Here is a 60,948-nt window from a genome sequence, read left to right as displayed (position 1 = left end):
AGGTAAAGTGTGCTGTTGCATCATGGTGACCCCATGAAGTTCTGCCTCGCAAGGTTTTTCAAGGCAAGAATTGAGCAGAGGTGGGGTTTGCTATCATCTGCCTCTTTGTCTCCGCCCTGGTGGTCTCCCATCCGAGTGCTAACCATGGGCTGGCCTGACCTTCTAGGGCTCCTTGCAATTGATTCAGAGGCAAACTAGCAACAAGCAGAGTGTGCCAAAAGGGGGTGGAAGGGAGGTGGAATTGGCTCAGAATAGGAGACTACAGCCAGGAAATCAGAAGGAGATGGAGACTGGGAAGGGCAGCCGTGAAGGAGCTAGAAAAGATTCTTAAGTGTAAGGATGTGTCACTGGCAACCAAGATCAAGTTAATGCATGTCATCGTATTCCCTATTACTATGTATGGGTGTGAAAGCTGGACAATGAAGAAAGCTGACAGGAAGAAAGTAGATTCCTTTGAAATGTGGTGTTGGAGGAGAGTGTTATGGATACTGTGCACCACCAAAAAAAACAAATCAGTGGGTTCTAGATCAAATCAAGCCTGAACTGACCCTAGAAGCTAAAATGACTAAACTGAGGCTGCCTTACTTTGGTCACATTATGAGAAGACAGGAGTCACTGGAAAATACAAATGAATTCTTTACATTGTGCAGGGGGTTGGACTAGATAAGCCTAGTGGTCCCTTCTAACTTTTATGATTCTATGACCCTGTGCTCCTTTCTGAAATGTTTGTCGGTGGAATGAAACACATGCCCAGCCCTTGGCACCTTCCTGTGCCTGTGGGCGGGGGGGGGGAGGAGAGATCTGACCCTTTGGGGGCTTTTTCCGATTTCCAAGGCCAGTGGCTCCTTTCCCCTCCTCCCTTTACGCTCACAAGGTATTTGCAGTTGAACTGCCTCACTACAAAAGCCAAGGGGGTGCAGATAATAAAGGCTAAATGTTCAGCTATGCTTTGTAAATAGACTATTAGCTGATTTCGGTCACAAACTGTTTATAAGCTGTCTCCAGTGGAGGACAAAGCACAGTAAAAGACTGAAGAGCCATAGATTTATTGTGCAAAAAAGGGCTGACGAAACTGGAGACCACGCGAGGATTCCCACTGTGAGAGCAATTGGAGGGTTCGTGAAGTTGGAAACAACTTTATACTGGAAGTTAAGAAAACCGATAGTTTAGCCACAGCCCAGCTCTCGATACACAAAGGTTGACGTGTGACTAATTGGGCAACAGAGTAGAAATGGGATGCATTCAGAGAAACAACCCCCTTTAGTGCAATCATGGTGCTGTGAGACAATCCTCACTACGGGCTGGTCTCTGCGCCTAAAGGACACCATGGACATGAAACGAAGATAAGAGCCAGCGTGGTGTGGTGGTTAGCAGTGGTGGACTAATATGGAGAACCGGGTTCGATTCCCTACTCCTCCACATGAGCGGCGGACTCTAATCAGGAGAACCGGGTTTGATTCCCCACTCTTCCACGTGAAGCCTGCTGGGTGACCTTGAGCTAGTCACAATTCTCTCCGAACTCTCTCAGTCCCACCTACCTCACACGGTGTCTGTTGTGGGGAGGGGGAGGGAAGGCTGGTTTGAGATTCCTTAAAGGTAGAGAAAATCAGGGTATAAAAACCAGCTCTTCTTCTAAAGAGCCCAGTAGAATCAGGATCACAAAATATTTGAACTCCCTGACACTGCCATGTGATTTACCATCTGCAGGGACTTGTTAATGGTCAGGTTTTGTTTTGTTTTTAATGTGGAGATAACTACATTGAGAATTGGTAAATTTATTGATTCCCCCCCCCATAAGACCACCAAGGAAGTCCAGGGTTGCTATGCAGAGGGAGGCACTGACAAACCATCTCTGAATGTCTCCTGCCTTGAAAACCCTATGGGGTTGCCTGTGAGCACTAGCCCCGTGACAATCCCATAAACAACATCCACAGACAAATAATCCAAAAGAGTTGATTTATTGGAAAATCTACAGGTTAACAGCAGCTGATATTCAAGATGGCACTAATGAGAACGAAGAGCATGGTACAGGGTATATATGAAATGAAAAGCAGTGGATGCCATGAGAACCCCCCTCCCCTTGAGGTAAGATTCACAGAGTCCAGAGTCAAAACATAAGTTGGCAGTTGCTACAGTCGACCTTGGCCAGCACCTGCAGTAAGCATAAACATCTTGGGTCAGACCTCGCCTGGCATTTCCTGTACAGGCTAGGCCTGACATTGCCAGCGACAAGATGGCCCTTTCTACCACCCCCAGTCCCATCATGCTTAGCAAACGATGCTTTCATCCTGAATTAGCATTTGCCCAGGACAGCTTTGGTAATTGAAGGGAGATCTGCACTGGAAAGTAGCAGGAGGTTCTGCTGGATCAGGAATGGTGCATAGAAAGCAGGTTGGGACCCCCTTGAAGAACTGGAAGAGCGAACAACGGCATTGAATGATTATCATTTTTGGTGGTGTGAAAGGGGTGTGTGTTTTTGCTTTTGCATAGAATTTATTGGGGCACATGGGAGTTCAGAGAAGGAGGTGCATATTTTAATACCTGAATAAATGGTCCAGGTGGTGGCTGGAGATCTCCCGCTGTTGCAACTGGTCTCCAGGCGACAGATCAGTTCCCCTGGAGAAAATGGCCACTTTGGAAGGTGGACTCTAGGGCATTGTACCCCACTGAAGTCCCCCTCCTCCCCAAACCCCACCCTTCTCAGGCTCCACCCCCAAAAACTCCAGGTATTTCCCTATCTGGAGCTGGCAACCCTAGCTGTTAGGGATGCCAGCCTCCAGGTGAGACCTGGGGATCCCCTGAAGTTACAGCTCATCTCCAGACTACAGCGATCTGTTCCCCTGGAGGAAATGGATGCTTTGTAGGGTGGCTTCTATTATTAGGGTTGCAAGCTCCAGGTTCAGAAATACCTGGAGATTTTAGGGGTGGAGGGGAGGGCCTTCAATGAGGTATAATGCCATAGAATCCACCTACCAAAGCGGCCATTTGCTCCAGATGAACTGATCTCTGTTGCCTGGGGATCAGTTGCAATAGTGGGAGATCTCCAGCCACCACCTGGAGGTTGGCAACCCCAGCTGCAACTCTGGGTTGAGATATTCTTGGAGATTTGGGGGAGGGGGTGGAGACTGGGGAAGTTTGCATTTGGGGGCTAGGGAGGGAGCTCAGTGGGGGGGCATAAAGCCCACCCTGCAAAGCTTCCATTTACCCCGGGGGAGCTGATTTATCCAGGCTGAAGATTAGCTCCAATGCCTGCTAATCTCCAGGTCCCGCCGGGAGGTTGGCAAGTGCGCCTTCAGGAGTGGTGCGGTCAGCCTTGGCCCTGATCACGTGGCGTGGGTTGCCCCTGGCGACCGCGAGGGACAACATCCGGGCTCCTCCGGCCCTTTTTTCCCCCCGCCCAGTAACGACCGACAACAAAAACCGAAGCTTCCGCGGTGTCGCCCCGCCCTCTCCCTCCTCGGAGGCGCAGCGGGTTGGCCGGGGGTCGGGAGAGCGGCTCTTCTGAGTGGTTCGTTCCGCTGCCCTTTTGTTCGCGTCACAAAGGCCGGGAGGGCGGGAAGGCCTGGAGGCGGCCGCCGGTGGGAGCGGCTGCTTCGGGCCCCGCTCGACTCGCCCTTCCGCGGGGGATCGGCGGCTCTGGGAGGCGGCAGCGGAGGAAGTAGGCCCCGAAGCGGCTGGCCTCCCTCCCTTGGACACTCACAACAGCCCAGCCAGGTAGGCCCCCAAGCAGCTGGCCTCCCTCCCTTGGACCCTCACAACAGCCCAGCGAGATAGGCCTCGAAGCGGCTGGCCTCCGTTCCTTGGACACTCACAACAGCCCAGCCAGGTAGGCCCCCAAGCGGCTGATTTCCCTCCCTTGGACCCTCACAACAGCCCACTGAGGTAGGCCTCGAAGCGGCTGGCCTCCGTCCCTTGGACACTCACAACAGCCCAACCAGGTAGGCCCCAAAGCGGCTGGCCTCCGTCCCTTGGACCCTTACAACAGCCCAACCAGGTAGGCCCCGAAGCACCTGGCCTCCCTCCTTGGACACTCACAACAGCTCAGCCAGGTAGGCCCCGAAGCAGCTGATATCCCTCCCTTGGACCCTCACAACAGCCCAGCGAGGTAGGCCTCGAAGCGGCTGGCCTCCGTCCCTTGGACACTCGCAACAGCCCAACCAGGTAGGCCCCAAAGCGGCTGGCCTCTGTCCCTTGGACCCTCACAACAGCCCAACCAGGTAGGCCCCCCAAGCGGCTGGCCTCCCTCCCTTGGACCCTCACAACAGCCCAGCCAGGTAGGCCTCCAAGCGGCTAATCTCCCTCCCCTGGACCCTCACAACAGCCCAGCCAGGTAGGCCCCCAAGCGGCTAATCTCCCTCCCCTGGACCCTCACAACAGCCCAGCCAGGTAGGCCCCCAAGCGGCTAATCTCCCTCCCCTGGACCCTCACAACAGCCCAGCCAGGTAGGCCCCCAAGCGGCTGCCCGCCCTCCCTTGGACCCTCATAACAGCCCAGCCAGGTAGGGCCCCAAAGCAGGGTGGGCGTGAGGAAGTCTGCAGCCAGATGGGACGCAATTTTTCACAACTAGCATGTAGGCGTTCCTAGGTTGACCTTTCCCAGCCTGGAGTTTTTTATTTTTTTAAATTTATTTTTAGACTTACATCCCACCCTTTCTCCTGGCAGCTAACATCATATAAAAACACCATGAAACTCAATTAAAAATATACAAAAAATTACTAGAACCTAGAACCACAAAATCTTTAAATAAGCGTCAGATGGCTAAATAAGTGTCAGATTGTTTACCGGTGCACAGTTCCACAGCTGGTCCGGGAAGCAGTCAGGGTCCCCTATAAAAGATCTAATAAAATCAGCAAGGGGAACAGGAAGGGAGTTGGCAACCCTCGCCAACCCTACACCGGTCCAGCAACACCAACCAAACATATGTGCTGCCTTGACTTTATTAGAAGCGCCAAAGTGTGCTGTGGACATGCTGGGGGTTGGGTGCGAGGAGCACCTGAAGCTGCCTTATACTGAATCAGACCCTCGGTCCATCAAAGTCAGTATTGTCTACTCAGACCAGCAGCAGTTCTCCAGGGTCTCAGGCCGAGAAGGGTCTTTCACATCACCTACTTGCCTAGTCCCTTTAACTGGAGATGCCGGGAACTGAACCCTGGACCTTTTGCATGCCAAGCAGATGCTCTACCACTGAGCCATGGCCCCTCCCCTAAAGGGCAGTATTGTCTATTCAGACTGGCAGTAATTCTCCAGAGGTCTTTCACATCACCCACTTGCCTGCTCCCTTTAACTGGAGATGCTGGGGATTGAACCTGGGACCTTCTGCATGCCAAGCAGAGTCTCTACCACTGAGCCACAGCCTCTCTCCATGATTCACAGGGTCACATGAACACATGAAGCTTCCTGATACTGAATCAGTCTCTTGGTCCATCAAAGTCAATACTGTCTACTCAGACCGGCAGCGGCTCTCCAGGGTCTCAGGAAAAGACAGTAACTGGAGATGCCGGGGATTGAACCTGGGACCTTCTGCATACCAAGCAGATGCTCTACCACTGAGCCACGGCCCCTCCCCTAAAGGGCAGTATTGTCTATTCAGACTGGCAGTAGGTCTTTCACATCACCTACTTGCCTAGTCCCTTTAACTGGAGATGCCAGGAATTGAACCTGGGACCTTCTTCATGCCGAGCAGGTGCTCTACCACTGAGTCACAGCCCCTCCCTTACCTCCCTTACAACTCAGAGCTCCCCCCTCCCAAAAAAAACAGCCTTGTGCAGAATTCTAAAAGCCTTTTGGACCTTGAGCAGCATTCTGTCCCCCCCCAACCCACCCTTTTATCTTCTCACGCTGTGCCTCCTAAAAGGAGGGGCCGTAGTTAAGTGATAGAGCATCAGCATGGCATTCAGAAGGTACCAAGTTCAAATCCAGTGAGGAAGATCAGGTAGCAGGTGATGTGAAAGACCTCTATCTGAGACCCTGGAGAGCTGCTGCCAGTCTGAGTAGACAATACTGACTTTTGTTCAGTGTTGTGCGACCTTTGAACTGAGCCCTTCAAAGGATGAAAAGAGGAGACGCGGGGCAAGTGTCTATAAGGACAAAGTGTGCAAGTCAAATAAAGGAGGGCAAGGAAGTGTCCTAAAAAAAGTTAATTTACCTGAGAGAGCTCTAAGAGAGCTGTGACTAGCCCAAGGTCACCCAGCTAGCTTCATGTGTAGGAGCGTGGAAACAAATCCAGTTCACCAGATTAGCCTCCACCGCTCCAAACCACTGCACCATGCTGGCTCTGAACCATGTCTCGTAACGGCTGCAGCTCAGAAGGGATCTGTGCAGACTTTTAAAGATTATCATTACAGCTCTCATCTTCAAGTCCCTTAATAATGTTGGGTCCTGAAACGTCGTGTCTATTGCTCTTATGTCTCCTTTAGGCGCAAACCCTGAAACATGTGCAGCAGCGCAGACATCCCGTGTTCAGAGCTAATTTGGCTTGAGGTGGAACGCTGTAGAGATCAGCGCTTCGGGGCTGTTTTTCCGACAGAGCATTTTTAAAGGATCAAGAATGGCCAGCAAGAAGGAGCCTCCTTTCTTCAATGAAGACAACGTGGGGCCGTTTTATTGCAAACTCCCTCACTGCGAGGCTATGGAGCTCTTCATTGAAACCCTCGCGGGAACGTGCTTTGAGCTGCAGGTGTCTCCTTTGGAAACGGTTGTTTCTGTGAAAGCTAAAATCCAGCGATTGGAAGGTATCTGCCATTTTTTTTAATGTTATGAAATCTCTTTCAATGTTATGAAATCTCTTACAGAAGTGTTTAACTCTGGAAAACACCAGTATGGTGTAGTGGTTAAGAGCAGTGGACTCTAACCTGGAGAACTGGGTTTGATTCCCCACTTCTCCACATGAGTGGCGGATCTTCTGAACTGGATTTGTTTCCCTACTCCTCCACATGAAGCCAGCTGGGTGACCTTGGGCTAGTCACAGCTCTCTTAGAGCTCTCTCAGCCCCATCTACCTCACAGGGTGTCTGTTGTGGGGAGGGGAAGGGAAGGTGATTGTAAGCCGGTTTGATTCTTCCTTAAGTGGTGGAGAAAGTCGGGATATAAAAACCAGCTCTTCTTCTACCCCTTAAGTGCTAAGTGTCAAGAAATTCAATGAATTGAAGATTGTTTGGAGTGGAATAGATCTGCACAAGGAGCTAAACGTGAGGAGGGGAGGGGCAAATAGTAAGAATGAAAGTGAAACCTTTTGAACAGAGTACTCCGCAAGTCCTTATGTAGAACACCATGATTTAAATCTAGCCTTATTAACTAGTGATTTAAATCGTGATTTAAATTGTGATTTAAGTTGATTTGATTTAAATCAAATCCACCCTACTGAGTGATCAAAAACCCGCTTGAAATCTGGTCAAGGCTATTCCAGATACATACCTGGTTTTATTCCAGCTCTGATTCCTGCCAGGTGAGATGTGGTTCACACGAAGCTCTGTGTGCCCTAAATTCACGGGGGGAACGACCATCTTAGTGAGCAGGTGACAATTTTACTTTGTTAATAAGCAATGCAATCTTAACTATGTAATTTTAAGGTATCCCGGTATCCCAGCAGCACTTAATCTGGAATAACATGGAGCTGGAAGATGACTACTGCCTGAGTGACTACAAGTAAGTATTTGAATGAAATCGCACAAAATATTTCTGAGTATTCTTTGCATTGGGGAAAAATGGTGACAAAATCTTTCTGGTTTGGTTATTTACAGCATTGCAGAAGGTTGCACGTTGAAGCTGATCTTGGCTATGCGAGGGGGACCTATTAATACTCGAAGAGGTATGTGCAATTTTTTAAAAGTATTTCTGCAAAGGTAGGCTTCAGTCCTGCCAAAAAAAAAGTTCAGCAGTCCTGGATTCTTCCGATGTCTACGGGAGAGAGTTGAGCTCATGATTGACTTTCATGCTGAAAATCGCATCCTCACTTATTTCGTTTGATATCAGTGGGGTCCAAAAGAAGTTTGCGTTTCCCACTCCTCCACATGAAACCAGCTGGGTGACCTTGGGCTAGTCACAGCTCTCTTAGAGCTCTCTCAGCCTCACCTACCCCACAAGGTGTTTGATGTGGGGAGAGGAAGGGAAGGTGTTTGTAAGCTGGTTTGATTCTCCCTTAAGTAGTAGAGAAATTTGGCATATAAAAACCAACTCCTCTTCTTCTCATCCTGCAAACGGATAAGACCGGTAGCTGCCTGTTCGCGTGCTTTCTCAGGGGCGGCTCCCGCCCTAAGGGACGGCCGGCTTGAGGAGGTCAGGAAGCTTCTCACACGTCTGTTATTCCACAGAATGTTCAAAACCGTATTGTTCAAGAGGGCGTTTTAAAAGGGAGATTGGAACTGGGGAAGAGGATGGAACGGCCAAGGAAGAGGATTGCAGTACTTGGCAATGATTATTGCAGGGGACACCTGCCTTAACTGCATTTTCTTGTCCCTTGTAACCCCCTTTCTGTGTTGTTTATAGTATACTTTTGCACCAGTTAGTGTGTTGTTCCCTGATTCTGTAATCCTGGTCCTTCCCTCGAGTCTCGGTAGGAAAGGTGGACTATTGATGAAGTACGCAAATGCCTGCAATTATGAGGCTGGGTTCTTCAGGCTTGGCGGTGCATGCTCTCTCGCTCCGCCTGTTATGACGTTCGTGTTTGAATTTGCTCTTCAGAAGATTTCAGAAAAGACGGTTAAATATTTGGGAATTTATCTGACTGGGAAAAACCATACATTGTTCAAGGATAATTATCAAAAGACATAGTCGGCAATACTGAAAGACTTGGAGAGATAATCAAAATTAAATTTGTCGTGGATGGGGAGAATAGCAGTAATAAAGATGAACTTGCTACCAAGACTAACATTTCTTTTTCAAATGCTTCCAATTCAAATAGAAGCAAAGATGTTGATGGATTGGCAAAGACAAATTAATAAATTTGTGTGGGCTGGGAAAAAACCCAAGAGTTAATTTTAAAGTTATGCAAGATGAGAAGAAAAGAGGTGGATTAGCATTGCCAAATATCAAGCTTTAGTATCAAGTGGCAGGATTATCTTGGATTGTGGATTGGATTAGGAACCCTGATCAAAAAAGTTTGAAGATTGAAAAAGGTACGTGGAATAGTGGATTCCACTACTGTTTATGGAAAGCAAAGAACTCAGAGATTTTTGGAGAGAAACATATTATTAAAGATGGATTGATGAAGACTAGGATCAGAAATAACAGCAGACTTAGTCCCCTGCCTTCGCGGATAATGTTTCCTACAGATGTTTAGTTAAGCAAGGGAGAAAAGAAGGACACAGACTTTATAAGATATCAAGATATGTTAGATGAGCAAGAAGAAATAAAACCTTGGAATGAAATGAAGAGTAGAAAAATAGGTTGGTTTACGTATAACCAAATGATTATGAAAATTTGACAAGATTGTTATCAACGGGAAGGTAAAGAAAAACACAGAGTTTGAAAATTTAATTAGCAAAGAAACAGATTATATTCTCGGGAAGATATATAAATTACTACTTAAATATGAAACAGAGCAAAAGCAAGTCGAGACATGCATGATAAAATGGATGGAAATTTTTAAAAAGGAGATAACAGTGCAGCAATGGGAAAGACTGGACTAAATCTATCAAATTTACCACCAGCAATAATTTACGCGAGAATTGCTATAAGCAATTTTTCAGATGGTATATTGCGCCAATGGACATTAAAAGGATGGATGAATCATATGACTGCTGTTGTTGGAAATACAAAGAAAAAGACGAAACTTACTTCCACATGTGGCGGACATGTAAAAAAGTCAAGAAGTTTTGGATACAAATTCATCAAGAAATGCAGAAAATGCTCAAAATCAAATTTCCCTTGAGTCCAGAAACTGTGCTGTTAGGGATTGAGCCAGAAAACCTGGAAAGTAATCACAGAGAACTATTTGGCTACTTGACAACTGGAGCCAGATCAGTACTGGCAGCATCGTGGAAACTAGAGGACATCTCAGATGTAGAAAAGTGGCAACAAAAAATGGATGAATTTGCGGTGATGGCCAGATTGACCAGCATAATGAAAGAAAAGATGGTTGAAGAATCACAGAAGAAACGGGAATGCTATTTTGATTATGTTAAATGGAAAGGCTAGATAACAATAATCCGCAAGCATAGTTAACATATATAGACAACGCATATGGATAACATATATAGTGAATAGTTTAAAGCTGTTATAGTATATGAACAAGTTAAGCAACTTATAAGATGTACACGACAAGGTGAAATTAACTCCCTGAAGCAGTATAATCTGTGTGAATTGCAAGTGTATGTATTTTTCGTTTTTGTTTTGTCGAGGTTTGGGCCGTTAAGTGCCTATGCTCTTAGAAAGGACCCCTTCCTGAGAAGGAATACCAGTATGTTATCTTATTCAGCGAGACACTACTAGACTGGAATCAACGGTTCCCAGAACGTTATTAAGGTCTCTAGGACATCTTTTGAACACGCCAATAAATTTATAATATTGGACAAGAGTATAATTATTAAAACATATTTATTTCACATAAAATATATGCATGTGAATATTTACGCATTATTAAAACATGTCATAAAGTACAAACATTTATGATTCTCTTACATGTTCATTTATGTTAATATATGCAAGCAGTTTCAAACAGTCTTTATAAGCAATTTCTCTATGTAAGGTTTTCTGATGTTAAACCTGTAATGCATTTCATTCAGGAATAAATCAGTTTACAGAAAGCCTGTCAAAATATGATTAGTATAAGGAGAGAAATTCATAGTTAAAAACATCTTAATGCAAAATACAACCTTATATTATTTCTAAACTTCTCCTAGCTTATATTCAGGACATTGCAAACCTTTTCTGTAAGAACATAGTCTGTTCCCATGTTTCTCTGTCTTTACCATATCTTTGATTCTCTGGTTTTTAGTTTATTTGAGAGCTATAATCCAAAAGCTCATTAAGTATTTCATGCCAGTTTAGGTTCATTGAAATACTGTTCTGTATCAGAGACAGCTGATTCTTGTAAAGCTGAAGTCAGTAATTTACAAGACTATGTGTAACGGAATGGAGAAACGAAATGGTTTCCAATTGGCAAAGGTGTCAGACAAGGATGTATTTTATCTCCCTATCTCTTCAATCTATATGTGCGTGTGTGTTAAGTGCCGTCAAGTCGCTTCCGACTCATGGCGACCCTATGAATGAAAGTCCTCCAAAATCAATCTATATGCAGAACATATAATTAGGAAAGCTGAATTAGATTTAGATGAAGGTGGAGTGAAAATTGGAGGGAGGAACATTAATAATTTGAGATATGCTGATGACACTACATTATTGGCAGAAAATAGTGAAGATTTGAAACAACTACTGCTGAAAGTTAAAAGAGAAAGTGCCAAAGCAGGACTACAGCTGAACATCAAGAAAACAAAAGTAATGACTACAGGAGAATTACACAACTTTAAGGTTGACAATGAGGAAATTGAAATTGTTCAAGAGTTTCTATTCCTTGGCTCCACCATCAACCAAAAGGGAGACTGCAGCCAAGAAATTAGAAGGAGATTGAGACTGGGAAGGGCAGCCATGAAGGAGCTAGAAAAGATTTTGAAGTGTACGGATGTGACTCTGGCCACCAAGACTAGATTACTTCATGCCATCATATTCCCTATTACTATGTATGGGTGTGAAAGCTGGACAGTGAAGAAAGCTGATAGGAAGAAAATAGATTCCTTTGAAATGTGGTGTTGGAGGAGAGTGTTACAGATTCCGTGGACTGCCAAAAAAACAAATCAGTGGGTTATAGATCAAATCAGGCCTGAACTGACCCTAGAAGCTAAAATGACTAAACTGAGGCTATCGTATTTTGGTCACGTCATGAGACGACAAGAGTCACTGGAAAAGACCGTCATGCTAGGAAAAGTTGAGGGCAGCAGGAAAAGAGGAAGACCCAACAAGAGATGGATTGACTCAATAAAGGAAGCAAAAGCCTTCAATTTGCAAGATCTGAGTAAGGTTGTCAAAGATAGGACATTTTGGAGGACTTTCATTCATAGGGTCGCCATGAGTCGGAAGCGACTTGACGGCACTTAACACACACACGTGTAGCTTTAAATTCAATATGTAGAGAGAACCTGTATGAACCTTAGTTCCTGGTAAGAGCTCTATAGCTCTCTATATATAATGTAATCTGTGTATGCATACTGTGTATGCCACTCATTGTCACTGAGTGTAGAATCTTCCTTTGTGTTGAGGAAACTTCTGACTCTTTACCCTGAGAGATATCTCTAGTTGCTTAGAGGATAAGAGTATCTTAAGAATCCTGTTTCTGGTCTCTTCAGTTCTGTAACTTGGGTTTCACAACTTCCATGTTTCTCAAGGAAAGCCAAGTCAAACCATTTAGATCATCCAGTGAGAACCCATCAATCCTTGCTAGAATTAATGAGATGTCAGTGTTTCCAAATATGGAACTGATCCAATACTCTTAGACCCCACAGTAAGGTTAGTAGGAATACTAAGAGCCTCCATCATATGGAATAGTCTGCAAGCAGTCATTTCAGACATCCAGCCTTAGCAGGTCATCTTGAAATGAATCTCTCTTAAGGAGAGTCTTTCCCATTCTCACAAAGAACTTGTGAAATGGTAGAGTTCCATATCATGCAAGATATGAATAGAATGAGCAAATGGCCAGACAACAGTATTGTCTTCCACTCACACTTCCACCAGGTTTTATATCTTTGAGATGTTGAAAAAGTGAGGTCAGACAGCCTAAGCCATCTTCCCTTTTACGTCTTACGCAAAAGACGGAGAAAGCCAATGGCCAAACAACCAGTATTGTTCTCCATTCGCATTTCTGGGTTTTACATCTCATGCTAGAGATGGAGAAAGCTAATGGCCAGACAACAGATGTTGTCCTCCATCAACTCTTCTGCTTTTTGCCTGTTGGGCTCGTCCTTATATTCTCTCCAGATCAGTGTTATCTGATAAGTGTGGGTATCTCCGCACCCCTGGAGCCTGGGATAAAACACCAACAGCCTTGAAGTGCTTCTCTTCTGCACTTGGTTGTGATGCTTTACTGCACTGTGGTAAGATGCTTTACTGCACCCTTGTAAGACCATTTGGACATCCATATCCTGTATGCTTAGTTTACTAAATCATAATCTATTAGTTTTGAGCTTTACTAGTACTTTACAAGTACTCAAATTTAACATCATTCTCTTCTTCTAAACCTGACGCATTCAATACATTCGTTTGTGAATCAATAGTATAAAGCTAACACATTTAAAGCATATAACACAACTATATGCTTACATTGCATTACACATGCTTAACTGGCCTTATGGTTTGGAGGATAATAAAATAGTACTTGTGATATTCTTGGTACAGTAGCTGTAAGAAGGGCTAACTATCATACAGCATCTGCCCATTTCACAGTCAACAGTTTCATAAGGCATATTACTCCTTCCCCTCCTCTTATCTGTCCTTGCTCCAAGGCTTAGGGGAGAAAGACCCTTAGTTAGAGGACCATATTCCAAGACAACTAGATATCTTAACTTAGCCAGCAATCATACACAGCTTCATGACCTTGTAGCAAAGATACTGAGAACAAGCATTAAATCATTACGTTACAGCATTATTCTGCTTCATTCTATACTTTTTATACATTTAAGAATATGATATGGGATTCTATGAGCATACTATCCTTCATGAACATCCTAGCCTATAACAGTTTTGTGTTGGAAAATAAAAAAAATATTTTTTTTAAATTGCCCTTGCGTGCAAAAATAATATTCATGGGTAGATGTGGGGAAACCAGTTTTCTGTGGGGAAAACCACAGCCTCCAGACGAAATCTTCTTTCTTTGTGGCCGCAACTGGTGGGGGGAGAGCACATGGGGGACTCACGATGCGCCCGAGGGTTGCCAGATTGCTGTCTGTCAACAAGGGCCGATGATGTGATCAGGGCGCTTTTATCTTGTGGACCAAGGATGGCCAGGGCCCACTGCGGCTTTAGGGGCCTTTTTTCCCTTTCCTTTCCCTAGATTTGACAGCCGTTGGTTATTCATTTACCGTTTCACACTTTACAAAAGGGGAAATGGACTTTAATTTTTCCTTGACCACCTTAAAGAGAAAAGTTGCCACATCTCTCACGCAATTGACAGATAGACATTTCAGCGGATAATGCAGTATCTGCTTCTCAGAAAGTGTCTTTAGCTGTTTTATCCAGGGAGTGATATATTTACTTAGTGCAGTATTATTTTGTGGACATGCTAAAACAGTGGGCTAGGGAGTCTACTTGATCCAGACAAACTTAGGCATTTTCGTTCTTCTGCGATAACTTTATTGTACTGCCCTCACGTCTCGGCTGAGTCTAAGGCATTACACCTTGCCAATAAGAACGTTCATCTAAACGTATGGATTTCTAACCAGTAGAAATAGTCTACCAACCATTTTTCTTTCTAGGGAAGGATCTGTAGCTGTCTCTGCAAAGGTTCCCTGGTACCTGAATCTGTGCCAAGGATTTGCAATTGGTGATAAATCAGCCAGCTGTTACCCAAAATGATTCTAATACTTCAAGTGATGTGGTTATCACTTAATTTGCCCATGAAAAAGACTTATTTGGTGCGGTCCATAAACGAGTGTGTTTCAGCACAAGAGTTAGGTGAAATCTACGTGCCTCTCTGTCCCACTTCTGCGGTAGAAGCTTTTCACCCAGAAACTATTTCTCACCGTTTCTCTTCTTTATAGTTCCTGTGGAAGACCCAATTAGGGAAATATCGGAATATATGGATCCCAGTCGCGACGATGTCTGGGAAAAGGGTCAATGCAGTAAACAGATTGCCTTCTTAATATTGCGAGAAGGAGACCAGGTGAATTTCTTCCGTGTTATAGACAGGGGAGATGGAACAATAACCCCATTGTCTGGATCGTTAAGGTATATTGTCCTTCATTTCTTTCTCGGGGGTGGGGGCTTTCAAATATTGCGTTCCTGTTCAGATGATATTGATTACTGTAAGAGTTTCTTTTTAAAGAAACCAGCTTGGGAGCCAGTGTGAGGTAGTGGTTAAGAGCGGTGGTTTGGAGCGGTGGACTCTGATCTGGAGAACTGGGTTTGATTCCCCACTCCTCCACATGAGTGGCGGACTCTAATCTGGGGAACTTGGTTGGTTTCCCCACTTCTACACACGAAGCTAGCTGGGTGACCTTGGGCCAGTCACACTCTCTCAGCCTCACCTACCTGACAGGGTGTCTGTTGTGAGGAGGAGAAGGGAAGGTGATTGTAAGCCGGTTTGAGTCTTCCTTAAGTGATACAGAAGGTCAGTATATAAAAACCAACTCTTCTTCATCTGAAGATGCCTAGGCAGATACAATGCCATAAGGGAATTGGCTTGAACCCCTTGTCGTTACAGAGGTTTCATTAAAATTGACCTGTGTTTTCCTTTATTATATTTCTCACATGCTTCCAAGAGAATAGTCTTGAATGCCAATGCTTTCTGGCACTTTAACCACTGTGACACACTGGCTCTTTTATCCTAAATTTTCTCTGGATCCTTTGAGGAAACTTAAACAAATGCTCTTTTGGAGTGCAAGGGCAGTAGGGACTCAGTGTTAAAAGTTTGATTGCTTGCACCACCTCTTTGTTTCGTAGCTTTTAGTTTCTCATGTGTGCCAGTGTTGTTTCCTTAAGAGAGCCAGCGGGGTGTAGTGGTTAGGAGCAGCGGACTCTAATCTGGAGAACTGGGTTTGATTCCCCACTCCTCCACATGAGCAGCGGACTGTAATTTGGAGAACCGGGTTCGATTCCCCACTCCTCCCCATGAGCGGCGGACTCTAATCTGGAGGACTGGGTTTGATTCCCACTCCTCCACATGAGCGGTGGACGCTAATCTGGTGAACTGGGCTTGATTCCCCACTCCTCCTCATAAAGCCTGCTGGGTGACCTTGGGCCAGTCACAGTTCTCTCCAAACTCTCTGAGCCCCACCTGCCTCACAAGGTGTGTGTTGTGGGGTGAGGAAGGGAAGGCGATTGTAAGGCAGTTTGAGACTCCTTAAAAAGGTAGAGAAAATTGGAGTATAAACACCAGTCCTCCTCCTCCTTCTTAAACCTCTCATGTGAAAACATGGTTGTGCTTTCTTCTTCCCAGCGGTGGTTCAATTTATAATTTGTACCCTGACGATGATGAAGATGCGGAGGCTTCTCCCTCTGGCCAGCAGATTATCGAGAACTCTATTACGATGAATAAAATGAAGCTACTCAAGGCCAAGATGGAGAGCCTGAATCTCAGCAAAAAGGTGAAGCTGCCTCCTCTCCTGCCCCCCTCCGAGCCGTTGGCGCCTTCGCGTCCCAGCTCCTTCCAAAGGCTGTCCACCTTTCTCGCTTGGCCCTCCGTTTTCCTCACCGCTCCATTAAAGGGAGTGATTGCCTTGTTGGCTTTAGAAATTCGGAGACCCATAAGAGAAAAGGTAAATGGCGAGCAAAAAAAATAAAATCCTAATCGCTCTGTAATAATGTTCTCTTTTTATTGCATCTCTCCTCCATATTCTAGGTCAATTCATAGAATCATAGAGTTGGAATGGACCACCCGGGTCATCTAGTCCAACCCCCTGCGCAATGCAGGAAATTCACAACTACCTTCCCCCTCATACCCCCGGTGTCCTTTACTCCATGCCCAGAAGATGGCCAAGATGTCCTTCCTCTCATGATCTGCCTAAGTTCACAGAATCAGCATTGCTGACAGATGGCCATCTAGCCTCTGCTTAAAAGCCTCCAGGGAAGGAGAGCTCACCACCTCCCAAGGAAGTCTGTTCCACTGAGGAACTGCTCTGTCAGAAATTTCTTCCTAATGTCTAGACAGAAAATCTTCTGATTTAATTCCCCCCCTTGGGTTTTGGTCCGATCTTCTGGGGCAACAGAAAACAACTCAACACCATCCTCTATACGACAGCCCTGCAAGTACTTGGAGATGGTCATCATATCCCCTCTCAGTCTTCTCCTCTCCAGGCTAAACATACCCAGCTTCTTCACCCTTTCCTCATAGGACTTGGTCTCCAGACCCCTCACCATCTTTGTTGCCCTCCTCTGGACACGTTCCAGCTTGTCTACATCTTTCTTAAATCTTTCTTAAACTGAACACAGTACTCTAGGTGAGGTCTAACCAGAGCAGAGTAAAGCGATTCAATTTATTACGGTCATTGACCAGCAAAGCAGCTGTACGAAAGGATTAACATTGATCATATACGAAGTCATTATTAAAGTGGAACAGGGATCTCCAACGTGGTGCCCGTGGGCACCTCCAGGCACTTTTCCTGGCGCCTGCCAAATGTTTTTAGAAAGTGGGTAGGGCCAGGTGGGGGCTTTTCCCAGCAAAGCTCCTCATTGTCCATCGGAGATTTGACTGGCTGTGCAAACTGTTGCTTTGGTGGCAACACAAGAATCTTCGCTGTGTGATTGAAGTTAGGCTGCGGCAGCCATTTTGTGGCTGGCTCCGCCTCCTGCAGTAACCATTTTGTGGCAGCACCCACCACACTGTGACAGAATTCAAAAGGTGCCTGCAGGCTCGAAAAGGTTGGGGACCCCTGGAATAGAGTTTGCTTATTAAAATTAGAATCCAGACTTACTTCAATGTAATGCCAGCGTGGTGTAGTGGTTAAGAGCGGTGGTTTGGAGCGGTGGACTCTGATCTGGAGAACCGGGTTTGTTTCCCCACTCCTCCACATGAAGCCAGCTGGGTGACCTTGGGCTAGTCACACATTCTCAGCCCCACCTACCTCAGGGTGTGGGGAGGGGAAAGGAAGGTGATTGTAAGCCAGTTTGAGTCTCCCTTAAGTGTGGAGAAAGTCTGCATATAAAAACTAACTCTTCTTCTAATGTTGGCCAACATTTTCTAGCCTAAACTTTAACCTCAGGTTTCCGTAGAAAGGGCAACCAAGTGAGGCTTGAGGGCAGGGGTGGCATTGCAGGGTAACCGAATAGTGGCATTTAATTCCTAGTTTGGAATGTGAGCTTTAAGACCACTTCCTGGAGAGCGAGTGTGGTGTAGTGGTTAAGAGCTGTGGTTTGGAGCGGTGGATTCTGATTTGGAGAATCGGGTTGGATTCCCCACGCCTCCACATGAGCTGCCGATTCCAATCTGGTCGACCGGGTTCGATTCCCCACTCTTCCACAGGAGCGGCAGTCGCTAATCTGGTGAACTGGATTTGTTTCCCCACTCCTCCACGTGAAGCCAGCTGGGTGACCTTGCACCAGTCACAGCTCTCTTAGAGCTCTCTTAGCCCCACCTACCTCACAGGGTGTCTGTTTTGGGGAGGGGAAGGGAAGGTGATTGTAAGCTAGTTTGATTCTTCCTTAAGTGGTAGAGAAAGTCGGCATATAAAAACCAACTCTTCTTCTTCTTCCTCTCAGGTTCTGTGTTGCTGAGATAGAATACTCTCTCCATTCAGGGAACCTGGTGTTCCTTTGTAGCAGTTTTGGAGTTGACCGCCACGAGATTCTGTAAGCGCTGTTGTCAGATGGCAATAACCGTGCCTCCTTTCCCTTTCTCTAGCCTAAGAAGCTTATAAAAGTGTTTCCCCATCCTCCGACGGCTCCGCGTCCGGCCAGCGGATCTGTCGCAACTGCCCGTCACCGTTTTCTCCAGGCGCTCCCTCAGATCGGGCAGTCTTGCTTACCGCCTACCGGGAATCCATTCCCCTCTGAATTCCCTCCGAAAACGCTTTCCGTTCTGGGCATAGCTGGTAGAAGGGTGCCCGCCATCACCAGCGACTTCTTTAAGGGAAGTGACAAATGGGAAGCCGCATCCCATCCTCAGACAGCTGGCACCCCGAGGCCGACGCCTAAAATGCCGTGCGCTGAAAAAGAAGCTGCTAAATTTCCTGCAGGCAACGCGGCGTCAATCCCAGCTCCGCTCACAGATTCTGAAAGCAATGCTGAAAACTGCGCAACAGAAAACGAGAGAAGTCCTGACTTTTACTCGAATCTCAGGAACACAGATTTACACACCATGGAAGAAAAGCCCAACTCAATACCAAACACAGATGCTTTGGCGTTAACAGAGGCAAACTCAGCTGAGCTGTGCAACGAACTATATGTAGGAAAGGTGACGGGGCTGTCCTGTGGAGACGAAGACTGTAATGCCACAGATCTGCCTCTCGAGCTCGATACAAAACTTCTGACCGCTGGAACAGCAACGGCCAGCATCCTTAACTCTCACGAATTAAGCTTTCAGAAGAACGCAGGCCTGTCGCCTCTTCAGTGTTCGGCCCAAGTGACCCGGTGTAGCCCTTGGAAACCTCAACCCCCGTCCAGGTCCTTTGAGGCAGGTAACCTCAGGTCTGCCGCTCCTTCGAATGTGTTACGGTCGCTAGAGGTGCACGATTTAGCAGATGCCTCTTCGGCCAGGAGTCCTAGATACCATAGCCTCAGAATGGACTCCCCTGGCAAAAGACCTGATATCCATTCTAAAGCGGAGGCTAGAGAAATGGCAGAGGTGGCCATCAAGGCGTCCAAGGAACCGGTCGTTTCTGTTAGTAATGTAGGATTTCTCGCTTCCCTGGCCCGAGGCGCAAACAGGGACTCCTTGCAGAATTCCTGGGGTGCAAGCCGGTTTCGGACTTCTGGTATTGCACTAACGACAAACTTCCAACATTTTCAGGAAGAAAGCTTTAGAGTGACCTCTCCTCCCAATGACATGCCTGGATATTTCTTAGTAAGTACTAATGTTCTTCCTTCCCCTAGACTTAACCGCCCTGGGCTGTTCATCTACCATTTCACACGTTAAAAAGGAAGAAACGAGATTTAATTTTTCCTTGGCACTAAGAACATAAGAATGGCCCTGCTGGAGCAGACCAAGGCCCGTCAGGTCCAGCAGTCTGTTCACACAGTGGCCAACCAGATGCCTCAAGGAAGCCCACAAGCAAGACGACTGCAGCAGCATTATCCTGCCTGTGTTCCACAGCACCTAATATAACAGGCAGGCTCCTCTGATACTGGAGAGAATAGGTATGCATCATGACTAGTATTCATTTTGACTAGTAGCCATGGATAGCCCTCTCTTCCATGAACATGTCCACTTCTCTCTTAAAGCCTTCCAGGTTGGCAGCTATCACCACATCCTGGGGCAGGGAGTTCCACCATTTAACTGCATTGTGAAGAATAAAGAGAAATGTTGCCACATCTCTCATGCAATTGGCTAATCTACTTGTCAGCGGATAACGCAGTATTTGCTTCTCAGGAAGTGTCTTTAGCTGTTTTATCCAGGGAGTGATATATTTACCTTGTGCTGTATTATTTTGTGGACATGCTAAAACAGTGTGGGCTAGGGAGTCTACTTGATCTGGACAAAATTGGGCATTTTTGTTCTTCTGTGATAATTTCATTGTATCACCCTTGTGTCTTGGCCAATAAGCTCGTCTAAGTTTATGAATTTCTCACCAGCAAAAATAGTCTGGCAAGGAGAAAGTTCTGTTAAAGGGTATCTGGAAGATGTGAGGTGGACATTTACTAATGCTCTGTAAATTGAAGGAATCCTTCTTGAACTGCCTGGAAAGTTTGGTCTGTGTTTTCCCTTCCTGTAAGATCAATTAGTTGGTCCCCCACACCCAACGTCCACTAAATTCATTAAATTGGTACAGCAACCAGCATAAATGCATTCAAACTTTGGTGTAGTCAGCAAACTGATCCCAGATTACGCACCAGTTATTAAATTGGAATGTTTGACAGTTCATGCGAATCAATTTTATGCTGTTAAAGAATGCCAGTTCACAACATGTGAATTTATTCTGGATATTTAAAATATTAACAGGCATTTATTTACTTAATTTTTTTAAAAAAATTATACCCCTGCACTCTCCAGCATCTGCCCAAGGTGGCTAACAAGAAGAAATAATACTATTTAAAATCAAACTTCCAGCAGCATCCCAAGATAGATCCCTTCCGTGGCTCAGTGGCAGAGCCTGTTTTGCATGCACAAGGTCCCAGGTTCAGCCTTCAGTATCTTCAAAGGACCAAGCAGTAGGTAATGTGAAAGACCTCTGTCTGAGACCCTGGGAAGGGAAAAAAAACAAAAAACCCAAGCGATCCCAGTGTCAAAAGCAAACCAGAATCACTATGGGGGTTACCACACTTGTATTCCCAGCGATGTATTAAGAGTTTAAAAACGTTATAAAAAATACTGTTCGCACTTTGTTTGGCCCCTTTAGATGCGAAGACGTCTTCCAACCATTTATAAGCTGTGGCATTCAAAAACCCTTTTAAAGCGATGTTTTTTATAACATTTTCTTTTTTTTATAAAAGATTTTTATTGTTTTCCATATTATATTGATCCAACAATTTAACAACTATAAAAAGAAGGAATATTTATTACATTTAAAAACACAATTAGCGTTGTTAATAATATTTGGTAATCTAAATTAAACAAATGTTGACCTCCCCTCCACACCCTTCCATCTAATTATAAAAAGTATACTCTTTTGCCTAAAGGTACTAATCCTGATATTATGTTAAACACGAAAATCTTATCGATTCAAATAATAACATAAAGTTATCTAATAATAATACCAAATAAAAGGATTGTAACAAAAGGATTAGATTAAAGAATAACCTTTAAACATCCCCATTTGAAATTCGTTTTCACAATACATTCTCCATGCCTCCCATTCCCCCCAAAACTGCAAATTCTTTCTGGTTTATCATTGCAGTGTGTTTTGCCATCTCTGTCAATTCCAGCATCTTTTGTATCCAGTCATTTTTATCTGATATTTCCGCCGCCTTCCATTTGGCTGCATATACCAGTCTTGGTGCGGTGGTGGCATATATCAAGAATGTCCTTTGAGTAATTATAGTGTCCGGTATCATACTTAGTAACATCATCTCCGGTGTCTTAGTTACATTACACTGTAAAATCAGTCGTATTTCTTTAAATATCATATCCCAAAAAGTCTTAGCTTTTTCACAAGTCCACCACATATGATGAAACGAGCCTATGTCTTTGTTGCATTTCCAACATTTTGGTGACATTGAGTCATAGGACTTCACGTTTTTTCGATGTTAAATACCATCGATACATCATTTTATAGATATTTTATCTTAGTGATTGTGAAAGAATGGATTTCATGTCTCGTGACCAAAGTCTTTCCCATTTATATAACATTATATCATGACCTAACATCTGTGCCCAACTAATAGTTGGCTTTATCTGTTCTTGTTCACAATAAAGTTCCAACAGTAGCTTATACATTTTAGATATTAGTTGATCTTTGGTGTCCAATAAAAGTTTCTGGAAAGTTGATTTACTTTTACAAAAACCTGTCTTCATATCTTGGAGAAAAACAGAGTTGATTTGATGATATTGAAACTAGGTTAATAAATCCTTAACTTCTTCATATTCTTTAAGTGAACATTTTGTACCTTCCCACTTTAAGAAGGAAGGTAAGTAAGAAATTGGGCTGGTCTTAATGGACATAGTGTTAACATTTCTTGTGATGAAATCCATAATGGAGTTTTCACTTCCAATAGGTGTTTATATCTAGTCCATATTCTATAAAGAGATGACAACCTTATGTTGCTGAAATGATGCATGGGTTTTAATTTTCTCATACCACAGATATCCATGCCAACCACTTCTGTTGTCAAAGCCCTCCAAATCCAGTAAACATGTGTTGGTTAAGTCCAACCAGTCTTTCAGCCGTACTAAAGCAGCCACTTCAGCATATATTTTAAAATTAGGAAGTGCAAAACCTCCCCTGTCTTTTGAATCCACCAAATATTTGTAAGCAATTCTTGGTTTTTTCCCTTGCCAGATGAAATTCAATATGTCTTTCTTCCAAACATTAAAATATTTTACTTGAGATATTATAGGGAGAGTTTGAAATAAAAATAGTAGTCTTGGTAATATATTCATTTGTATTGTTGAAATGCGGCCCAACAAAGAGTGTTTTATTTGTCCATATCAACATGTCTTTTTTATTGCTTCCCATAACTTAATATAATTGTTGGAAATCAAGTCCGCATTTTTAGTAGAAATCCAAATTCCAAGATATTTCACTTTGTTAGTTTTTCTCCCAACCTGTTGTGGTTGTAAAATCTTGTTGTTCTGCTCCAGAGAGGTTTTTAAATATTATTTGCGTTTTCTCTTGATTAATCTTAAATCCTGAAACACTACTATAAGAATCCAATAGTTTCTTTAATTTATTAAAAAAAAATTATATCCATGCACTCTCCAGCATCTGCCCAAGGTGGCTAACAAGAAGAAATAATACTATTTAAAATCAAACTTCCAGCAGTATCCCGAGATAGATCCCTTCCGTGGCAGAGCCTGTTTTGCATGCACAAGGTCCCAGGTTCAGCCTTCAGTATCTCCAAAGGACCAAGCAGTAGGTAATGTGAAAGACCTCTGTCTGAGACCCTGGGAAGAAAAAAATAAATAAAAACAAGCGACCCCAGTGTCAAAAGCAAACCAGAATTACTATGGGGTTACCGCACTTGTATTCCCAGAGATGTATTAAGAGTTTGAAAACGTTATAAAAAATACTGTTCGCACTTTCTATGTATTCCCAGCGATGTATTAAGAGTTTGAAAATGTTATAAAAAATACCGTTCGCACTTTGTTTGGCCCCTTTAGATGTGAAGACGTCTTCCAACCATTTATAAGCCGTGGTATCCAAAAACCCTTTTAAAGCGATGTTTTTTATAACATTTTCAAACTCTTAATACATCGCTGGGAATACAAAGTGTGGTAACGCCCAATGGGTGTGTGTTAAGTGCCGTCAAGTTGCTTCAGACTCCTGGCGACCCTATGAATCAATGTCCTCCAAAACGCCCTTTCTTTAACAGTCTTGCTCAGATCTTGCACACTGAGGCCTGTGGCTTCCTTTATTGAGTCAATCCATCTCTTGTTGGGTCTTCCTCTTTTCCTGCTGCCTTCAACTTTTCCCAGCGTGATTGTCTTTTCCAGGGACTCTTGTCTTCTCATACTGTGACCAAAGTACGACAGCCTCAGTTTAGTCATTTTAGCTTCTAGGGCCAGTTCAGGTTTGATTTGATCTAGAACCCACTGATTTGTTTTTTTAGTGGTAAACCACTTCTGACCAACCCTTATCTTGAAAACCTGATGTTGAGAATCACAATACATCATGATAAAAAAATGCACAGTTATTTACTCTGCAGAAGACTAAACAAGTAACTGATGTAAAACCTCTACAGGAATTACAAAATATGGCCAAAAAAGTAAACAGCAAGCAATTAACAAAAAAATATTGACAGTAGTAAGAAAATATATATACATTAATAGGAAAATATTGCCGGAGCACAAATTTAGCAAAAGTGAACACTGACTATGTTGAAAAACAAAGTGTCATTTTTTTGCCCAATTTGTTCTCCTGCCAGTTATTAAGTCTTTATAAATGGTTCAATTGGTTGAGCTCCTTTATTCTTAGAGTTTTCCTAAGTTTTCCTAAGATTGTCGGACAGGATTACATCCAGATGTCCTGTTCCCACCACTGCAAATATTTTCCCATTACTGTATATATTTCCTACCTTAAATATTTTTGGTTAATTGTTTGCTGTTTACTTTTTTGGCCACGTTCTCCAATTCCTGTAGAAGTTTTGCATCTGTTTGTTACTTGTTTAATCTTCTGTGGAGTACATAATAGAGACCCTGGAAAGCCAGTTTGAGTAGACAGTCCGGATTTTGATGGACCAATGCTCTGGTTCCCTATAAGGCAGCTTCATATATCATAGAATCATAGAGTTGGAAGGGACCACCAGGGTCATCTAGTCCAACCCCCTGCACAATGCAGGAAATTCACAACTACCTCCCCCACACACCCCCAGTGACCTCTACTCCATGCCCAGAAGATGGCCACTGTGCCCTCCCTCTCATGATCTGCCTACGGTCATAGAATCAGCATTGCTGTCAGATGGCGATCTAGCCTCTGCTTAAAAACCTCCAGGGAAGGAGCGCTTATCACCTCCCAAGGAAACCTGTTCCACTGAGAAACTGCTCTAACTGTTAGAAAATTCTTCCTCATGTGTAGATGGAAACTCTTTTGAGTTAATTTCTCCCCGTTGGTTCTGGTCCGACCTTCTGGGGCAACAGAAAACAACTCAGCACCATCTCCATATGACAGCCCTTCAAGTACTGGAAGATGGTTATCATATCCCCTCTTAGTCTTCTCCTCTTCAGGCTAAACATACCCAGCTCCTTCAACCGTTTCTCATAGAACTTGGTCTCCAGACCCCTCACCAACTTTGTGAGTGTGTGTGAACAAACCTGTTCCTTCAGGGGGACCACAACCCTACCCAAGACAGGCTGACTTCCTGCCTCTCTGGTGGCTTTGTCTCCAATCAGTCTTGTTTGGATTGCATTTCAGTTTACTGACCCTCGTCCACCCCATGCCATGGACTTTCACAGACCCATCTGCGAGGGAGTCTAGACTCATCCCACCTGACACGTTACCCTCTCCAACCAACTGTTCTGGGATCTCCACTGTCCCACCTGACTCAGGGAGAAAGATGACTGTTCTGTTCGTCCTTACCCCACCTTTCCTCCAAGAAGCTCAGGGTACTATACATGATTTTTTCCTCCCCCATTTTAGCATCACAAGAACCCTGTGAGGGAGTCTAGGCTCATCCTAGATTGTGGACAGGGAGACTCAAAACAGACAAAAGGAAGTATTTCTTCACACAACACAAGAGTTCAATGGTGGAACTCCCTGCCCCAGGATGTAGTGATGGCTGCCAACTTGGAAGACTTGAAGAGAGAAGTGGACATGTTCACAGTCATTCTTGATAATTTAACAAGCCTTTGGCCAACTGAAGGAGAGGCCTTTGGTTTCCCTCTGTTTGGCCTTCTTTGTATTCGTGTTTGGAATTCCCCCTCCCCACCCCCATAACGTGGGGTCTCCCTTTACGTTGACGTAATTTTGCTTTTGGAATTGGAACCCTCCACTTTCTGTCAAAACTAGCAAATGGAGGAGGAGCAATATAAAAGACGCTGTAATTTAATTTCACTCTTGAAGACAAATTGAAATGGAAATTGGTGCGCGCACAACGCTGCTTTGATGCAGACGGCACTGAAGCCAGCCACAGGTTCTGTTAGGATGCCGCCTCTTACAGAAGCTCTTGTCAGCAGCCATTTCAAATTTCCTCTGACCTGGATAGCCCCGGCTGGCCCTTGGTCTCTTCAGATCTCGGAAGCTAAGCAGGGTCAGCCCTGGCAAATATTTGGATGGGAGACCTCCAAGGAATACCAGGGACATGACACAGAGGCAGGCCAAGGCAAACCACCTCCAAACGTCTCTTGCCCTGAAAACCCCACCCGGGGTCACCATAAGTCAGCTGTGACTTATGCCAAAAAAAATAAAATAAAATTTCCAACACGAGTCAAATAATTAACTGCCTTGGAGAAAATTCTCCGTATAAAAATGAGAGAACTTCTCTTACCTAAAATGTCTGTAAATCATGAGCATTTTGCTCAACTTAAAGCACACATAGTTAAATGGTGAAACTCCCTGCCCCAGGATGTGGTGATGGCTGCCAACCTGGAAGGCTTTAAGAGGGGAGTGGACATGTTCATGGAGGAGAGGGCTATCCGTGGCTACTAGTCCAAATGGCTACTAGTCACGATGCATCCCTATTCTCTCCAGTGTCAGAAGGGCATGCCTATTACATTAAGTGTTGTGGAACACAGGCAGGATAACGCTGCTGCTGCCGTCTTGCTTGTGGGCTGCCTAGAGGCACCTGGTTGGCCACTCTGAACAGACTGCTGGACTTGATGGGCTTTGGTCTGATCCAGCAGGGCTTTTCTTATGTTCTTAACACAGGCAGGATAAATGCTGCTGCAGTTGTCTTGCTTGTGGGCTTCCTGGAGGCCCCTGGTTGGCCACTGTGTGAACAGACTGCTGGACTTGATGGGCTTTGGTCTGATCTAGCAGGGCTTTTCTTATGTTCTTAACACAGGCAGGATAAATGCTGCTGCAGTTGTCTTGCTTGTGGACTTCCTGGAGGCCCCTGGTTGGCCACTGTGTGAACAGGCTCCTGGACTTGATGGGCCTGGGTCTGGTCCAACATGGCCTCTCTTATGTTCACACATTTTCCAATACCAAAATGCGGGCAGAGAAAGTTTTGTATGAGCCTCAAGGTAGGGAGGAGAGTTTTACCAACGCGGGGCCAATGCTGAGAAGGCCCAAATTCTAGTCACTGAGCTGCAGGAATGATTTTTCACTAAAAGAAGCAAGTGCATCTTGCTTTTCGTGAGGAATAATTTTTGTGCACCGTTCATGCTGCTGAGACAAACAGTTGATCATTTTCAGAGGCACAGCAAAAGAAGTCTGCATTTCATATTCCACGGCATCTTTTCTCGATGCATACATTTTCTTCTAAAATGAAATAACTTATGGACATTTCAAAAACCTCCATCAAAACTTCATTTTGAGTGTAACAACCCCAACACAAGTGAGACGTGTGCATTTGACCTTGAAGAGAATTAAATACCACCAAAATTGAATCTTGGGGGAAGAAAAGTTTTATTTCTTATTTACATTTATAATATTTATTTTGAGCCAGCGTGGTGTAGTGGTTAAGAGCAGTGGTTTGGAGCGGTAGACTCTAATCTGGAGAATTGGGTTTGATTCCCCACTCCTCCACACAAAGCCAGCTGGGTGAACTTGGGCTAGTCACAGCTCTCAGCCCCACCTACCTTATAGGGTGTCTTGTAGGGCGGGAAAGGGAAGGTGATTGCAAGTCAGTTTGATTTTTCCTTAAGTGGTAGAGAAAGTTGGCATAGAAAAACCAACTCTTCTAGATATATTCCCATATCCATTTCCATTCCGTGGTAATATGGGGCAGCCAATGGCCCTTTTCCATTTAAATCTATAGGTTCCACTCTTGTTCTGTGCTTTACTCCAAAGTCAATATATTTCCCTACATCCATACCAGGCTTTCCAGGTTTTACAACTCTGTCGTGTTCCGAAATTCAGTCCTTTCCTTACGGATGGCGCTGCATTTCTTAAGTAAAAATATGAAAGAAAACGTGGATAACTGATAATAGTCTCCATCACCTTCTCATAAGACATAATTGCTTCCCCTTCTAACCAGTCATTGGCTGTGGTTGGACCTCCAGAGGAACGGCTTGGCCACTGTGTGAGACAGGCTGCTGGAGTGAGTGTACCACTGGTCTGATCCAGCAGGGTTCTTCTTAAGTTCTTAATTAGGAATTCTGTTCCTGCTGGGTGCTTTGACTTGCCGCTATCAATATAAGATGATTAAAAACAGAGCCAGTGTGGTATAGTGGTTAAGAGCAGGGGACTCTAATCTGGAGAACTGGGTTTGATTCCCTGCTCCTCCAAATGATTGACATACTCTAATCTGGAGAACCGGGTTTGATTCCCTGCTCCTCCACATGAGGCCTGCTGGGTGACCTTGGGCCAGTCACAGTTCTCTCCGAACTCTCTCAGCCCCACCTATCTCACAAGGTGTCTGTTATGGGGAGAGGAAGGGAAGGAGATTGTAAGCCACTTTGAGACTCCTTAAAAGGTAGGGAAAATTGGGGTATAAAATCCAGCTCTTCTTTTTCTTCTAATCAGGAAAAACCTGAGCTACAAATACTCTTAAAATATCTCCCAGATTATTGAGGGGGCTTGAACACTTAGTAAACTCTGCCTGGTATCTCAAAAATACAGCCATGACTATACTGTATTTGTGTTTCTGTCCATCTCTGACATTAAGGATCAGAGAAGTTTACAATTTAAAAAAATAACATGCTTAAATAATTATTTTGCTCTGTTATTTGCTTTTACATACAACATTTTTGTAAAATGTGGGAGCTGTGTTTTATTATAAATTCCACTTTAATATTTTTTTTTTTAGTCTCCCGGGCTTGGATTAAATGGAAATATTATGGCTACAGGGAAAAGAATAGGTGAGTAATAAGAGCAGAATTCTTATGGTACGATGATAAATTTCCTATCTAATCCAAGTTGCAGCAGGGGAACAGAATAAATGCATTCTGTAAATGGTGTTTTAGGAGCCCTGTGGCGCAGAGTGGTAAGCTGCAGTACTGCAGTCAAAAGCTCTGCTCACGACCTGAGTTCGATCCCAACGGAAGTTGGTTTCAGGTAGCCTCCTCAAGGTTGACTCAGCCTTCCATCCTTCCGAGGTCGGTAAAATGAGTACCCAGCTTGCTGGGGGTAAAGGGAAGATGACTGGGGAAGGCACTGGCAAACCACCCCGTAAACCAAGTTTGCCTAGTAAACGTTGGGATGTGACGTCACCCCATGGGTCAGTAATGACCCAGTGCTTGCACAGGGGACCTTTACCTTTAAATGTTGTCTTAATAAAATCTGGAGAACCAGGAGGCTAATCCAGCGAACTGGGTTGGTTTCCCCACTCCTGCACATGAAGCCAGCTGGGTGACCTTGGGCTAGTCACGGGTCTCTTTGAGCTCAGCCCCACCTACCTCACAGGGTAGGGGAAGGGAAAGTGATTGTACCGTATATACTCGAGTATAAGCCGAGTTTTTTAGCCATGATTTTTGGCTTAAAAAACTCACCTCGGCTTATACTCGGGTCAATACGGTAATTCGCCTGCCGGGCCCTCTCCCAGCGCACTCCCGCCGGCCAGCTGATGGGCGGGCTGTCCCGCCTTCTCCCCCCCACCCCACCCGATCGCGCCTTCTGCGCGGCGGCAGTTTCTTCCCCCCCACCCCACCCGATCGCGCCTTTTGCGCGATCGTCGCGACTTTTGCACGATCTCGCCTTCTGCGCGGCGGCGACGGTTTCTTCACACCCCACCCCACCTTCTGCTGGGCGGCGGCGGTTTCTTCCCCCCCACCTTCCCCACCCCTCCACCTCACCCAGGCCGGTCCTCCCGCTTGCCAGCTGACCCTGCGGGGCCTCCTGCGCGCAGGGAGGGGCCCGCCGCCGCCTGCCTGCGTGCCTGAAGCCCGGTCAGGTAAGCCTGCGGGGGGGGGGAGGGGGTGCATTTCCCCCTCGGCTTATACGTGGGTGCCTAATTTTTCCCCATTTTGGGGGTGAAATTAGGCACCTCGGCTTATACTCGGGTCGGCTTATACCCGAGTATATACGGTAAGCTGATTTGATTCTCCTTAAAAGGTAGAGAAAATCGTCATATAAAAACCAACTCTTATGCATGGAAATGGGGACGATTTGACCTGGGCTGATCTCAGGGGAGATCGAAGAATCACCTTTGGCTGGGGAGGGTGGGGTATAAATAAAATAAATAAATAAATAGGATTGGGAAGACCCGGACATTGCACGGGCTGGGTGCGAGGTCATCTCTAAGGGGCGCGAAACTCATGCATAACCCCAATGCAAAAACCAAGTCAGACTGGCAGAGAAATTAAGTCAAAGTGCCCATGCATAAAAAGACCTGTGTTAGTCTCTTGAAGAAGAATAAACAGGAATCTTGTGCTGGCTAGAAGACTGATAGGATTTCTTTCATTCCAGCAACCGCCCTCATGGATCATATATCCAACTAGGCTCCTCGTTATGCGGTCCTTTTATGCACAGATATAAAACAAAATCCTAGATACATTCTGTTAATTTAGCCTCTTACAATTTACCAGAGGTTTGTTTTTTCTAATCCTGTTTCATTAAAACAGATTTTTGGCAACAAGCCAATACCCCCCCCCCACATCAACAGTTTTGCAATTTTGACCAGGGCAAAATTAAATCTATTGGCCTTAATTTCGACTCCTTGCTTATGCTTACTGAGGAAGAAGCTTTCCAAAGAATAAAATGCAGACTATTAGATACAGGACTGAAAGATCTAAATAGTGCTGCAAATAAAACATGCTTCCCATTAAATTTAGGGGTACCCTTTGATGTTTACCAACCCTCTCCATAGTTAACTCTCCTGTGTGATCCATCCCAACGTAGAGCTATCTCTCTGGCCAGATTTAATGTTTTGCCATCTGCGGTACTCGAAGGCAGATTTTGGAAAATTCCTTGTCTGACAGGCTCTGCCTGTGTGACGGTAATTGTATAGAAACAGTCGCTCATGTTTTATTTTATTGTAGTTTCTTTACAGAATCTCGTAGTGAACTATGAAGCCCCCTGTTGGTAAATAGATTGAATGTCTCAGATTCTTTTAACGTTCTCTATTTATGGAACAATCGTTCACCCCAAGTATTGGAGATGGTGGCTCAGTTTTTAAAGTTTGTTTTAAAAGCCCTCCAAACAGCTGATTAGGTGGCAGTACCAACAAAACTGTATTTCTCAATGTAACCACCTTTTAACCATTTTATAGAGGGTACTTTTTAACCTTTCCATTCCTTTTGTAACCTTTTGTAGTGTGTTTGCATGCCAATAAAGGAATGATGATGATGATGACCATATTAGCAAATGTAGGATATCTTAATTTAGAAGTTGGGTTGTATGGCGATTATTTTATTGGTTTATTGGAATGATGATGATGATGACCATATTAGCAAATGTAGGATATCTTAATTTAGAAGTTGGGTTGTATGGCGATTATTTTATTGGTTTATTGTATTTGAAGTATTAATCGCTATGGCTCTTGGTACTAATGCACTAGATAAATAAACAAAAATGAAAATTTGAATTTACCTTTTGTGAAAATCCCTACGACACCACTTCAGGGTTTTTAGGTTCTCATATTCTAGCCACATGTTCCCTTCAAAGTCAATTTCAGGCACTGTTTCTTACTGAGAAAATAGACTCCTCTCTCCCCCCACCCCCATGGCTTGCATTATCTCTCTGATTCCGTTCTCGATTTGCTTTTTCAAAGCCGGCGACGCAGCTCATCTTCCCCCCGTGAATGGCTCCGTCCAGACTAAAAAGAAAATAGTGAAGCACTGCTGCTTCTGTGGAAAGAAAACAGGACTGGCGAGTAGCTACGAATGTAGGTATGTTGAGACGGCGTGTTTAAAATGTGAGTTTCTTCAAATAAAAAATGTATTCAAAGAAAGGAAGAGGGATCCCCCAACAGTGACGAGGCGGGAGGAAGAAGCTAAATATACGTGTCAGATTCAGGTAGGTGATGGATTTGGCACTGACCGCCCATTCCTGAGCCTAAAGGACAAAAGTCCTTAGGAGGCCAGGAAGGGGCTGCGTTGGGGGTTGGGCCCCCTGGGCCGGCTCCCGTGCCCCTTATGCCACCCAGGGTGGCACAGATGCTGGCAGGGGGACCCGGACGCCATCTTCCCGGCGCTGTTGCGGCCAGCATTTCATGCACTGTCCTCCCGGGCGTGTCCCCAGGGTGTTCTGGTGGTAGGCCAGGGGAGGGAACCGTCTTTAGGCAGCCTCCTAAGCCCTTTCAGCCCAGGAATGCCCCCTTTCCCTTACCTGGAGATACGCCACCTTTTGAGGTGGCGTATCCCCATGCAACCCAATGGAGCGGTTGCATAGGTTTTTCAGGGTCGGGCAAGGTTTTGGCCTTAGTGTGTGTGTGTGGGGGGAAACCTCCTTTGGAGGCAGCGCGGCTGTGGTGCCTCTAGTTCTCCCCCCCCCCCCAGGAATGGGCTGCGAGTTTATAATCCATGTAAAGCCTGGGGAACGGCTCTTGTAAAGTTTGCTGTGTTTCCGTTCAAAAACACTTGGAACCCAGGACCAGATCTTACCCTGGTCACCTTTTTACAGATCTGAATACCAAATGTAAAATTAGGATCAGAACTGAAATTGGAGAATATGGGAATGGGATTCCAAGGGAGCCATCTTTTAATCCAAGAACTAGGAACAGTTTATTCGCCAGGAATTGCCGTTTGTCTTGCGCGCGACTTATGTGAAGTGCAGTGGAGTTGAAACCAGCAAGGATGGCCACCACTGAAATGGTACCGCTTGAGAGATGATAATTAAAATTTTTAATTTATTTTTAACGTATAAACAAAATTTACAGTATCAATAACATATTAAACCTTGGATTTGAGTAAAGTAGCTCCTTAGAGACAAGATTTTCAGGGTATAAGCTTTCGAGAGTCAACGCTCCCTTCGTCAGATACTTCATCAGGTATCTGACAAAGGCAGCACTGGGTTTGATTCCCCACTCTGCCACATGTGCAGTGGACTCTAATCTAGAGAACCAGGTTTGATTTCCATTCCTCCACGTGAGCAGTGGACTCTAATCTGAGGAACTGGGTTTGATTCCCCCCTCCTCCACATGAGCAGCGGACTCTAATCTGGAGAACCAGGTTTGTTTCCCCACTCTACATGAGCGGCAGACTCTAATCTGGAGGTCCCCACTCCTCCACATGAGGGGAGGGGCTGTGGCTCAGTTTGTAGAGCATCTGCTTGGCATGCAGAAGGTCCCAGGTTCAATCCCCGGCATCTCCAGTTAAAGGGACCAGGCAAGTAGGTGATGTGAAAGACCTCTGCCTGAGACCCTGTAGAGCTGCTTACATTCATAGTAGACAATACTGGAGGAGAGAAGATGGCATCCTAGCAGCAGCCACTCCTTTTTCTGGCTCTGGAGTTTTTCTCTTATTTCTTTTTTAGTCTATTTTGGTCCTTTTCCTTGCTAAACCGAAGGCTATAGTCAATGGCAATTAAAGCCAAGCTAGCTAAATAAAGCTAATCTTAGTTGTTAAGACAGGAGCAAGTGGGAGAGAGTGAGAGATAAACAAAGCAACGTGAAGCAACAAAGGCTTCAAGCGTAAGCTTGAATTTAAGAACAACAATGAAGGGGAAAATGTCATTGAAAAGGCAATGGAGGAATTCGGACTCACTGCCATCCTCCTCACAAAGACTTGGGAAATAGCTTCGAGTTGACGACCTTTTTTGGAATGATTTGGTGAGTGAGTTTTCATCTCCCCCTGCTAATAGATTTTCGGCTTTAAGGCAAATTAAGGATCAAGACACTACACCAGACAGTTCTTCCCAGTTGCAAGAGACTGTCTTAGGAGAGGTTTGTCGAGAAGAAGGAACTTCCCCTCCCCTGGTAGACAATGGGGGGTCTGATAAAACTGATAATATTGACATAGTGATAAAGGAAGTAGAAGCTGAGAGGCTCACTAGAACGGACCTACTTAAGAGAGTGGGGGACCAGTGCCTCCTGACTGCAGAAACCGTGATTGATATTTATCAGCAACTAAATAACATCTCAAATAAATTTGAGGATTTAAAGGCCTTGCTGGAAAGAGAAATTGTGCCATCAAGTGGTAGGTTTCAGAGTGCAACAAACAGCTCTTCTGAGCATTCAGGGAATAGGTGGAGGAAGATCTGTCCCACCAGAAAAGAATCATCCCCTGATAATGTAGCTGATAATCTTTTGCTGCAGAAGAATGCAGTAGTTTTAGAAATTGCTCAGAACCCTTTAAAACAAGGTCGCTGGACAAGCAGGAGGGAGATGACTCGCTCAGTGAGCCAGCTGCTCTGCATCGAACCCAACTATGTGGTTCTTGTAGGTTATCCGGGCTGTGTAACCGTGATCTTGGTATTTTCTTTCCTGACGTTTCGCCAGCAGCTGTGGCAGGCATCTTCAGAGAAGTAACACTGAAGGACAGTGTCTCTCAGTGTCAAGTGTGTAGGAAGAGTAATATATAGTCAGAAAGGGGTTTGAGCTGAATCATTGTCCTGCAAAAAGTAACAAAGGTAATGTGCTAACCATTGTCCTGTAAGTATCAAGATAATGTGCTAATCCAACTATGTGGATTTAAAGCAGATAGAGAAACTCCCTGATTCTCCCCAAGGCTTAAGAGTACTACTTTCATTTAATTGTACTACCATTCCACTCATGTTGATAAGGATGAGGAGGCTGTTAGCTTCCTGGCAGATCCGCCCAGTCGGTGTTTGTAGAGGTGGGACAAAGACCACTGTTGTCCTGGGCAACTGAGAATATATCTCCTAAACGAGGTAAAACTGAGGCGACGGCCCCTGTTTGGACTACTCAGAAGAAGAGCCCCACATTGCCAGTAAGAAGCTCCCCCAGTCATCCAGGTCAACCAGAAAGCCAATCTCAAAATTTACAGAAGTGGAAGAGATTAAAATCAGGGCAGCTAAATTTCCATCAAAGGAGTGCCCAGAATAGTTTGCCGGTTGGGACGGAATGCTCTATGTCTGATCTGCCATGCCTGTCGGAATCTACAGGTGAACCCACTCTAGACAGATATAAACAACTTACCAAAATATGTAATAGTCCTAAAGGGAAAGAAGAGACTGCTGTTTCCTGCCATTCAGTGCAGGTCAGGAACAAATCTTTAACCTTGAGGAACTCCAGCAACAGCCCAGGGCAGGATGACTCTGCGGACCCGACTAATTCTATTCAGGTGCTAGAAAACATTGGCTTACCGGATCATCTAGAGAATCAACTCAGTGAAATTCTTAAAGGTCAACTCGAGGCTCCACATGAGGAAATAAACGATATGGAAGAGACTGAAGGGGAAGAGATTGGAGAGGAAGAGATGGAGATGATCTCTAAGCACCTGCAGGACTTGACAGATCGTATGGCTAAAGTCTGGACCAACATTGATTAGAGTGCAGCTCTGGAATCCCTTCCTTTCCCTCAATTCTGTTGTCCACACTTTTCCTGATGGCCTCTGGAATGACAACTACTGTTCCCGTCTGTTCACCTGGATGTGGGAGCAGGAGCTGAAGGTTTAGAGGAAAGGAGTCCCTGAATTTTGTAGTGAATCCCTCACCATAAGAGAGCATAGTGGATACAGCAGTTGTGGGTTCCTGTCAGGCCTGCTTTCCACAGCTCTAAGCAGCCTGTCAGACTCTGACCGTTTTAGTTTTGATTCTACCAGGTGCCTCTCAAGGCCAAACTGCTAGCTGCTGCATTCCTGTTCCAGTGCTATCTCCCGTGGGAACGACTCCTCAGTGGAAGGGGGGCCGCCTTGACCTGTTGTGACTAATACTTTCCCTTACAGGCCTACCCCGTGCCCCCAATTGCCATCTGTGCCAATGTACCTGTAAGCTCTGCAATGCCTGTGTGTTTTCCATTAAATCAGCTCTCTTTTGGACTCTTTGTCTCTGGATGCTGTTTGTGGGACTACCACGGGACAAGTGCTCACAGTTCCGACTATTTGACCATGGGTTGTGGGTTCTGACCATTTGATTATTCTGACTGTGCGTTCACATGAGCTCTGGAAGTGCGGCAGTGTCAGTCCATTTTATGCTGGAACCTTCCTTGTGGTTTGCCTGTCTTCCTCCGACTCCGGGGCCAGAGCTGATTTTTTAACCATAAAATCAATTGTAGTGTCTGGCTGTTGTTAGGGCTCCTGCCCTTTTAGATGTTGTTGTTTTCTTTTCCTGTTGCTGTAGGCTTAGTTTTGTGTGTTTTTGCTGCAATTTCCATTGTTATTTGATTTTGTGGTTTACTGTTTTATAGTATTTTGAAATTAAGCCTGCTTGCTCTTTGTTCAACTATTTATTGGTAAATAACAGTTAATTAATTTTTTTAAAAAAGAGTAGACAATACTGACTTTGATGGACCAAGGGTGTGATTCTGTGTAAGGCAGCTTCATGTATGTTCATGCGCTCCACATGAGTGGTGGACTCAAATCTGGAGAACCGGGTTTGTTTCCCCACTTCTTCACATGAAGCCTGCTGGGTGACCTTGGGCCAGTCACAGTTCCCTCCAAACTCTCTCAGCCTCACCTACCTCAGAGAGTATCTGTTGTGGGGAGGGGAAGGGAAGGCGATTGTAAGCCACTTTGAGACTCCTCAAAGGTAGAGAAAAATGGCGTAGAAAACCTACGCTGCTGCTTCTTCCTTTTGGCTTCTTCATTGACTCCTGCCATTTGATCCAGTGTCACCCTAAGGCACAGCTGGCCTGTAAGGGGGCATAAGATTCCAACTAAGCCCTGCTCCTCCTTGCCACCTGCCTTTGCTTTTGCAACACTGTGATGCAAATCTGGAATATCTTTGAGCTCTTACGCTTTGAAATGGATTTAGTAACAACCCTGTCCTCTTTCACGGGGCATAAAACAAAGATAGGGTTGCTGTGTAAGAGATGCCCAGAAGGTAACTTTTTGGTCCTTTTATGCTTGGCGCAAATCATTTGGAGTGGGTGCAGACCCCATGGAGTGAGCCATCCCAGTTGTGTCAGCGAGGGTCCCGAATGAGCATCCAGAGGAGGGCCGGGGGACTTCAGTTCAGCAAGGCTGAGCTGGCCAATCAGGGATTGAGGAGACGGCCTGAGGGAACTACGCCTGGCAGAGCACATTTGCAGCTTGCAGAAGTTATTAGATCTTGACCACAGCCGGAGGCACGGGGGGTTCTCTGTCTTTCAGGATAACCGAGAAGCTGGAGGAAATCTGTCAGTGTGGAATAGCTGCATGTCCCATCCTGGCTAGCTGATGGCATGTCTCTTGCTCCTTTTTCCTGAGCTAACGGGGCGCTCTTGCATGGGGAGGGGAGGAGAACCTCTAACGAGGGTTGGGCTAAAGCCAAGGGCCTTTCATGGACCGCACTGCCAAGGCAGGGACTGCATGATGTAGGGGTTAGGGATGGTGGACGCTAATCTGGTGAACCGGGTTGGTTCCCCACTCCTGAACATGAAGCAGGGTTGGAACTCCCTGCCCCAGGATGTGGTGATGGCTGCCAACTTGGAAGGCTTTAAGAGGGGAGTGGGCATGTTCATGGAGGAGAGGGCTATCCATGGCTACTAGTGAAAGTGGATACTAGTCACTATTCATATCTATTCTCTCCAGGATCAGAGGAGCATGCCGAATATGATAACTATCTTCAAGTACTTGAAGTGCTGTCATGTAGAGCAGGGTGCCGAGTTGTTTTCTGTTGCCCCAGAAGGTCGGACCAGAACCAGCGGGTTAAAATTAAATCAAAAGAGTTTCCATCTAGACATTAGAAAGAATTTTCTAACAGAGCGGTTCCTCAGTGGAACAGGCTTCCTCAGGAGGTGGTGAGCTCTCCTTCCCTGGAAGTTTTTAAGCAGAGGCTAGATGGCCATCTGTCAGCAATGCTGATTCTATGAACTTAGGCAGATGATGAGAGGGAGGGCATCTTTGCCATCTTCTAGGCATGGAGTACGGGTCACTGGGGGTATGAGGGGGGAGGTAGTTGTGAATTTTCTGCATTGTGCAGAGGGTTGGACTAGATGATCCTGGTGGTCCCTTCCAACTCTATGATTCTATGAATATATTAGATGCTGTGGAACACGGTGCTGCTGCAGTCGTCTTGCTTGTGGGCTTCCTAGAGGCACCTGGTTGGTCACTGTGTGAACAGACTGCTGGACTTGATGGGCCTTGGTCTGATCCAGCAGGGCTTTTCTTATGTTCTTAAGCCACCTGGGTGACCTTGAGCTAGCCACAGTTCTCTTAGAGCTCCCTCAGCCCCATCTACCTCACAAGGTGTCTATTGTGGGGAGAGGAAGGGAAGAAGATTGTAAGCCACTTGGACATTCCTTTAAAAAGGTAGAGAAAATCTGCATATAAAAACCAACCCTTCTTCTTTCCTGCCACAAGAAGAGTGTTTTTGGGGGAAATGGCTAACCCCTTCCCTTTCTGCCTTCAGATGCGGAAACAACTTCTGCGCGACTCACCGCTACGCGGAGACTCACTCCTGTACTTATGACTACAAGAATGCAGGGCGGCGGTACCTGCAGGAGGCGAACCCTGTTGTCAGCGCCCCCAAACTCCCCAAAATCTAAGCCCAGTTGCGTGGCATGCATCCAGAATCCTGCAGTACGGAGAGAAGTGGCAGCGGCGGCTTGGAACTCTTTCCTCGGCCTGTGCTTCCAATCTAAGATTTGCCAAGTAACCAAATGCCACCAGGCTATGTGCGATTGAAGAATAATGCAAACACGACTGTCGCCGACATCTTTATTCTCGAATCGAAAGTTTTAAAAGTAGTTTTTAAAAATGTACATTCTGATTTAACTGTTATATATGTCTTGTCTTAAGTGTTTTGTATTTGAAGAAAAGCTCTCGCTAGGCAAGTCCTTTAAAAGATGCACTTTACTGGAAGTTGTGAGGAGGAGCCGTACTTGAGGATCTCAGGTCTTTTGGTGTTCTGCCATGCTTTTTGTCCCCTGTGTGGTATCTTAAATTATTTCAGCAAGAAGTTCCTCTTTCCATCAGTTCTGCTCTTCAGGTTTTTCGGATTGTTGTGTCTGCTGCGCTGGGTTCCATGTCCCTTTGGCAGTTGTGCCCGGTATATCCAGTCTAGAAATATCATATCCCGCTATTTCTTATGCAGCAGATTATTTTTTTAAGCAAATGAGTTTCCCTGGTTTTCATTAAATAGAAGATGCACCTTATTTTTTTCCTTTTCTAAGCCTATTTTTTTTAAAGGCTTTACAACTTGGTTTGTTAGAAGTGTTGACTGTTGTTATGTGTGAGAGAGAAAATCTAATAAATATCACATTTTCATGCCGGTCTAAAAGAAGCTGCCGGCTTATACTGTTTGACAGGTTGCTGGCAAATAAGGGCAAGCTTTAGAAAATTGTGCGCCAAGTTAAACTATAGGAAGGCTGGCACAATGTAAAGGTCATGAGGGCATTGCAGGCTTTCAGTGGGCCTCCAGGGATCCCCAATGTGGTGCCCATGGACGCCAGCCGACACCTTTCCTGGCGCCTGCAAAGTGTTGTAAGAAAGTGGCCAGTTGGGCTTAAGCCCAGCAGCGTTTCTGGTTGGGCTGTGTAGATTTTTTAAAAAAATTACTTCAGCAGCAGCTGCCACCACAGCACAAGGATCTTTGTTGTGTGACTCGGAGGTAAGCTGTGCAAATGCAAGAAATTATTTTTAAAAGATATGCCCATTTTTAAAGGCATCCCGTTAATCGGAGCTCCTGCCAAAAATATCAACCAAAGTGTTGATATTAAGAGTTTTGCATAACCTGACTCCCTGACGTTTTTGCGGTGGATTCCGCCTCCAAGGGCAGCCATTTTGTGGTTGGCTCCGCCTCCAGAGGCAGCCATTTCGTGTCAGGCTCTAAAAGGTTAGTGACCCTGATGTGAATGCCAGGCGACTGGCAGGCCCATCTTCTCAGTAAATGTTAACATTCAGTCTTCGCAACATCCTTACAGCGCTGGGTTTTTGAAGGAGACTCAAGCAGATGCTGATTTCCCATCAATACGATGAGTATTTACTCACATCAGCCAGCTGATCTGTTTTTCTTTCCGATTTTTCTGGCGTTTTTTACTGTGTCAGATGTGCAGAGAAGGAGACACTGCATCCCTTTCACAGAGGCTCTTTAAATTCGCTTTGGTCTTTTATGCGTGGCTGCTTCAGTCGCCGTCACCCCTCTGACAACTGGGTCTTTGTGTTGATTATGCATTTTCAGGGACCTATTTTATCTTGAAGTTGAAAACTTCAAGAGGAGAGCGAGGCGACCTCTGACGCTCGGAAACGGCATACACAATCAACACAAAGACCCTGTCCGGAGACGGGGCTCCCACCCCGCTCCCCGGACCTTGCAGCCGGCTCCCTGCCTTCCCCCCGGCCCGCGGCCTCACCCGATGCCTGTCCCTCTTCCGTTGCAGGGACTCAGCGGAGACGGGGGCGAAGGAGGCGCGCTGGCTCCCCCGCAGCAACCGGAGTGGGCCGCGGATCCGACGCCGGCGACCACGGAGCGGCGCGAAGTACTCTCGCCGCAGCGCCGGCTCGGGCAGGGGAGGGACGGCCCGCCCAACAGCTGACCCCCGGGCGGGCTCGCACTCAGCCGGGCCGCGCCCCACGCCCGGCAGCCCAGGCCGGGGCAGAAGCTGATGGTTGACTAGGCTGGCAATTTGGGCGACTTCCGGGTTGAGGGGGCGGGGCCGAGAAACCTCCTCACTGGCTGGGAGGATAAAAGGGGGAAGAGAGGGAACCGCCGGGGAGGATACGGAAGCCAGTGTCTGCTGGGGCTACAGGCTTGAAGGCACACTGGCTGATTCAGGAGGAGAGACCAGCTCTGACTCTCCTTCCGACTAGTCTGAGGCGGAAGAAGTCGTCTCAGCCCCCTCCTCCTCCCAGCCAGCGACTAGGGGTGGCACGTCCCTGCGTGACAGACCCGATGTTGTCGGAGGGGTGACAGCAAGGGAAACAGCCGTGCATAAAAGACTATAGACTGCTGAAGGCAAACAGAATTTTTTTTTCCTTTAAAGATTTCACACACCTACAGAATAAAAGCTCAACAACAACAAAACCTGGATTAAGGCTTCATTAAATGCGGGAGAATGGTGTTTTATCCTTAAGGCATGTCGAAGCTTTAAAAAAATTGCATTTGTCTGCAGAAACCAAAGAAGGTTTTATCCCCAAGGTTTTAAAAAAATCTATTTGCTTTCCAAAACGTGTTAAAGAGCTCATGTGAAAGCGACCTGACGTAGCTTGTTGCCTTGTAGGCAACGTGTGTCGGATTTGTGAAAGCTTGAGATTTCCATTTTCTGTGTGGTATTGCTGCAATACAGCTGGTGTCCGATAACAGGGACCAGCGTGGTGTGGTGGTTAAGAGCAGCGGACTCTAATCTGGAGAATTGGGTTTGATTCCCCACTCCTCCATATGAGTGGCGGACTCTAATCTGGAGACTCGGGTTTGATCCCCCACCCCTCCACATGAGTGGCAGACTCTAATCTGGAGAATTGGGTTTGATTCCCCACTCCTCCATATGAGTGGCGGACTCTGATCTGGAGAATCGGGTTTGATCCCCCACTCCTCCACATGAGTGGCGGACTCTGATCTGGAGAATCAGGTTTGATCCCCCACTCCACATGAGTGTCGGACTCTAATCTGGGGAACCAGGTTTGATTCCCTACTCCTTCATATGAGTGGTGGACTCTTAATTGGTGAACCGGGTTCAATTCCCTACTCCTTCATATGAGTGGCGGATTCCAATCTGGAGAACCGTGTTCGTTTTCCCACTCCTCCACATGAAGCCTGCTGGGTGACCTTGAGCTGGTCACAGTTCTCTCTGAACTCTCTCAGCCTCACCTACGTCACAAGGTGTTTGTTGTGGGGCGAGGAAGGAGGTTGTGAGCCGCTTAAAGGGAGAGAAAAGTGGGGTGTAAAAAAACCTACTTTTCTTCTTCAAATCAGCGTATTGAAGTAGATTAAACGGACAAAAGTGGAATTCTAAGCACCAATTCCTGGCTGTGCTTCTCCCTGTGTGGCATTATATCTCTTCCCCTCCGCTCACAACCATCTGAATGTATTTCACATCGTCATGATAAGCAAGAACAGGAACATTAAGGCATTTTTATCCCCTTCAGAATACAACCAGATTTGTTGGGATTATGCCCAAGATTACAGCTTTAATTCACAAGCTCTGGAGGACATGCTTTAAATCTGCATGCGCAAAAGGATTTTGTGTGTGTGGGGGGGATTTAAATCTTTTACCAGAATGGATGCTGCATGTAAAAATGGGAGAAAGGGAAGAGCCAAGTTCAAAATAAGGGAACTATTAAAATGTCCTGAATTGTTTGTGCTTTGGTTCAGGTAATTTCAAGGTTGACAACTGTATACCTTGACATAGCACCCCAACTTTGGCTAAGTAGCTATTACAGAATTTCTACAGTTCATTCTTAAAGACTTCACTGGACAGAAAATAAAACGAATCAACAGTAAGCCAGAGAGACTAAGGAGCAGTTCCTTTGACAGATCTGCACAAACGGCTGATCAGGGAACCGAGCTGATTTTGTTATCCAATCGATGGAAAGGTGGAGGAAAACCTCCAAAGCTGGGAATATCTTCCAAGGCAGCACAGATGACTGCCACTCCATTCGGCATTACTATTTATTATATTATCTTCCCACAAGACCTCATGGAAACACCCTTCTGCCCCCCTCTGGGCCCTGTTTCCCCTCTAGCCGCCTCCAGGGCCCGAGGTCTGTCTGAGAGCCGCCCTGCTCACAGAATCATAGAGTTGGAAGGGACCACCAGAGTCATCTAGTCCAACCACCTGCACAATGCAGGAAATTCACAACTACCTTCCCCCCCACACACCCAGTGACCCCTACTCCATTCCCAGAAGGTTGCCAAGATGCCCTCCCTCTCATCATCTGCTTAAGGTCATAGAATTTGCATTGCTGACTGATGGCCATCCAGCCTAAACTTAAAAACCTCCAAGGACGGAGAGCTCACCACCTCCCAAGAAAGCTGTTTTATACTGAACCAGACCCTTGGTCCATCAAAGTCAGTATTGTCTACTCAGACTGGCAGCAGCTCTCCAGCGTCTCAGGATGAGGTTTTTCACATCACCTACTTGCCTAGTCCCTTTAACTGGAGATGGCGGGGATTGAACCTGGGACCTTCTGCATGCCAGAAAGCAACCTCCCGAGAGCTTACCACCTCCACTGTGTGAACAGCATCCCGTGACTGAGTAGGAAAGTCCGGGCCTGGCCAGGGACCACTCCTCTTAGCAACAACTCTCGGGGTCTTCTGAAAGGGGTCGTTTCTTCTGCCAAGTCTCCAAGTCATCTCTTGTTGCGCCGGACGTCCATCTTTGCAACAGTTGGCGGACCTAGGACTGCAGTGGAGCATAGGTGTGGGTTGGGAGCTGTCAGCCTCCGCAAGTAGACATGGTGGTGGTGGGTGCATTTTGGCTTGCTGCTTCTTTCCTCAAGAGACATGGAGAAAGGCTTCTGTGGAAGGCTTGAAGAGGGGAGAGGGCGTGTTCATGGAGGAGAAGGCTATCCATGGATACTAGTCATGATGCACACCTATTCTCTCCAGACTCAGAGGAGCAGGCCTATTATATCAGGTGCTGTGGAACACAGGCAGGACAATGCTGCTGCAGTCGTCATGTTTGTGGGCTTCCTCCTGGAGGCACCTAATAATAATAATTTTTTAATACGGTCACTGACCTGCAAAAACAAACAACAGCCACAATTGATAATAAATAAACCACAACAGCTGCTACTGCTACTACAAATAATCAGCCTAAAAATTACATATTGTGTGTATGAATAAAATTTATACAAACATCCTATAACTTGGTGTGACCCCCTTAATATTTTGAGTAATAAAGCATTTCTGTTACTCTTATCCTGTCAGGGTACAACATATTTTAATAGCTGCAGCACATAATTTAGCAGTCAAGAGTGTAAACTGATTTTTCATCAGGAGGTTCTTAGCCAGAAATTCACCTGGTTGGTCAGGTCAATGACAATGATTATAGCTCGGTTCTCACCCTTGAGTAAAGTAGCTTGGGCAATAGGGTGGCATTCTTGAAGATAATGAATATTTAAAATTAAATTAGAGGAGATAAAGAGTGGCTAACCCAGCTAAAGGGAGTTGGTCAGGTCAAGCGTTAAGCAAAGGGGAAAGAACCCTTGTGCGGACTTCTTGGTAGAACGAACAGTGGATCAAGACAAGTTCTGAAGTTTCCTTCATCCCCTGACCCACAAGGGCAAAGCCTTTCTGCTATAGGGACCTTATATCTTCCCTCCAATACCGCCAAAGGTAAGACTGGGCACCTAGCGAGGGTGAAAGCTTTCCTATGACTGATAAGTTCCAATTGGGAAAGATATGCTGCAGGGGAGACGATGTACCTGGATTTTTCAGGTGATAGGAAAAACGGTGATTTCCCAAACTCTGCCTTACATTCAATGTCATTCACCCTTTGCTTCAGAAGGCATATTGCCTGATCTTTACTCTGCGCCAACAAGGCCACCGTGTGAACAGACTGCTGGACTTGATGGGCCTTTGTCTGACCCAGCAGGGCTTTTCTGATGTTCTTGTGTTCTTAAGAGCAACCCTGAGATAATTTAGAACAGGAGGGCCAAAATAGATGTGATGCATTCCCGGGTTTCTTCCAGGGCTGCCATCAGCATTTTAAAGCCTCATTAGGTGATCTTTAAAAAAATGTGTCAAGAGTCTGATTCTGATCAGGCCTACAGTGTGGCTTCCCCGTCATGCCTTTTCACATGCCAAATGCCCCTTCCCAAAGCTGTTTCAGCACTTGAAAAGGCACAGGGTCTGACCTGGGAACACCTTCATGTCTAATTTGGCTCTGTTGGTGCCACAATGTAGTTGAAATTCCTGAGCTGTTCCTGTTGGCAGCAGAGAATAGGATAATGGGTTTACGTTATGGGCGGTAAAGTACCGGGCTGGATATTAGGAAAATGTTTTTAGTTTTTAGTTTTCAACAGTAGGAGTAGTTCAGTGGAATGGGCTACCTAGGGAAGTGGTGAGCTCCCCCTCGCTGGCAGTCTTTAAGCAGAGGCTGAACAAACACTTGTCAGGGATGCTCTAGGCTGATCCTGCATTGAGCAGGGGGCTGGGCTAGATGGCCTCTATGGCCCCTTCCAACTCTATGATCCTAGGATTCTATGAAATTAATCTCGCATCTCCGTAGTCAAAGTCTGGAATGCCCTAGATCAGAGGCTCCCAAACTGTGCTCCAAGGAGCACTTAGTGCTCCGCAAAACATCTAGTACTTGAAGAAACTGGAAAGAAAAATACTACTGTCATTCGGTTTTGTATATAGGTGCTAGGTAAAAATTAGTGCTCCACGATGAATTTCTCTCCTGAAAAGCGCTCCATGACTCAAAAAGTTTGGGAAACTCTGCCTTAGATAACTCTCATCCAACCCTCCCTTTAGGAGTAACCAAGTGGTTTTCTCTTCTAAACTCTAAAACTTCAGAATAGGTATGGACATGTTATACTTTTATTTTAGAAGATCTATAGCCGCCTATAACACCCCCACAAACCCCAATAAAATAATAAAAGCAAAAATGATCAGTATTAAAACAAGCCATAAAACAGCCCTTAGGCTAGAAGCAGCCCATTAAAATGGCTAAAGTTAAAAGTTAATGTGATTTGGCCTGGTGCCTAAAAGACGAGTGAAAGGACTCTAACTTGGAGAACCGGGTTCAATTCCCCGCTCCTCCACATGGGCTGCAGACTCTAATCTGGAGAACTGGGTTCAAATCCCCGCTCCTCCCCATAAAGCCTGCTGGGTGACCTTGGGTTAGTCACAGTTCTCTTAGAGCTCTCCCACCTACCTCACAGGGTGTCTGTTGTGGGGAGGGGAAAGTGATTGTAAGCTGCTTTGAGACTCCTGAAAAGTAGAGAAAATTGGGGTATAAAAACTAACTCCTCCTCCTCTATGTTTTATGCCCCATAAAAATTCTATCTGACGAAGTGGGCCGTGACCCAATAAATGGTGCTCATAAATGTTGTTAGCCTTTCAGGTGCCTCTGCATTTGTGTTTTATAGCACGCCATGACAACTGTGCTTCTTACAATAAAAAATAATGGTTTTCCTGAAAGCAAAACAAACAAGTGCAGATAGGTGCGTCTAATGATTTGTGAACATTCCTCACCTTTACTACGCATTCCTAAACGTGTATGAACACACCTCCGCCTTTTCAGGCTCGTCAACAGATTGTCAAGCCCGTTCCAGTTTCCAGCACCACAGCGCCGTCCCTCCCCAGGAGCGCAGAAGAAGAGTAATCAGGGCACCCCAAGAGATTACAGCTTTCGTCCCGCGGCGGCATGTGCAATCCTTTGAGCGCGGGCCAATTCTGCAACGCCCACGTTGTGTTAGGGATGGTTTGAGAACAGCCTGTAGCTGAGGGCAGGTGATAAAGTAATATCCCCACTCAACCTTTCCATAAGAAGAGCCCTGCTGGATCAGAAGAGTGGGCCGTTCAGCCCAGCGTCCTGTCTCACAAAGGGGCCAACCACAGAACACAGAGGCTAGGGTTGCCAGCCGTGTTGGGAAATCCCTGGATATTTGGGGGTGGAGCCTGAGGAGGGCAAGGTTTGGGGAGGGGAGGGACTTCAATGCCATAGAGTCCAATTGCCAAAGCAGTCATTTTCTCCAGGGGAACTGATCTCTGTCGCCTGGAGATCAAAAATAATAGCGGGAGGTCTCCAGCCACCACCTGGAGGTTGGCTACCCTAATAGATACCGAGACCTTCACAATGCTGCCTCCTGGCACTGGGATTCAGAGGTTGACTGCCTCTGAATGTGGAGGTTCCTTTTAGTCACCATGGAGAGCCAGTGTGGTGTAGTGGTTAAGAGCAGTGGACTCTAATCTGGAGAACTGGGCTCGATTCCCCGCTCCTCCACATGAAGCCTGCTGGGTGACCTTGGGCTAGTCACAGTTTTCTCAGAACTCTCTCAGCCCCACCTACCTCACAAAGTGTTTGTTGTGGGGAGAGGAAGGGAAGGAGATTGTAAGCCAGTTTGATTTTCCTTAATAGGTAGAGAAAGTTGGCATATAAAAACCAATTCTTCTTCTTGCCACTCGGTCCAGGTGGGACTAGGGGTTCTAACGCTAGCAAGGTGGTTGATAAGCTTAAAGTCATACCCCTGCAGAAAAATATGGAATTGATTCCATATTCTCTCCTTTCTTAAGCCCTTCCCCCCCTCCGGTCCCACTCCAGAAGATATTCCACCTTTGGGAAATGACAAGCAGCAGAGGGTTCGAAGTTGTGTTGATGCCCTCCTACTATTCTGTCGTGCCCTGGAAGGTGTTCGTGATGACCTGGAGCTCATGATGGAATGCAAAGCGTTCCAGGGATACGGACAGCCAGAGGGCTTTCACATCACCTACTGCCTGGAGCTTTTAACTGCAGATGCCAGGGATTGAACTTGTGACCTTCTGTGAAGGTGTGGACTGTCTGGGCCACCTTGGGCTCGAAGAACTGATGGGTGCATGCGTGGCTTTTCTTGCATGTTTCATTATCATTTGATCACTGATTTCCATCAGATGCAGGATTCCTAAATAAACAATCAGACTATTAAAAGGTGTTTGTTTTTCTGCTACTTGCCAGCAGGAGGCGCTGCTGCCATAGGCGTGCTTCTTTGAATGCTGCCCTGGATAAGGAGTTATCTTCCCTCTTCATTTCTACAGGGCTGTGTCTTAATTTGGGAGGGAGAAAACCTATCTGCCCTACACGATACCTTTGATCAAGACCCATCGAAATAACACCATGGGCAAGATGGACTCTTTCAGAACTCTTCAGATGGTTTGTGGTTGCCAACCTCCAGGTGAGGACTGGAGATCTCTCGGAATAACCACTGATCTCCAGACTGCAGAGAGCCATTCCCCTGGGGGAAGCAACTGCACTGGAAGGTGGACTCAATGGCATTATACCCCCACTGGATGTCCCTCCCCAAGCTCCACCCCCAAATCTCCAGAAATTTCCCAACCTGGAATTGGCAACAATACTATTCAGCTTGATGAATCAGTGGTGGTGATTTTGAAAGCGTGCACATTGTGTTGTGTTATTTTGGTTGCTCTTAGTAAATGGTATTGACGTGGCTTTTGTCAATGAGAGAATAACATCTGGGTGAGAGCCGGTGGGGTGTAATGGTTAAGAGTGGCGGACTCTAATCTGGGGAACCAGGTTGGATTCCCCACTCCTCCACATGAAGCCTGCTGGGTGACCTTGGGCTAGTCACAGTTCTCTCTGAAATCTCTCAGCCCCACCTACCTCACAAGTTGTCTGTTGTGGGGAGGGGAAGGGAAGGCGATTGTAAGCAGATCTGAGATGCCTTAAAGGTAAAGAAAATCGGGGTATTAAAACCAACTCCTTCTCCTTCTCCTCCTCCTCCTCTAGCCCTTTAACATCTATGTGACAAAGGTTTCCCACATCATTTCTCCACAGAGCTTTGGATTTTGTGTTTCCCTGTTTTTTCCCCCTGACCCCACATGTTTGAGAAACGAGCGTTAGGACAGTTCTTCGGCTTAATCTTGACTGGATGTCAGGAGGGAGGAGGCATCCATTCATTTCAGGGATGTTTCTCTGGATACAAGACTTCCAAGTCCACTTTGACCAGGTGGCTACAATATCGGAATACAGAGGTTGACTGTATAGGGCCTTAGATTAACCCTTTGAAACCTGATCTTCTATCAGAGGAGGAGAAATTACTGCATCCTTTTGGGGAGATGCAGCTTTGGACAAAATTTATAGGGAAGCCACCTGTTTTTAGCAAGCATTATAAAGTGGGCAGGTCTCCAAAAAGGAGGTCTCTGCCCTGAAAAGCGGGGGGAAGGTAACCATTCTAGACCCCCCCCCCAAAAAAAGGGTTTTCAGACCCAAAAAGGCAACAACAAAAAATGACCCATGATCAAGAACAGCAAATAAGAGCATAGGGATTTTAAACACAAAGCGGTCTGTTAATATGGTAAATTCCTCACCCCAAATGTCAGGCTTCAGTTTATCCAATGCTCATATAATAGGGGTCGTTTATGCCTGGGAGTTTTACCTGAGGTTCGTTGCTGGCTGGACCCACACTTTCCTGTTGGGAGTCTATGCACCAGCAGTCTCCAAGTTCAAATCAGGAAGTATTTGGATCCCCACCCCTTCAAATGCTGCTTCGTAATTGGCTGTAGTGAGAGAAAAGTTCCCTAGCCACAAACCCAACTGCCGCATAAAAAAGCATTTGAAGAACATAAAACAAAAAAACGGAGCAATCTGAAAAGAATTGTGTGTGTGTGTGTGGGGGGGAGAGAATCCATGCCTCAGTTTTAAAAAGCCTCTCTTCTGCTCAGAAAGAGCTCCCAGGATGCAGGAAGCATTTCATTCCCCATCTCTGGACATGCTGCTTTGTAATTGGCTGTGAGAGAAACCAAGTTTGCATGTCCTGCGCTTTGCCTTATGCATGGGGATTTCACCCAGGCTGAGCTCAGGGCAGAGGGAAGAATCGGGTTAACAGAGGGACGGGAACATGAGTGAAAGTACTCATACATAAATGACCAAAGAGACATTTTTGGTGCTGGAAGACCATTTAGGGCAACTGGCTGCCCCCTCTTTAAAATAGGATGCTGCCCTAGATAGACCATAGATCTTATCTAGAAGGGCTCTTCTTATGTTCTTAAAACAGGAGTCCTGCCAACCCCTTTCCTGGGGCCCTTTGAGTTTTGTTTTTATTGTAAAAGAAGGTGGTGGTCAGGAAGGGCTTTTGCTCAGCAGGGCTTCTGATTAGCCACTCAAGATCTGATGGGATGTGCATATTTTTTTAAAAAAAACTTTGCTTTGGCACAGCACAAGGACAACAGTTTCAATTATTCAGTGAAGCAGGTTGTACACAAGAAAATATTGTTAAACAATGTTTTCCTTTAAAAAGTCTTCCAGTTAAGCAGAGCTTTCGCCTGAAATGTTGGGGACTTAGGCCTTTTATGCATGGGTTGTTCCCATTGCGGTCACACACACCCCTGACTACTCTGGGGCTTTGTTTTAATTATGCATGTATTTTCCGACCTTCAGAAGTTGCCTCGCTCTCCCTCGCATTTTCCCTGTATTTTCAAGATGCTGTTTTACCCCAAGTTTTAAAGTCTGCCTTGATCCCAAATTGAAAGCCGGTCCTGTGCATACTTGTCACTTTAGGTTTTTCTCCCCATTCCCATTCTCGCTTCTCCCTCACACATGCCTGTCCACCTCATCCAATCCCTCCCCTGGAAGCTATTATCAAGTGCACTAGCGAGAGAAACCATGAGGCAGCTTGTATGGTCAGTTTCACAGGGAGTGTGGGTCAGTTTCAGATGGAACAGTTGAGAGAATGCTGAAATAATCACAAACAACTGATGCGTTGTGGGTCAGTTTCAGTTCTCGGCAGGATGGATCAGAGCTGGGCTGATTTGCCGCCCTCTCCTTATACGCATCCTCTTATAGGCATGAAAACCTTTTTGTTGTTGTTGCTGTTTGTGAGTACAAGACTACCGATGGGACGATGAATATCACAAATGACTGTGCAAGTATTTTTATGTTCTTCTGAACCCAGCATTGAGTTATGCAGAAACAAATTGGTGGTGGTGGTGGTGGTTGTCCGGACCCTTCTCTGCTTTGGCTGTAAAATGGCCACTTGGTTCAGATCAAATTAAATGTTCTTGTTGTGGGGCTGGCAGGGGCTGGTGACATAGTTCCCCTCCAAAAATACCACAGCCAATTACAAAGCAATATTTTCAGGGGGGAGGGACTCCTGTGTGGTTCCGAATCTCCCCATTTTTGCTGGGGGTGCATAATTGATCACAACGTACTCCTGGGATTTTTTTGGGGAGGGAAGCCCCTGTGCATAGTGTTCTGAGTATTTGACTGCAAATACTGTGCAGTTAGAGAGCGGCAGATCCAGAGGAAACAGACCGTGCATAAAAAGTCTTACTATTAGAGTTATGGATGATCTCACAGCCTGACATTTTGTGGTTGGCTCTGCCTCCTTCAGCAGCCATTTTATAACTGGCTCCATAAGAGAAGGGGCGACGAAAGTGAAATCAATCCTAGTACTTACAAATAAATACTATATCAAATTTCATAAAGCTCTAAAAATTCAGCTCAAACAGCACTGTACATCATCCCTGCATCCTGTCTATTAAATGCTATTTTTCCCCTTCACTGCTGAACGCAGTAATTTTTCTGCCCAGATTTCCATATGTGGTGGAATTAGCAGCTTTCTAGTGTTGAAAAATAAGGCTTTCAGCGATAACCGCAGCCCTGGCCAGATGAGATTTCCTATGTGGAATGCACATCCTACAGTTGTTGGTTGGGAGCTGATCACTGAAAATCTGTGTCCCCGCCTCTTGCCTGAATGGTGGGATGACAGAGCCAGTCTATAATGGAAAGGGCAATGCCGTAAGAACGTAAGAAAAGGCCCTGCTGGATCAGACCGAGGCCCATCAAGTCCAGCCGTCTGTTCGCACAGTGGCCAACCAGGGGCCTCCAGGAAGCCCACAAACAAGACGACTGCAGCAGCAGCATCCTGCCCGTGTTCCACAGCACCTAGCATAACAGGCCTGCTCCTAATGATGCTGAAGAGAATAGGTACGCAGCATGACTAGTATCCATTTTGACTGGCAGCCAAGGATAGCGCTCACCTCCATGAACTTGTCCACTCCCCTCTTCAAGCCTTCCATGTTGGCAGCCATCACCACATCCTGGGGCAGGAAGTTCCACAATTTAACAATGTATTATTCTCTTGTGTGTACTTCTGGGTACTGTGTGTATACGTGTGCTCTGCACTGGACTGTTGTGATCTGGGTCCAATTCAGAATGGGTTCCAGCTCTGAAAAGCAAAATTTGCCCAAAGGTGTTTTCCTGCTCCCCATACAAAGACTATAAAAACACAGCCCATGGGATGTAACTCGTCATGTGCACATGGCGAACCCTCGGCCCTGTGCCAGAATGTGAAGAAGAAGAAGGAGAGCTGGTTTTTATATGCCTACTTTCTCTACCACTTCAGGCAGAATCAAACCGGCTCACAGTCACCTTCCCTTCCCCTCCCCACAACAGACACCCTGTGAAGTAGGTGGGGCTGAGAGAGCTGTGACAAGCCCAAGGTCACCCAACTAGCTTCATGTGTAGGAGCGGGGAAACAAATCCAGTTCACCAGATTAGCCTCTGCCGCTCATGTGGAAGAGTGGAGAATCCAACCCTGTTCTCCAGATCAGAGTCCACTGCTCCAAACCACCACTCTTAACCACTACACCATGATGGGCTTTTCCATCTATTGTTTCAGAGGACGCTTAATACAAACGGTCAACGCAGCTGTCACTGCGGCCTGGACCCTTCACTCGCTGACAGGAATTGCAACCTCAGGGCAGCACAACATTTCCAAGGAAATGAAAGGCGGAAGGAGGCCAAACTTTTGCCTAGCTTAAAAAAAAAAAACACATCTCCTGTTGGGTTGTATATCATTAAGAAAGGGGTAGATGTTGAGCTTGCCGGGGGACTTTGGGCCAGTCCTAGGGTTGCCAGGTCCCTCTTCGCCATTGGCAGGAGGTTTTGGTGTGTGGAACCTGAGGAGGGTGGGGTTTGGGGAGGGGAGGGTCTTCAATGCCACAGAGTCCAATTGCCAAAGTGGTCATTTTCTCTAGGTGAACAGATCTCTATCGGCTGGAGATCAGTTGTAACAGCAGAAGATCTCCAGCTAGTACCTTGAGGTTGGCAAAAGATAGACACTTCTGTGTACTCGGTAGTTCAAACCAAATTCACACAGAAACCATATCATCTAATAAATCACAATTATATTCCAATATTTAAGTCTACAATATAGTAGAAAGTACAACAAACATAGTCATGTAACATATAGAAATATACAAAAAGGTGGTTTCACATCAAAGTTCACAAAAGTGTAAATACAGGTAAATGGAGGAAAGGAGAATGATGAAAGCCATTTTTGGGACCCCATTGGGAAGAAAGGAGATGTACCAAATCATAGAATCCTAGGATCATACAGTTGGAAGGGGCCATAGAGGCCATCAAGTCCAACCCCATGCAAAATGCAGGATCAGCCTAGAGCATCCCTGACATGTGTTTGTCCAGCCTATGCTTGAAGACGGCAAGTGAGGGGGAACTCACCATCTCCCTAGGCTAGCCGATTCCACTGTCGAACAACTCATACTGTAAAAGATTTTCCCCTATTATCCAGCTGGTACCTTTCCGCCTGCAATTTAAACCCGTTATTGTGAGTCGTATTCTCTGCTGCCAATAGGAACAGCTCCCTGCTTTCCTCTAAGTGACAGCCCTTCAAATTCTTAAACAGAGCAATCGTGTCCCCCCCTCAACCTCCTCTTCTCCAGATTAAACATTCCCAACTCCCTCAGCCTTTCTTCGCAGGGCTTGGTCTCCAGGCCCCCGATCCTCCTCGTCGCTCTCCTCTGCACCCGCTCCATTCTGTCCACATCCTTTTTGAAGTGAGGCCTCCAGAATTGCATGCAATACTCCAGGTGTGGCCTGACCAATACAGTGTACAGCAGGACTATGACATCTTGTGATCGGATGTTCTGTCTCTGTTGATGCACCCCAAGATCGCATTGGCTTTTTTTGTCACTGCATCACACTGGCTGCTCATATTTAACTTATGGTCCACCAGTACCCCAAGATCTTGTTCACACACACGGCTACCCAGAAGTGTATCCCCCATGCAGGATGCGTGTTCCTCATTTTTGTTACCCAGATGTAGGACTCGGCACTTAACCTTGTTGAATTGCATCTTGTCCACATCCACCCACTTTCCCGGAGTCCTTCACACCACTTGATCCTTTCGCTGGCGATGCTGGGGAGTGAACCTGAGACCTGAGATGCTCTACCACTGAGACACACCCCTCCCCAAATGCCCTCCCCTTCTTCTCTTCTCTTGTATACCAGATACCGAATGTTAAAATTATATCAGAGCTGGGAGGGGGGTTAATTCATTTTTGCGTGGGCCAAAGACTTAAGAAAGTGATGTCACTTTATCATGTATTCTGAGGTTTCAACGATTCCCCTCCCAGATGTAGCCTCTGGCAACTTGGAAGTTGTTCTGTGGCCAGGTGTAGGGAAAGGGACTGGCAATCCATGACGCCAGGAGGGCGGGGAAGTGGGCTGTTTTATTGCCACCATTTGTGAGATATTTGGACTAAAAAGCCTCCGTGACAGCACACACCTTTGGGTTCTTTCAGGACCCTGGAGAGCTGTCTGTTTGAGCTAACTGGTGGTTGGAAAGCCAACATATGGCTTTCAAGGCAAGAGTTGTTCGGAAGTGGGTTTGCCATTGCCCGCCTCTGCGTAGAGACCCTGGACTTCTTCAGTAGTCTCCCATTCAAGGACTAACCAGGGCTGACCCTGCTTAGCTTCTGAGATCTGATGAGATTGGGCTAGCCTGGGCCATCCAGGTCAGAGCAGATGAACAGAAGTGATTCGCCATTGCCTGCCTCTGCGTAGCGACCCTGGACTTTCTTGGTGGTCTCACATCCAAGAACTAACCAGGGCTGACCCTGCTTAGCTTCCCAGATCTGATGAGATCGGGCTAGCCTGGGCCATCAAGGTAAGCGATGAACAGAAGTAGTTTGCCATTGTCTACCTCTGTGTAGACAAGTACTAACCAGAGCCAATCCTGCTTAGCTTCTGAGATCTGATGAGATCAGGCTGGCCAGAGCTATCCAGAGTCAGGGCTTGAGCTAACTAGAGTGAAGAAAACAGAAACTTAGAATGGAAATTTAACCCTTTCCTTCCTTTATTGGAAGAGCGGTGCTGACGGCATATGCTCAGAAAGTTTCCTTACTTACTTATCATCCGCCTTTTCTCACAGAGACTCAAGGTGAAATACAGAATTGGATAAACGATGCAATAAAGACCAGTACAATAGATGCAATAATCATGCAGCAGAAACTTATTCTAAGTGAAAGCAGGTAAATGGATTTGGATACAGAAAAGAGGAACGGCGGGGGAGGGTGAGCAATGGGAGGGGCTTTGACTCAGCGGGAGAGCAACTGCTTGGCATGCAGAAGGTCCCCGGTTCCATCTCTGGCATCTCCTGTTAAAAAGACCAGGCCCATAGGTGATGTGGAAAACCTTCTGTTAGGTGTTGTGGAAGACAGGCAGGATAATGCTGCAGTTGTCTTGTTTGTGGGCTTCCTAGAGGCACCTGGTTGGCCACTGTGGGAATAAACTGCTGGATTTGGATGGGAGACCACCAAAGCAGAATGGGGTTGCTACACAGTGGCAGGCAATGTCAAACTACCTCTGCTCATCTCTTGCCTTGAAAATCCTATGGGGTTGCCATAAATTGCCTGTAACCTGACAGCGCTTTCCACCTCCATGTCCACTTGATCCTTAATTGGAGATGCCAGGGAATGAACCTCAGGCCTTCTGCATGCCGAGTGGATGCTCCACCACTGAACCATGTCCTGTCCCCAGTGGCCTCTGGTGCATTTTTTACAGTCACTGCCTTGCAGTGGAAACCTTTCTGTGCATTTCTTTGCTGATGAGTGAGCTCAGGACACTGGCTAGCAGAACTGGTGGTCAGCAGGTGTCAGCAATGGGCCATCACTGGTCTTTTATGCACGGGTTTCTCCCTCGCCGTCCCCCCTCTGACGAGTGGGTCTTTGTACTGATTATGCATGCTGTTTCCAACCATCAGAGGTTGCCTCCCTTCCCCCCACCCCCAGCATTTCCCTGCATTTTGTCCGTATTTTCAAATTCAAGATAAAACAGGTCTCTGAAAACGCGGGGAAAATGCGGGGAAAGGCATGGGGAGAGCGAGGCGACCTCTGATGGTCAGAAACGGCATGCATAATGCAAACAAAGACCCGAAGTTGTTGGAGGGGAGGATGGCAAGTGAAACAGCCATGCATAAAAGACCACTATGGGCTTAGTACGTACTTGTTAAAAGGCCAGTTGGCAAAGGCTCTGATGCATGCCCACATTTCCACAGTCTAGTGTGTATGTATTTCTTTATTACTGGACCAGAAATCTGCCTCCAAGTTATAAACCTGAATTGGGAAACTTTTTCCAGTAGTCCCAGCAGTGTAGGACCTGTGCTCATCAGTGAGAAGCACATGCTCAGAGACACTCTGTTCTTTATTATGTCGGAGCTGAGCCCATGTTCAAATTCCCTTTTATAAAGGGAGAAATATCAAAGCCGGATGGATGTTGGTGCTGGCCATTGCGAAAACTTCAGGAAGAGAGTTTGTAAGTTCTTTGCAGTCATTCCAGTTGCCCCATCTCTTTCAGACCACATGTCCTGAAAGAATAAAACTGCTGCTATCATAACTGCCCTTGTACAAATCTATGGTGAGACCACACTTGGAATACTGTGTACAGTTCTGGTCACCACACCTAAAAAAGGATATTACAGAGCTTGAGAAGGTGCAGAAAAGAGCAACCAAAATGATTAAGGGACTAGAGCAACTGCCCTATGGGGAGTGGTTAAGACGCTTAGGGCTGTTTAGCTTGGAAAGAAGGCGGCTAAGGGGAGACATGATAGAGGTCTATAAAATTATGCATGGTTTGGAGGGAGTGGACAGGGAGAAGCCTTTCTTCCTCTCTCATAATACCAGAACTCAGGGTCATCTGCTGAAGCTGGAGGGTGAGAGATTCGAAACAGACAAAAGAAAGTATTTCTTCACACAATGCAGAGTTGAATTGTGGAATTCCCTGCCCCAGGATGTGGTGATGGCTGCCAACTTGAAAGGCTTTAAGAGTGGGTGGACATGTTCGTGGAGGGTAGGGCTATCCACGGCTACTAGTCAAAATGAATGAATACTAGTCATGATGCAATCCTATTCTCTCCAGGATCAGAGGAGCATGCTTATTATATTAGGTGCTGTGGAACACAAGCTGGACAATGCTGCTGCAGTCGTCTTGCTTGTTGCCTGGAGGCACCTGGTTGGCCTCTGTGCGAACAGACTGCTGGACTTGATGGGCCTGGGTCTGATCCAGCAGGGCCTTTTCTGATGTTCTTAGGATGGTAACCTCAAACCACGCATAGTGATTGTGGACTGGAAACGCAAACGGCTGAATTGGCATCATTGCCGAATACCATGTTTCCCAATCCGAGCGATTCTCCTGGCCAGAATAAAAGGGGCTCCAGGCATCTATCAGACTAAACAGCAGTGAGCTCAGCAAATGTCATATTCTGATCTGTGTGGCTCTCTGCTTAAGCCACATGAGAACCAAAGCAAAGCAAACAGCATCTCAAGTTTCAAGACCTTGGGAGCACCAAGAGATCTTGGCTTTCCAAATGTTGCCAACGGTTTTGCCACTAAGTAGCAAGCCCCACACATAAGAAATGCCTTTCCTTCTCGATTCCTTCCTTATAATAAGGAACAGATGGGGAAATGAAGCCTACGACGCTATCTGAAGGGTATGTATACAACCGTAGATGTCGATTCCTTCAAGAAACTATCACCTTCTTCATGTGAGTTCAACACCATTGCAACGGGATGGAGAATTTGGTCTCAGGCCCCAGCTTTATTAATTTGATTTATTTTTATTTATCGGAAACATTTGTCAGACACCTTTTCACCTTAAGAACTCAAGGCGGCTTACAATGTAAATAAGACATCCAACATAAAAATACATGAAAGACATAAAAGGCCTGAATTAATGAAGAAGAAGAAGATGATAATGATGATGATTTTTATGCACCAACTTTCTCTACCACTTAAGGAAGAATCAAACTGGCTTACAATCGCCTTCCCTTCTTCTCCCCACAACAGACACCTTGTGAGGTAAGTGGGGCAGAGAGAGTTTGGAGAGAACTGTGACTAGCCCAAGCTCACCCAGCTGGCTACATGTGGAGGAGCGGGGAATCAAACCCAGTTCACCAGATTAGAGTCGGACATACACGTGGAGGAGTGGGGAATCAAACCCGGTTCTCAGATTAGAGGCCTCCGCTCCAAACCACTGCTCTTAACCACTACACCACACTGGCTCTCAGCTAGGAATAAAACTGAACCCTGCAAGCGGGGAACAGGGGAAGGTGGTAACAGTCAGGGGTAACTGCCAGCCAGTTCTCTCTAACTTTGGGTACTGTTGGCCAAATGCTTGTATTACCTCTGAATGCTTCAGATCAAATCAAGCCTGAACTCTCCCTAGAAGCTTTAAATGACTAAACTGAGGCTGTCACACTTTGGTCACGTGATGAGAAGACAAAAGTCACTGGAGAAGACAATCATGCTAGGAACATTTGAGGGCACCAGGAAAAGAGGAAGACCCCACAAGAGATGGATTGACTCTATAAAGGAAGCCACAGCCCTCCGTTTGCAAGACCAGAACAAGGCTTGTCATTGCCTGACTCTGCATAGCAACCCTGGGCTTCCTTTAGGGTTGCCAAACTCCAGGTACTAGCTGGAGATCTCCTGCTATTACAACTGATCTCCAGCCAATAGAGATCAGAGAAAATGGCCACTCTGGCAATTGAACTCTATGGCATTGAAGCCCCTCCCCTCTCCAAAGCCCGACCTCCTCAGGTTCTGCCCCAAAAACCTCCCGCTGGTGGCAAAGAGGGACCTGGCAACTCTAGCTTCCTTGGAAGTCTCCCATCCAAGTATTAACCAGGGCTGACCCTGTTTAGCTTCTGGGATCTGTTGAGATCAAGCTAGCCTAGTCCATTTATAGGGTTGCCAACTCCAGGTTGGGAAATTCCTAGATATTTGGGCAGGGTTGAGGCTGAGGGTTTGGGAAGGGAGGGATTTAACGGGTATAATGCCTTAGAATCCACATTCCAAAGCTGCCATTTTCTCAGGGGAACTGATCTCTGTTGCCTGGAGATCAGTTGTAATAGAAATCTCCAGCTAGTACCTGGAGGCTGTCTAGAATCCAGTGATAATTCCAGGAGCTCTTCAGGCTACGGCCCAGGCTAGCCCAATCTTGGAAGCTCCGCAGGGTCAGCCCTGGTTATTACTTGGATGGGAAATCACCAAGTAAGTCCAGAGTTGCAGTGCAGAGGCAAGCAATGGACAAACTACCTCTGAATGTCTCTTGCTTTGAAAATCCCAGGAAGGGCCACTGTAAGGCAACTGCGACTGGATGGTACTTTCCACCACTATCACCACTAGGGTTGCCAACCTCCAGGTACTAGCTGGAGATCTCCTGCTATTACAACTGATCTCCAGCCGATAGAGAGCAGTTCTCCTGCAGAAAATGGCTGCTTTGGCAATTGAAGTCCCTCCCCTCCCCAAGCTCTGCCCCAAAACCTCCCACCGATAGTGAAGAGGGATCTGGGGACCCTAACCACCACCAATTCACACCTACTGAAACCAACTGCCAGAGAATGGTGGGAATCCATGCACCACACAATCCTAAGTATGCTTACTCAGAAGTTTGGTTGCCTTCAACAAGACTTGGGCCATTTATGCCTGGCTCTTTCCTCACAGTCACCCCGCCAACTACTTCGGGGCTTTTCGTTGATTGTGCTCGCATTTCCCGACCATAAGAGGTCGCCTCGCTCTCCCCACACACTTCGGTTCATTTTGCCCACACTTGGCTAAACAGAAATCCAGAAAACACAGGCAAAATGCGCAGAAACACGCAAGGACCGCAAGGGGACCTCTGACGGTCGGAAAACACAAGCATAATCAAAGCAAAGCCCTGAAGTCAGGGTGACCATGAGCCACGCATAAACAGCCTTGATCTCTAGCAAGCAGGCCATGGATTTCAGCCTGAGCTTTCTTTGAGGCCAGGACAGAGGCAGGAAGGGGAGGATTTGCAAGACTTAAGCCGGACTGCGAAGCCGCCCCACTCTTCCGCAACATCTGAAGAAAGTGGTTCCTTCACCGCTTTTCTAAAATGTGATGCCCCTGACCAAACAGCTGCAGTTATTTTTGGATCCCACAGAATCACTGCAGTGAAAGTAATAAAGCAGAAATTATATACTTCGGAGCCAGGGTTTGCCCACAAGATCAATAGCCCAGCCATTCCCTGCCAAAAGGCTACAAAGCTTTGACTGAAAACAAAGGTTTCATTTACCTAAAAAAACACGATTATAATAACATTGTTATTAAAAGAATGAGTCCCCCCCCTCCAAATAACACTTTAAGCTCTCCTCCTTGCCCCTCGTCTCCATCTTTCCTTAATCACACTTAATTGCAATACACAGAACAGAAACTCTTATGAGTTTTGGTAGTTTCCCAAAAGTTGTAATTTTGTTCTAGCTCACTAGATTCCTTTTTTTAAAAAAATTATATGATGACTACAATTGGTGAAAAGAGTGAGGTTTTTAAAATTAGGCGTAGGGTTGCCAATCTCCAGGTGGGGCCTGGAGATTGTCCTGAATCATAACTGATCTCCAGATGACCCTGACAAGAGGAACAGTTTTCACAATTGAGCAACTACCCGCTGTGCTCGTATCATGCCAAGGAGTAGGGTTGCCAACCACCAGGTACTAGCTGGAGATCTGCTATTACGACTGATCTCCAGCTGACAGAGTTCAGTTCCCCTGGAGAAAATGGCCACTTTGGCAATTGGACTCTATGGCATTGAAGTCCCTCCCCTCCCCAAACCCTGCCTTCCTCAGGCTCTGCCCCCAACACTTCCTGCCAGTGGCAAAGAGGGACCTGGTAACCCTGCGTGGGTAGAGCCTTTGCTTGGCATGCAGAAGGTCCCAGGTTCAATCCCTGGTGTCTCCAATTAAAGGGACTAGGCAGGTAGGTGATGTGAAAGACCTCTGCCTGAGAGCCTGGAGAGCTGCTGCAGGTCTGAGTAGACAATACTGACTTTTATGGACCCAGGGTCTGAGTCAGTAGAAGGCAGCTTCATATGTGTTCATGTATGTTCATGCCCAGTTAAAAACTGCTCGGAGAATACAATTGATAATACACCCGACATTGTGGGACATTGTTTGAGGGTGTGGAGATCTCTTTGATATTCCAATAACTGGGGCTGCCCTCTGGCT

The 60,948-nt window shown here is 46.0% G+C and overlaps 1 protein-coding gene across 1 annotated transcript; it reads left to right on the top strand.

The window, feature by feature from the left end:
- Nucleotides 1-6,455: 6,455 nt before the first annotated feature.
- Nucleotides 6,456-38,576, top strand: ZFAND4 (zinc finger AN1-type containing 4). Its single transcript, XM_056849293.1, has 9 exons — nucleotides 6,456-6,731; nucleotides 7,568-7,643; nucleotides 7,739-7,806; nucleotides 14,744-14,930; nucleotides 16,141-16,288; nucleotides 18,541-19,701; nucleotides 28,860-28,911; nucleotides 31,761-31,878; nucleotides 38,441-38,576. The coding sequence occupies exons 1-9, from the start codon at nucleotides 6,548-6,550 to the stop codon at nucleotides 38,574-38,576; spliced, it is 2,130 nt and encodes a 709-aa protein (XP_056705271.1). The 5' UTR covers nucleotides 6,456-6,547.
- Nucleotides 38,577-60,948: the final 22,372 nt, after the last annotated feature.

Source organism: Euleptes europaea, chromosome 5 (assembly GCF_029931775.1).
Source record: "Euleptes europaea isolate rEulEur1 chromosome 5, rEulEur1.hap1, whole genome shotgun sequence".
Classification (NCBI taxonomy): Eukaryota; Metazoa; Chordata; class Lepidosauria; order Squamata; family Sphaerodactylidae; genus Euleptes; species Euleptes europaea.
This window is presented reverse-complemented; position numbering and strand designations above follow the sequence as displayed.

What these genes read in the sequence shown, in the direction of transcription:
- ZFAND4 (XM_056849293.1), top strand. Translation starts at nt 6,548, where the DNA reads ATGGCCAGCAAGAAGGAGCCTCCTTTCTTCAATGAAGACAACGTGGGG. An exon ending in ACCTATTAATACTCGAAGAG is followed by an intron (nt 7,807 to 14,743) that starts GTATGTGCAATT and finishes TCTTCTTTATAG; the next exon opens with TTCCTGTGGAAGACCCAATT. An exon ending in GGCTACAGGGAAAAGAATAG is followed by an intron (nt 28,912 to 31,760) that starts GTGAGTAATAAG and finishes GCTTTTTCAAAG; the next exon opens with CCGGCGACGCAGCTCATCTT.